The sequence below is a fragment of the Phyllobates terribilis genome, unplaced genomic scaffold (genome assembly GCF_046119375.1).
Source record: "Phyllobates terribilis strain yellow unplaced genomic scaffold, ASM4611937v1 Scaffold_2__4_contigs__length_985480577, whole genome shotgun sequence".
Classification (NCBI taxonomy): domain Eukaryota; kingdom Metazoa; phylum Chordata; class Amphibia; order Anura; family Dendrobatidae; genus Phyllobates; species Phyllobates terribilis.
In genome coordinates, this window is record NW_027362762.1 from 12,368,558 (window position 1) to 12,439,753 (window position 71,196).

The window sequence follows — 71,196 nt, forward strand, 5'->3', positions numbered from 1 at the left end:
CAGCGGACAACTAGCAGGGCGCTAGGCAGCCATCGGAGACACATAGGGTCCTACTCAAGCCCCATGGAACACATGTCCCTCGCCAGTTATTAGATGTGCTTATGTTGGATTAACCCTTTGTCTTCTACATTTACCTTTTAACCCATAGATGCCCATCTGGAGGTCTCCCCATCTGTTTTCTCTCTTGTCTGACCCTCTGCTTTTCAATCCATATTTGTCTTTGTCCCGGCCGCTCGGGTTCTGATCTGCTTCTTCCCTAAACTCGCTCCACCAATCAGCAGCTACACTGTGACCACAACCCTGGAGCCTCCGGACCAGGGCCAGATGTCTGCATAGGAGCAAAAGGGTGAACCCCGGGTGACCCTGGGACCTGCTACACAGAGTGGCAAGTGGAACGTCTGTCCGTGAACACTTACGTCAGTTGTCGGATTCCTAACAATAATTAAATCATCCTCCAGTGTCGGAAATGTGCTGAACAACCTACAATGGGGCTGAGCAGTGCCTCTCGCGTCCTATCAAGTTTTGGGCGGCGTTGCTACATATCTAATGGGACACTTGACAAGGAACCCACCGCTCTCCCAGCTTGTGCCGGATGGCACTGATGTGTTTGGTAGTATTAAAGTAACTGTGGTCCTGGTATGTTTGCTGGGCGGTGATCATGTGATTCTGTCTCTGCTCATGTTAAGGCTTAAAAAACGGACATGTCTGAAAATGTGAATCCACTGAACCAAGAAATGGAAGGCTTTATCTTGAAGAGGAGCTGAATAAATTCATGTCACTGTCACGGGTGTGTTGCCACGAAGATCGTCACGAGTACACAGCCTGACTTCTCGCAGCTGACTTGTTGGTGCTTTGTGTTTTCTCGGCAGTGAAGGAGTTAATTCTCTCTCTCTCTGGGCTAGCTGAGGTCCAGCCTCGCCCAGCTGCAATCAATGCTTCGTTAGTGAGACTCCTTTATATTCCTGCAGGTCTGTTTGTGAGGTGTCGGTGAAAGCTTTTCATTCAGACTTACAGAGCGGATCGTGGTGTTTGGAGTTGCTGAGATAAGTGTATTTGAAAGTGTTATTTCCCTTTCCTCGCTTTATCATTTATCTCCTTTCCCGTTGGTGTTCCCTCTGTTGTAGTTTTGTTGAAGTTGTATGCAAGGTGGTTTTGGTTTTTCCCTTGTACTGTCTCGTTCGTCTAAATACTGTGTGTGGGCATATTATTGCTGGTTCCCAATTGTTGTGATCAGGGTCCTTCTCAGGACTAGATTACTGTGGTGCAGGGATCCTCAGGAGGTAGGGGTTACGCTGGCGGCCTGGACCTCTGTACCTTTAACAGTACCTCCAGGATGAGGGATTAGTCAGGGCCCCAGCTTAGGGTCAGCTTAGGCCCCCTACCTCCAGTATTCTGTGACAGTGTGACATTTTCACCGACCAACTTAGTTTTTCTCCTGCTACCATGGATCCAGTAGCCGGTCTAGCTCAGCAGTTGCAGAGTTTGTCCATGGGGCTGGCGGACGTTAGGTCCAAGGTTTTGCATCCTCTGGAGCAAGCCGGACCAGAACCTAAAGTAGCTCTCCCTGACAGGTTCACTGGGGGGCGGGACAAGTTTTTTGTTTTCCGGGAGGCATGCAAATTGTACTTTCGGCTGCGGCCTCGGTCATCGGGCAGTGAAGAACAAAGGGTGGGAATTGTCATCTCGCTCCTACAAGGGGACCCACAATCTTGGGCGTTCTCTCTTCCCCCTAGCTCCCCAGTTCTCCAGTCAGTGGATAGGTTTTTCGCTGCTTTGGGACTCGTATATGATGACCCAGATCGGATCTCCCTTGCTGAGTCTAAGTTACGTAGGATTCAGCAGGGAGATCGTCCGGCGGAGGAATTCTGTTCGGAGTTCCGTAGGTGGGCCACGGACACCCAGTGGAATGACCCGGCTCTTAGGAGCCAGTTTTGTCATGGTTTATCCGACAAATTACAGGATGTGTTGGCACAGTATGACTCTCCCGCGTCACTGGAAGCCGCTATGGCCCTTGCTATTCGCGTTGACAGACGGCTTCGGGAGAGGTGCGGGATAACTCTACCCCCTGTAATGTCTCCACCTCTTACAAGGTCCCCTCATATGGTGGTTCCCCTGGTCAGTCCGGAGGAGCCTATGCAATTAGGGGGGACATCATTTCGGGGAAGGGGACCGGTGGTGCGCCATAAGACAGGAGGGTGTTTCCTCTGCGGGAAAAAGGGACATTTTATTGGGGGGTGTCCATCCCGCCCCTTGCTGAGTAAAGAGTCGTCGAAAAAACTGTTGATCCCAGGTTGTGTGGTGGACGGCAATCTGGGAGTAGGTATTTCGTCCCTAGGTTCGTCTCAGTTTCTCGTACCGGCGGAGGTGGTGGTGGGTACGAGAACTGTGAGGATATCTGTTCTTCTGGATAGTGGGGCCGGGGCTAATCTGGTTGATGCTCGGTTTGCCCAGGTTCAAGGTATGCGATTGAGTGAGTTGGCTAAACCCATCCCCATATTCTCGATCGATGCCAGGCCTCTCGGTCAGGGAAGTTTTTTGCAAGCTGTGCATGGCGTAAAACTTCAAGTGGGGGCAATACATAAAGAACTGTTGTCTTGCTACGTGTTGAAGGGTCTTCCCACTCCTATAGTGTTGGGCCTTCCTTGGTTAGCTAAGCATAACCCTGTTATTAATTGGCAAACCAGAGAGATAAGCCAATGGAGTAAATTCTGTAATAAAAACTGCATGAACACGGTCATCGGTGCGGTTACTCCTTGGGTCTTACCTCCATTTCTGGCAGACTTTGAGGATGTATTCTCGGAGAATGGGTGTCAGGATCTACCTCCTCATCGCGAGTATGACTGTTCTGTAAAACTGCTCCCTGAGGCCAAGTTACCTAAAGCTAGGTTGTATAACCTTTCTGGTCCTGAGAGGCAGGCCATGAAGGATTATATTTCAGAAAGTCTGGCTAAGGGGCATATTAGACCTTCATCTTCACCGGTGGCCGCGGGGTTCTTCTTTGTTAAGAAGAAAGATGGAGGCCTACGCCCTTGCCTGGATTTCCGTGAACTTAATCGGATTACGGTCCGAGATCCGTATCCGCTCCCACTTATTCCCGATCTCTTTAATCAGATCGTGGGCGCCAAATGGTTCTCTAAGTTGGATCTCAGGGGGGCGTACAATTTGATTAGGATGAAGGAGGGGGATGAGTGGAAGACGGCTTTTAACACTCCGGAGGGGCATTATGAGAACCTTGTCATGCCATTCGGTCTGACTAATGCCCCGGCGGTGTTTCAACACTTTGTTAATGATATTTTTCGCCACCTGGTGGGACAGTTTGTTGTCATATATCTGGATGATATCTTAATTTACTCGCCGGATCTGGTGTCTCATCAGGAGCACGTTAGACAGGTGTTACAGATCTTGCGGGATAATAAACTGTATGCCAAGTGGGAAAAGTGTGTGTTCGCCGTACAGGAACTCCAGTTTTTAGGCTTCCTGGTTTCTGCGTCCGGTTTTCGTATGGACCCTGGGAAAGTGCGGGCAGTTCTTGAGTGGGATCGGCCGGAGAATCTTAAGGCACTACAACGTTTCCTGGGGTTTGCTAACTATTACCGGAAGTTCATTCGTAATTTCTCGTCCGTGGTTAAGCCTCTCACAGACATGACTAAAAAGGGGACGGATTTTTCTAGGTGGTCTGACAAGGCTTGTCAAGCATTTTCCTCCTTGAAAAAATGTTTTGCCTCGGCACCCATACTCATTCAACCTGATGCGTCTCAGCCATTCTTTGTAGAGGTAGACGCTTCCGAGGTAGGGGTGGGAGCAGTATTGTCACAGGGTTCGTCCCCTGGTAAGTGGCATCCGTGCGCCTTTTTCTCTAAAAAATTGTCGTCCGCTGAGAGGAATTATGATGTCGGCAATAGGGAACTCCTGGCCATTAAGTTAGCTTTTGAGGAGTGGCGCCATTTTTTGGAGGGGGCAGTTCATCCGGTCACCGTCATCACCGATCACAAGAACCTGCTATATCTGGAGTCCGCTAAACGTCTGAATCCCAGACAAGCTAGGTGGTCATTGTTTTTTACCAGGTTTAATTTCGTCGTTACATATCGTCCTGGGTCTAAAAATGTAAAGGCGGATGCCTTATCTCGTAGTTTCCCTGGGGCCGGGAATACGGACGACCCGATTCCTGTTCTTCAGGAGGGGGTGGTGGTTTCGGCAGTATGCTCTGAGCTGGAGGAGGAGATATTGGAGGCTCAGGGGGACGCCCCTGTTGGACCTCCGGGGAGACTGTTCGTTCCAGATCAGTTGCGACAAAAGGTGATCGAGGCACACCATAACTCAGTTTTTGCAGGACACCCGGGGAGTAAAGCAACTGTGGATCTCCTCTCGCGTCGGTTTTGGTGGCCTAACTTACATAAAGAGGTGGTAACTTTTGTCGCGTCCTGTGGGGTTTGTGCGCGCTCAAAGACCTCACATACCCGTCCGTCTGGGGCCCTCTTACCCTTGAAGATCCCGGAGCGTCCTTGGACTCATCTGTCTATGGACTTTATTACGGACCTCCCTCCGTCTTCGGGTAAAACGGTCATACTCGTTGTAGTGGACAGGTTCAGCAAGATGGCACATTTTATCGCTCTTCCGGCTCTCCCTAATGCTAAAACTCTTGCGCAGGTGTTCATTGGGGAGATTGTGAGGCTTCACGGGGTACCCTCCGAGGTGGTGTCTGATCGGGGGTCTCAGTTTGTGTCCAAGTTCTGGAAGGCGTTTTGTGCACGGCGGGGGATGCATTTGTCATTCTCGTCGGCTTTTCATCCTCAGACCAATGGTCAGACGGAACGTATGAACCAGAGCTTGGAGACATATCTTCGGTGTTTTGTGTCAGAGAACCAGGAGGACTGGGCTTCTTTCCTACCTCTGGCAGAGTTTGCTCTCAATAATAGGCGAAGCGAGTCCACTGGTAAGTCCCCGTTTTTTGGGGCATATGGTTTTCACCCCCAGTTTTGTACTTTCAGTAGGGGGGGCTCTTCGGGGGTTCCGGAGGAGGAACGATTTTCCTCATCTCTCGCTTCAGTATGGAGAGGGGTGCTGAAGAATCTGAATACTATGGGGAACCGATACAAACGTATGGCTGATAGGAGGAGAGTGTCTGGTCCGGACCTAAGTGTGAACGATCAGGTATGGTTGTCTACCAGGAATATTAAACTTAAGGTTCCCTCCTGGAAACTGGGTCCCAGGTTCATCGGGCCGTACAGAATCAGTTCTGTTATTAATCCGGTGGCATTCCGTCTTGACCTCCCCCCTACGTTTAAAATTCACAACGTGTTTCACAGATCATTGCTTAAGAGGTATGTGGCGCCGGTGGTACCGTCACCTTTACCTCCCCCTCCTGTGGTTGTCAATGGTAACTTGGAGTTCCAGGTATCGAGGGTCATTGATTCACGCTTTAATCGCCGGTCCCTTCAGTACTTGGTTCATTGGAAGGGGTATGGTCCTGAGGAGAGGATGTGGGTTCCTGCGTCGGATATTAACGCAGACCGATTAGTTCGGGCCTTCCACACGACTCACCCGGATAAACCTGGCCCTGAGGGTCCGGAGGCCCCTCGTAGAAGGGGGGGTACTGTCACGGGTGTGTTGCCACGAAGATCGTCACGAGTACACAGCCTGACTTCTCGCAGCTGACTTGTTGGTGCTTTGTGTTTTCTCGGCAGTGAAGGAGTTAATTCTCTCTCTCTCTGGGCTAGCTGAGGTCCAGCCTCGCCCAGCTGCAATCAATGCTTCGTTAGTGAGACTCCTTTATATTCCTGCAGGTCTGTTTGTGAGGTGTCGGTGAAAGCTTTTCATTCAGACTTACAGAGCGGATCGTGGTGTTTGGAGTTGCTGAGATAAGTGTATTTGAAAGTGTTATTTCCCTTTCCTCGCTTTATCATTTATCTCCTTTCCCGTTGGTGTTCCCTCTGTTGTAGTTTTGTTGAAGTTGTATGCAAGGTGGTTTTGGTTTTTCCCTTGTACTGTCTCGTTCGTCTAAATACTGTGTGTGGGCATATTATTGCTGGTTCCCAATTGTTGTGATCAGGGTCCTTCTCAGGACTAGATTACTGTGGTGCAGGGATCCTCAGGAGGTAGGGGTTACGCTGGCGGCCTGGACCTCTGTACCTTTAACAGTACCTCCAGGATGAGGGATTAGTCAGGGCCCCAGCTTAGGGTCAGCTTAGGCCCCCTACCTCCAGTATTCTGTGACAGTGTGACAGTCACTTTATGATGTTCTCACCTATTGATGCTAATGTGGCACCCTGCTACACACAGGTACCACAGGACCCAAAAGGGTGCATGGACGGACTTCTCCACAAGAGGCCCTTAGTACACACAGACACCTCCACCCTTCCACCTCATACCACCAGTGGGAGCCTGTTAGGGATATATATACAGGAGGGTGGACTTAGGTAGGGAGAGTGTGCTGGCACTTGAGATCAGTGAAGAGGCAGCACCTGTTGAACTGCTGTGCTGAGGGCAAGCCAAGGCCTAAAGCACGTGCTGAAGCCTGAGGGCCTAGAGCATGGCCAGAGGAAAGGAGAGGAGAGAGGAGTTAAGGGGGCAGAGGAGCATCTTAAGCTCACCCCAGAACACAAGCCGGACACCGGGTCCGCGCCTACAGGGTCCTCTACGCCCAGTAGGAGTAACCAGTATACCAGGAGGATTCCAGACCCCTGGTCAACCTGAAGCTACAATCATCTACAGAACTAGGAACCACGAAGGCCCCAGCGTCCAGGGATAGTGGTAGCCAGAGAAAAGTTCTTACTACCAAGCAGACAGGTGAGAGAGTGAAACAGTACAGAAGCTAGGCCTAGTTCCCGGGTGGTCAGGAGCTTCAGAGAGAGAGAGGAAGAAACGGATCAAGAGGCCTACTACCCGCTCACTGGGGAGAGTCCAGAAGTGCACCCTTCCTACTAAGTACCCTGGACCGTACCTGCCGTTCACACCAGTAAAGGTACTGAAGCGAAACCCCTGTGTGCTTGTCCGTCATTCCCCCTGACCTGACCGGGATACCTCTCACCTGCATCCCTTCCATCAACCCTGCCCCGGGGGCCCGCTCCACCTGTGGGGAGCAGAAACATCTCAGCTGCCATCCCATCACCCCCGGAGGTCTGCAGCAGGCTGGTACCCATTACCAGGAACCACAGGTGGCGTCACGAGACAAAACCGTTTATAATCCCTTCAAGCAACAACCCCCTTTTTAAGAGTGACCCCAGGGTACGGGCCCAGGAGCCAACTGCCGTGACATCCCAAGAAGGTAAAGGCCCGAGTACCGAGTCCCCCATATCCCCCTGGGTGAGTCATCTCTTCCTGGCGTCACGAACAGAATTTTGTGCCCGTTGCCACCGGGTACTGTGTGCCGTATTGAACTGTGTTTGAACTGTGGTGAACATCGCCGCCATTATCGCGTCGCTGCGCGAGGAAGAAGAGGGGCGTAACTGCGGGACTCAGAGAGGCGTGACCATTGGTATCGCGCAACGCCCAAGCCCCGCCTCGCGCTCTGACGCCACACCGGGAAGCGTCAGGTCCTGGAAGGAGACCGCGATCTGCGGAGCTGCAGCCTACCCGATAAAAGCAAAGAAGGTAGGCTACGGTTTACTGGGGGGGCGCAACCATGGCAGACGACCAGCAAAACGCCGGAGCACCGGTTAACGCTCCCAATGCTCAATTCGCGCTCGGCGCTGCTCAGGCCAGAGCGGCCGCCCCACCAGCAGGGGTCGTGACTCCAGTGATACCCATGGCCCTGCTGTACGTTCCCGGAGCCAAATGGCTTCCCCACTATGACGGCAAACCAGACACCATGTCTGGATTCAAAAGGAAAATATGCGGTGTATTGGACATGTACTCAATGACTGGTAAACAGAGAGCCGCTGTTGTGCTGGGACAATTGGCTGGTGCCGCAGAGAGGGAAGTTGAAACCTGGCCAGCCGCAGACCTGGAATCAGTATCTATTATATTTAAGAGACTGCAAACTGTCTTTGAAAACCGCACTGAGACAGATCTTCGGATGAGGTTCTATCACAGTACCCAGAAACCTGAGGACAGTATCCGGGACTATGCCTGGCATCTAAAAGAGGCACTGCGGGCCCTGAAACATGTTAGTCCAGCCAGCATACATGATGAGGACAAAATGCTGACAGAACAATTCATCCGGGGTTTGAGGTCCCAGGAGGAGAGCAGAACTGTACGATGGTAGGCCTTAGATCATCCAAATGCCACCTTTGACGCCCTGAAGGACATGGCTATTAAGGGCCTTCAGCCCCTGGAACCATCAGATACTGCTATCCAGCGTTACCAGGGTGGGGCAACCCCAATGGCCACAACACTCACTGCCCCTTCATTAGCGGCTGAGGCAAAAGTGCAAACAGCGTTCCCTAGCGAGCTGGACAGCCTGCGCTCTGAAGTGCGTCAGCTAAGTAAAACCCTGACCACTGTCCTGAGCGCCCTGCAGCTACAGATGGAGCCCGAGCAGGATGGAAGGATCCTAGTCGCCGACAGTCCTGAGGATGTCCCCTGGATGAGGAGAAGAAGGAGGACAACGCCACTCCATGGGAGGAACAACGACCGACCTCGCCCTCCAGGTGAACTCATTTGCTACCGTTGCCACAAGGCAGGCCACACCGAGCGGATCTGTCCTTTAACCCCTTTAAAGCGCATGACATACTAATACACGTCTGTGCCCTGGGCTTTAAGAGCCTGACCCGTATTAGTACGTCATGGCGATCGCGCGCACACACAGACTGTGCGGGCGCGATCACCACCTGGTGTCAGCTGATTGCCACAGCTGACACCCGGTACTATGTGCAGGGAGCGGTCCCGCACCGCTCCCAGCACATTAACCCCAGCAATGCTGCAATTGAAATCGATCGCAGCATTGCGGTGGCTAAGGGGAGGTGATCGGGATACTCACCTCCTCTTCCGGCCTCCAGCGCTGTCTGCCGTGGCTTCCCGGATGTTGCTGATGCGCCCAGGGGATGGGGATGACTCGGCGCTCGGGCCTTGCTGTTAGTTTTGGGGATGTCGAGGTGGCCGGCTCCCGGGCCCGTACCCTGGGGTCACTCTTAAAAGCAAAGGAATGGGGAAAGTTATATGGGATAGGGAAAGTTCGTGATGCCACCCGTGGTGTCTGGTGAGGATCACCAGCGCTGCTACAGTCCTCTGAGGCCGGTGATCAGGCAGCTTAGTTGGTGCGGCTCCCCACAGGTGGAGCGGGGCCTCAGGGCAGCGTAGGAGAAGGGATGCAGAATAGAGGGGACGCAGCCAGGTCAGGGGAAGAATAGGCACACTCACAACAGTTCACTTCAGTACCTTCACTGGTGGTGTTTCAGGCACGATCCAGGGCACTGTAGGGTGAAGGGTGCATTTCAGGACTCTCCCCAGTGAGCGGGTGTGGGGCCTCCTGTTTCTTGCCTTTTCCTGATAAGTTTATAACCTGCCTGGAGCTAGGCCTAACTTGGTCTCTGTCTTGCACCTGCTGACCTGGTGGTAGGGCCTTCTGTTGGAGATCACACTCCCCGGTCTCTTGGGCCTCCGTGACTCCTTACCCTGGTATAACCATCAGCTTTTGATGTTCCTGGGACATATAGTTCGCCAGGGGTTCCGTTAGTTTCTGCTGGGCCTTAGGGATCCCTGCAGACGTGGACCCGGTGTCCGGTAAATGGTTGTGGGGTGAGCTGGTTAAGCTCCTCTGCCCCCTATGTAGCTCGCTTACTCCTCTTGCCTTCGGCCACGCTCGGGGCCCTCACTAGGCTTCACACTGGCATTAGGCCTCGCTACTCTTCACCGCTCTTACGGCGTCGGCACGCCTTAGGCTCACTAACTGAGCTCACTGAGTCTGGGCTGGACTGCCAACCTCACTGGCGGCAGCAGACTGACTTTCTCACAGACTTCACTCTCTGTGGACTCCAGACTTAGACTGACTGCCTAGCTCCACCTTCCTTATTTATATCCCTAACGGGCTCCCTCTGCTGGTCTGAGGTGGAAGGTGGAGGTGTGTGAATGCTATGAGCGCCTCTTGTGGAGGAATCCGTCCATGCACCCCTCTGGGATCTGTGGCACTAATGCGCAGCAGGGCGCCACATTGCCATGACGACCCAATGTCATCATGACAACATCCGGGTCACCAGACAGCAGTAAGATCGTTTGTTCATGCGCAGTGCATGACCAAACGATCTTCTCTCTGTGCAGCGCTGACAGCCTGCATAGCACTGGGATGGTGCTCCATTACTGTGCTATGCAGGCGATCAGAATAAAAAAAGTGAAAGTCCCATAGTGGGACAAAGTATACAAATAAAAAAACTTTCAGAAAGTGAAAAAAAAAAAATAAATTGTAAAAATATTAAAAAATAAATAAAAAATATAATCCACCAAAAAAAAAATATAATGTTCCCATCAATAAATGTTATTATGAAAAAACAAACAAACAAACAAACAATAAAAGTACACATATTTGGTATCGCCGCATCCGGAACGACCTGACTTCTAAAACTATCCCACTACACTGTGTTCCAAATTATTATGCAAATAATATTTTCTCAGATTTTCCCAAATTCCCTATATGAATTGCAGTCATTGTAATTTTCCAGTCAAATAACTATTAGAGACAATTGAAAGGTTTTTGTACAAACTGCCGATGATAACAGGATATTTATAAAAAATAAAAAACTCAAACTGCCCTCAAAATGCATGTTCCAAATTATTATGCACAGCAGAGTTTTCAACCTTTTTATTTTAATAAAGAACAAAAAAATGGTCATTTGTGATATTCTAAGCATTAGCCGGTTATTACACACTGAAATCAAACAGTTTTCAACTCAAAACTTTATTCTAGGTGATGTTACATTTGCACATAGGACCCCTTGTTGGAAAGGAGCTTCTGAACTCTCTCGTCCATTGAATTTGTCAGGTTTTGGATGGTTTCTGCTTCAATTGTTTTGCATGAGGACAGAATACCCTCCCAGAGCTGTTGCTTAGATGTGAACTGCCTCCCGCCATCATAGACACTCCTTTTAATGATGCTCCAAAGGTTCTGAATGGGGTAGAGGTCAGGGGAGCATGGGGGTCACACCATAAGTTTGTCCCCTTTTATGCCCATATCAGCCAGAGATGCAGATGTGTTATGTGCAGGTGTTGGGGTCCCGGGCAGCACTCCCTCCTTACCTGAGAGAAGGGAGACACCACACCTCGGGGTGAGGTGCAGTACCTCTGTGGCAACTGAACCCCCAGGGGTGCCACACATGACATGAAAAAGGCAGGGGTAGTAAGGGATAGCTGTAGCCCCTGGGCAGCTCCCCTGGTCCTGGTCATAAAGAAGGACGATAGCGTGAGGATGTGTGTAGATTATAGACAAATTACTCGAATAACACATAAAGATGCATACCCTTTGCCCCGTATAGAGGAATTCCTGGCTGCACTAAAATCTGCCAATTATTTCTCCACATTGGATCTCACTAGCGGGCACTGGCAAGTCTCTGTTGCTGAGGAAGACCGTGAGAAGACAGCCTTCACCACCCCGATGGGATTATGCGAATTCAACAGCATGCCATTTGGACTCTGCAACGCACCCGGAACGTTCCAGAGGCTGATGGAGTGTTGCTTGGGACACCGGAACTTTCAGACAGTACTGCTATACCTGGATGACGTTATCGTGTACTCGAGGACGTATGAAGACCATCTAAAGCACCTGGCGGAGGTATTTGAGGCATTGTCCCGGTATGGGATGAAACTAAAACCTTCCAAGTGCCACCTGCTCAAACGGAAGGTTCAGTACCTGGGGCACGTAGTCAGCTCGGAGGGGGTAGCACCAGACCGGAGAAGGTCACTGCCATCCAGAAGTGGCCTGAACCAAGGAACATCAAAGAGGTACGTCAATTCCTGGGACTGGTCGGGTACTACAGGAGGTTCATTAAGGACTACACCAAAAAGGCTCCCCCTTTACAAGATCTCCTAGTAGAACAGTCCAAAAGAGGTAAAAGTCCCCCATTCCAGTGGGGCAAAGAACAGACTGAGTCCTTTGCATTAATGAAGGAAGCCCTAACCTGTGAGGAAATCCTGGCTTACCCCGACTACAGCCAACCTTTCCTGTTATACACAGACGCCATCAACGAGGGACTGGGAGCTGTGTTGTCCCAGAAGCAAAACGGCAGAGAAAAGGTAATTGCGTATGCCAGCAGGAAGCTTCGCCCTACTGAGAGGAACCCGGAGAATTACAGTTCCTTCAAACTGGAGTTCCTGGCTTTGGTCTGGGCTATCACTGAACGATTCAAACATTACCTAGCCTCAACTAAATTTACAGCCTTTACCGACAATAACCCCTTGACACACCTGGAGACAGCCAGGTTGGGAGCCATGGAACAGCGTTGGGTGGCCAGACTGTCGAATTATCAGTTCACAATCAAGTACCGGGCAGGTCACAAGAACACCAGTGCTGATGCCCTGTCAAGGATGCCTCACCAGTCAGACACCGAGGATGAAGTGGATGACCTAGAAGAAATTGAATTACCTGCTTTCCACAGAAATGGAATGGTCCACGAGCAACACACCTCCAGAAGACGTCATGGTAAGACGCTAAACCCTTTACCTCATCACAGCTGGAAGGAGACCCAGGACAGTGACCCGGTTGTCAGCCTCATCAAAGGACTGATAACCCAAGAAGGTTCTCACCTGGAGAAGGATGCTCCTCCACAAGACACCTCTGGAATGAGAGAAGCCGGCTTTCCATCTACAGAGAGAAGCTGTGCAGAAGGTATGTCAACCGCTAGACCCATGAAATGGTGTGGCAGATTGTAGTACCCAGGAAAGATATCCATATGGTGCTAGAGGCCTACCATGATCAAGCAGGTCATTTTGGCTGGAAGAAGCTGAAAACCCTGCTGAAGGACCGGTTCTATTGGGTTGGAATGCGGAGCTCCATAGAGAGGTGGTGCCGGAATTATGGACCCTGTAGCCTCAGAAGGAAAGACTACGGAAGTCAGAAAGCACCCTTGCAGTCCATCAAAACAACCCAACCCCTGGAGATTGTCGCTCTGGATCACGTCAAACTGTCGCACAGCAGATCAGGTTATTCCTATGCACTGACCATGGTGGATCATTATTCCCGGTTCCTGGTGGTAGCCCCTGTCAAGGACCTGACAGCAGAAACTGCAACAAGAACATTCCAAACTTACTTCTGCAGGCCCCATGGATACCCGGACAAAGTGCTGACAGATGAAGGCCCTGCCTCTGAAGCTGAGCTGTTTAAAGAATTCTGTCACCTGTATGGATGTAAGAAGATCCGGACTACGCTATATCATCCTCAAACCAACGGTATGTGCCAGAAAATGAATAACATCGTCATTGACCTGTTAAAAACCCTACCTTTGGAAGAGAGGAACCAGTGGCCAGAAAAGCTACCTGACCTAGTGGACCTGTATAACCACATACCCGTGATTTCTACAAATTGTACCCCAGCGTACCTCATGAGAGCAAGACCCAGAAAATTGCCCATGGAACTGGAACTCGGAGTGGTAGAACCTGCGGCAGATACGTCCACTGAAGATTGGGACACAAATCGGCAAGAGGAGCAGTACAGGAAAGTACAGGCCTGTGTTGAAGACAGCCTAAACAAAGTGAGGGAAAGACAAGAAGACCAATATAACAAGCATGCAACAGCAGAACCCTTGGCACCCGGAGAAATAGTGCTAAAGCGGAAAAGAAGGGGTCACAAGCTCGATGACCAGTGGGAAAGATAGCCCTACACCGTGTTAAATTCCGGATTTGACAACACCAAAACCTGCCTGATCAGCAAGGATGGAGGTAGGACAACCACAACAGTCTCAAGAGACCACTTGAAATTGTGCCCAGGACTACTGAAGACACAGGAGGAAGAAGTACCTCTTATAATGCCGGAAAAACCCAAGGAAGATGTAGTTCATACAGTTCTAGGAGACTTCCCCGCGGACTGGCCTCAACTCGATGGAGCAGTTATTATACTAGTAATACACTTCTGTCAGCCACCAGAAGAACCTCCACCACAAGAAGAACCTGTGAGCGCCCTTGAAGAACCTGCTCAGGAACAGGAAGAGTCCCCAATAAGAGGAGGATCACCAGTTGAAGCCGGACCTGAGGGTCCAGTAAACAGTGCACTTGCCAGTCCTATAGAGATATTGAGGCAGTTCTATAACTTACCTGCACGTACACCTGATAGGTTAGCGGATAGTGCATGCACAGACACCTGTATCACCCCAGTGCTACGTAGATCCACACGCAGCACCCAAGGCCAAATCCCTACCAGGTATAGGGAATAAGGTACAAAATGCCTACAGTGTAAATAGCTACCCAGAAGGGTATAGCATTGTTTGTGTGAACTGAAAAAGTTATATCTGTGCATTTAGTTACACATAAAGGGTATAAAGACTTGCAGGCTGAGGACTGTGAGCAGTCAAAAACTGTCCATTGTAAATAGTTGCACTTATTAAAGTGCCCCCTATTGGTTTTATATTAAAAGACCACTGAACAAAAACCCGTTTGGCGCGGCCAAAGACGTGGTCCAACACCTGGATCACTTATGCCCTGTAGCCACGCCCAGGGCCTACGTTGGGGGTTTTCGGACGGGTCCCTCATGCTGCTCATGTTGCACCTTCACCAGTGAGATGGACACCTGGTCATGGGACTCACTGTAACTTTGATATGTGTTATTGTTATCGTAATTGTTGTTGTGACCAGTTTACAAAAAAATGCTTCAGTCCAGGAGTACTGAGTTGTACTAGGGGGGAATGTGGCACCCTGCTACACACACGTACCACAGGACCCAAAAGGGTGCATGGACGGACTTCTCCACAAGAGGCCCTTAGTACACACAGACACCTCCACACTTCCACCTCATACCACCAGAGAAAGCCTGTTAGGGATATATATACAGGAGGGTGGACTTAGGTAGGGAGAGTGTGCTGGCACTTGAGATCAGTGAAGAGGCAGCACCTGTTGAGCTGCTGTGCTGAGGGCAAGCCAAGGCCTAAAGCACGTGCTGAAGCCTGAGGGCCTAGAGCATGGCCAGAGGCAAGGAGAGGAGAGAGGAGTTAAGGGGGCAGAGGAGCATCTTAAGCTGACCCCAGAACACAAGCCGTACACCGGGTCCGCGCCTACAGGGTCCTCTACGCCCAGTAGGAATAACTGGTATACCAGGAGGATTCCAGACCCCTGGTCAACCTGAAGCTACAATCATCTACAGAACTAGGAACCATGAAGGCCCCAGCGTCCAGGGATAGTGGTAGCCAGAGAAAAGTTCTTACTACCAAGCAGACAGGTGAGAGAGTGAAACAGTACAGAAGCTAGGCCTAGTTCCGGCTGGTCAGGAGCTTCAGAGAGAGAGAGGAAGAAACGGATCAGGAGGCCTACTACCCGCTCACTGGGGAGGGTCCAGAAGTGCACCCTTCCTACTAAGTACCCTGGACCATACCTGCCGTTCACACCAGTAAAGGTACTGAAGCGAATCCCCTGTGTGCGTGTCCGTCATTCCCCCTGACCTGACCGGGCCACCTCTCACCTGCATCCCTTCCATCAACCCTGCCCCGGGGGCCCGCTCCACCTGTGGGGAGCAGAAACATCTCAGCTGCCATCCCATCACCCCCGGAGGTCTGCAGCAGCGCTGGTACCCATTACCAGGAACCACAGGTGGCGTCACGAGACAAAACCGTTTATCATCCCTTCAAGCAACAACCCCCTTTTTAAGAGTGACCCCAGGGTACGGGCCCAGGAGCCGACTGCCGTGACATCCCAAGAAGGTAAAGGCCCGAGTACCGAGTCCCCCATATCCCCCTGGGCGAGTCACTAACCTTCAGTGAAGTGATGGTAATTGTACTATACTGAATGCTTCAGCTCCTGCAGCTCTTCTTCCACCTCTTGTTTTTGTAAGAAAGTCCTTACTGAGAGCTGGAAGGGCCGAGAAGACAATGTAGACAATTCTTCTTTGAAGCAGAGAGTGAAGATTATTCAGAGATACGCAAGAGAACAGTTCAGAATGCAGAAAGGCAAAGTAAGCTGACACGCGCAGGTGTCTATATAAGCTAAGCAACAATGGCGATGGACTGGCCTGGGTCTGGAAATGGTATGGCCTTGGTCTGGCAATGGTGTGACGATGGACTGGCCTTGGTCTGGCAATGGACTGGCCTTAGTCTGGCGATGGTGTGGCGATGGACTGGCCTTGGTCTGGCGATGGTGTGGCCTTAGTTTGGAGATGGTATGGCCTTGATCTGGAGATGGTATGACCTTGATCTGGAGATGGTATGACCTTGGTCTGACGATGGTGTGGCGATGGACTGGCGATGGACTGGCCTTGGTCTGGCGATGGTGTGGCCTTGGTCTGGGGACGGTGTGACCTTGGTCTGGCGATGGTGTGGCAATGGACTGGCCTTAGTCTGACGATGGTGTGGCGATAGACTGGCCTTGGTATGGCGATGGTGTGGCGATGGACTGGCCTTAGTCTGACGATGGTGTGGCGATAGACTGGCCTTGGTCTGACGATGGTGAGGCGATAGACTGGCCTTGGTCTGGCGATGGTGTGGCCCTGAATTAGAGCCTTTTTATACAGAAACTACATATTGTGGCAAAGGGTGTATACATGATAACATCATACTGCAGAGAGACGTGTATTTTAGAACAAAGAAAGTGTAATACAACATGAGAATATTGATGAGTATTACACCAAATTCCATTACAATCCATAAATCCCCATGTCCCTTTTAACCAATGTCGTTTTTTCCATAATTCTCCATATATTGACAATTGTCCTAATTTCTATACCACAATTACAATGACACTATTTACTACCATATAACACACCACTTATTTACTTTCACAATGACCTGCAGCTGCTCCTATTAATCTTTGTGTATACTAACCATACCTGCTAATGGCTCCGACATCATTTTATGGCTCCATTGTGAGTAGAGCAGCCAGAATTGCATCTCATTAGCTGCAAAAGTTGGTTATAGAAAGTTTCGCCCCCAGCAGTTCGCCCCCAGCAATTTGCCACCAGCAGTTCGCCCCCATCAGTTCGCCCCCAGGTACATTTCGCCCCCGCACATTTCGCCCCTATCATTTCACCCCCAGGAAGATTTGCCCCCGCACATTTCGCCCCCGCACGTTTCGCCCCCGGACCGGGGCGAACTGGGGGCGATATGTGCGGGGGTGAAATGTGCGGGGGCAAAACATCCTGGGGGCCAAATGCTGGGGATGAAATGTGCAGGGCGAAATGTACCTGGGGGCGAATTGCTGGGGGCGAACTGCTGGGAGCAAAACATCCAATTCCCGCAAAAGTTAGTTAGCTCAAACTTTGCACAAGATGGCTGCTAGGTTTAACATGGCTGTTCAGAATATTAGGACTTCTCATTCTCTTACAAGTCCCCCTCTTGTACTGTTTCCAGATTACAATGTTACATTGATGTAATATGCCAAGTTGAATTATTATAAACAGGATTATCAAAGTAATTCATCATTTTATAAACTTGTGTCTGGAGCGGCAAAAATCCCTAAAAAAAGTTAAAAAAAACATAATAAAAAGTCATTAAAGTATTAGTCCCAAAATGATAAGTCCCATAATAGTTAAGTCTTTTGATCTCTGTGTTCTCTGTTTCTTCTCATTCTTGGGTTTCTGGATTTTCTGGGTCTTCTCCCCCTCTCACACTATCAGAGTCCCACTATACAGTGTGAATCGCCATCTACAGATCCTCAAATAGGTTCATGGTCACAGGAGTCAAATATGAAAATCTGTTGTTTGCTGCGTATTTGACTGACTCAATTCAAGTCTATGACGCGGAAAACACACACAAAGAATTGACCACGGGAGACTACTCTTCCCATCATCCTACAGCCGATCCTGCTGACAATAGCGGGAGCAGGCACGGCTGAGGGAAGAAGTAGTCTCCTCAGCTGGCGTCTGTGCACTGTGCTAAAAAAAAAGTAAAAATAAATCTATATTAAAATAAAAACACTTTATTCTCACCTGTCCGCCGTCCTCCCGATGTCCCATGGCAATCCGATCACCCAACAGCCAGCGATATACTGACAGGAGCGTGCTCTCTCCCGGCGGTGTACATCACTGCGCTGCCGGGACTGAGTTCACCAGAGTTCATCAGCTGAAGATCTACTGACGAGCTCCGGTGCCCTCACTTATGGGACTGGTGCTGTGTGAGAATTTTCCCACGCAACACTGATGCAGTAAGTGAGGTTCCAGAGCTCTCAACTGCTGTTCAGCTGATGAACTCCGGTGAACTCTGCCCCAGCAGCGCAGCGATGTACACTGACAGGAGTGAACACTCCTGACAGTGTATACAGTGCTGTCCTCTACAGCAGTCACATTGCTGATGTGGCTGCTGTAGAAGTGACCCGGATCATCATGTGACACTGGGATTACGTCATGACAGGTGAGGGATATGGTTGTTTTTTATTTTTGGTTTCTTACAGGTGACGAGGGCTTTGGGAATTGGATGTTAGGTGAGCATACAGTGTTTTTAATTCTTAAATAAAAGATAAAAACCATGTGGAATTTTATTTAAAATAAAAGACTTTATTCTGGCTGTGTCTTTATTTAAAAAATGTCAAAAACCTTACTACGGGGTTAGTAATGGGGGCGTCTCATAGACGCCCTCCATTACTAACCTGGGCTTCATGTCAGCTGCCAATACAAAACTGACATGAACCCCAACCCTATTACCCCTTTCGCCACCGCTACACGGCAGTGGCAGGAGAGGAGGCTTAGCTCCAGATTTGACACATCTTATGTATACGCCATTTCTGGGGCTGCAGAGAGCTGATATTATTAGCTGTGGAGGGGGCCAGGATCCATGGCCCCTTCCCTGGCTATTAATAATAGCCCGCAGCTGTCTGTTTAGCCTTTTCTGGTTAGATTTTAAAGGGGGACCCTACATCAATTTTTTTCTGGGGTCCCCCTGTAATCTAGCCAGTAAAGGCTAAGCAAACAGCTGGGGGCTGTTATTAATAGCCAGGGAACATATTTGGCTAATGGCCCCTTCCCCGGATACTAATATCAGCTCCCAGCAGTCGGCTTTCCCTCTACTGGTTATGAAAATGACGTGGGAGCCCACGCCATTTTGTTTAATATTAAGCTATGTGCCCACAATCTGGATGTAGCAGCGCTTTGGACACAGCATATTGTTGCTGTGTCTAAAACGCTGTGTTCTATTGAACGCAGTTAAATCCTCATTTTTTTCACATGGTCAAATTTCTGTTGCGGAGACTAGCAACTCCGCAAGAGAATTTGACATGCTGCGGTCCTGAAAGACGAGCTGCATGTCAGTATCCATGGGTGATCCGCAGCCTCAGATGTATGCATAGTGGACATGAGATTTCTAGAGATCCCATCCACTATGCTGTAACATCTGGACGTTGTGGTTTTGACTCTGCATAAACACGCAGCTTCAAAACCACAGCGGCTCCTAATCAAGGGCATGTACCCAAACTCACCCACAGCATGTCAATTTCTGTAGCGGAGACGCTTTTGACCATTTGAAAGTGTGGCATTAGAACACAGCATTTTGGACGCAGTTAAGATACACTGTCTCCAAAGTGCTGCTTGTTGCTGATCGTGGGAACGTAGCAGCTAATGAAACACCTGTGAGCTGTTATTAATAGCCAGGGAACATGTTTGCCTATGGGAACCTTCCTAGGCTAAAAATAGCAGCTCTCAGCTGCCCCAGAAATGACATGAGTGGGAATGCTAATGAGATTAAGGTTTATGGGATTATCTGACACCTAGCCCTTTGTTTAGTGATGAAAATGTGTCATTATTAAACCTAAGTAAAGTAAAGAGGTTAAATAAACACACACACAGAGTAAAACACTTTATTTGAAATACAACAGACATATTCTTTAATAATTTAAATTAACCAATATACTCACCCCAAGTCTGATGGTAATCCAAGGGTTAAAGCAATGTCCCACGTTTCTTTTTTCAAATATCTTTATTTAGCTCCAAAAAGCATTCATTGCTGTACAAAAACGCATCAAAAAAACACTTCAAAATCGGGGCAAAATGCACATTTTTTTCAGCAGTGGTTTAGCCAGATGAGACAAGTCCTTAATACATTTTCTGGAAAAATTAACAAGACCCAAAAATTTTCTAAGCTCAGTAATATTAGTTGGTATGGGAACAGCTTGGATAGCTTTAACCCTGTTTCTATGCTTCTGCAGAAATTGACACCCAAAAATGTAATCTCTGACTTCATCAGTTGTACTTTATCTAGGCTCATTTTGAGTCCTGCCTCATGCAGGGTCTGACACACACTCTCAAGGGTCTCTCTTTGGTTTTATATTCATCAACAGTTTGAATTAGCAAGTAATCATCAACATATTGTAAGACTTTGTTTCCATAACTAAAGGGTTCTAAGACCTGATGGAAATACACAGGGGAACTGTGGACTCCCATGGGCAACCGCGTGAACAAGTCCTGCACATTCTCAAAGGTGAATGCAAAGCGGAGGGCAGGTTCAGGTGTTAGGGGTACGGAGGAAAAGCCATTTGTAATGTCCATACAAGAAAACACTTTACAATCGCTCCTCAGCTGTGACAATGTCGGGGACAGATGCAACAAGGTGGGCTGCTGAGGGAGTGCACTTATTTACAAGTCTCGTGAAAGCGACCATCTTACTTTTTTTTACAGGTAAAATGGGACTGTTACATGGGGAATTACCTTTTACAACAACACCTTGTTTTTCTAATTCACTGACCGCAGCCCTTATGTAGGGAATCGCATCCTCAGGAATTCGGTACTGACCCTGGAAAGGTGGAAGCTTTTCACCATCAACTTTGAGTTTGCACTAACCCGCAATCAGTTTTCTTTGAAATATTCAATTCAGTGAACCTTTGTTTCAATTCCTTTATTTATAACATCATTGTCAGCATTCTCATCAGTAAGTCCATGAACCTACACTGGCAATGGGTAATTTGTGACTCTCCAACTCCTCAAATAGTTGCTTCTCTGTTCCGCCACAACAATCCCCATTGCTCCAAAAACATCAGTACCCTGCATAGTGGACCAGAACTGTAGATTTACCCCAAAAAGTGCATCGAAGACCCCTTTTCTTTGATCCTCCTATGTCCACTGGATGACTTTTTGCTTGAATACAGGAGCCCTCAAATCCTACCAAAGTGGTGGTCTCAGGCAGTCCAGGGGGTGACTGCAATTTGTGTCTTGTTACTGAAATTGAGGCTCCTGTATCGATGAGGAGGTCTTCCCACGGCAGCCTCTCTATTCTCCCCCTGACATAAGGCCTTCCGTCCTTGCCCAGGGAAAGAGGGGCAAGGAGGGCAAGGGGAACAGAGGGAGCACCCCATCAGTCAGAGTTACCTGTGGTCGGAAACCCAAAAAATCCATCATCCCCATCTAGGCACGGCTTCCTTCCCACAGCTCCCACCTCTGCCCCAAAGAGATCTTCAGTAAAAACCCGGTCCTCATGCTCCTGCAGCTTGTCCAAAGGAGCGTAGGGACAAGGAGGGTGACTCTTCCCTGAATAGCATTGATCTCTGGGCCTGACTGGATGGGAACTAGGGAAGAAGGGAGCAGGAGCAGAAGGCTCCTGAGAGACTGGGTTAACCATTTGAAGGCTGTTATACTGCTGATACTGCCTAGGGTCATTCACAACTGGATTCGGAGGTCCACCTCCAGGAGGGGGTCTAGAGAACTCCTGGGGCTTCTGACGATTAAATGGCACCTGGGGTGCTTGGGGTTCTCGGGATTCTTGCGGTTCATTCTCTGACACAAAAGGAGGACACAAACGTCTAATGTGTCCAAATTGTCCCCAAGAGAATTACACAGGACCCCTATTGGGATTCCGGGCGGGGGTTCTACTGACTGGGACCTGCCTATTTGCGGAAGTTGGCCGTACCCCCCCCACCTCCGGTCTTCTTGTATCGGCAGATGCAACCCAAGGTAAATGGTACACAAAAACTTTAGCCCCATCACCCTTTGTCTCGGACTGCATCGTCCTAACATTAGTTAACATAGCCTCCACAACATCTTCAATAGATTCTGCAAAACTCCAGATTTAAAACCCCCTTCCAAGTGCACCTTTTTCACAAATTGTTCCTTCATAGCAAATTTATCACCTTGATCCATAGTATCCAACACAAGTCACCAAGCAGCAACGCACTCATCTGCTTCTATTCTGAGATTGAGTTGACGCGCGCCCTGGGCCGTGGGGTACTCGACAGCCGGGCCTCTTACGGATGCCGGTATGGGGAATATCATGGTGGCTGGCCTGGTCCGTGACCCAGGGCGGTCAGTAAAAATGGGGGTTATTTATAGGGGATTTGGACAGTTCGTGACGCCACCTGTGGAATGCGGCCAAAGGGTGCCACTGCTGCGGAGCAGTCCTCTGGAACTGGTGTTACTGCAGCAGGGATGGTGTGGCTCCCCACAGGTAAAGCTAGCTCCAGGGCAGTGTAGGATGTGAAAGGTTGTGCTGGGCGTTGTAGTGCCGTGAGGGAGAGATGGCGCAGATGAAAGAAGGGGACGGAGGCAGTGCGGTGCAGTCATCCGAGTTTTTACTCACAGTTCTTATGACAGTTCCACTGGTGCACTGTACAGTTGTCGGCCTCCAACGTCGTGCTGCGTTCACGAGGCAGGGGTTCAGCTCTTCCTCAGGCAGACCAGGAGTACCTGACAGAACCCCACTTTCTCGTGTTCCTAACTAGACCGTCTTCACGCTGGGTCTTTCTCCTTCCTGCCCTGCGCTTCCCCAATCTCAATTAAGACCACACCCTGTCTCCATTCCTTCTCTCCTCCTCCTCTCCTCTTTCGGGGGCGGTCCCATGGCTGTTTGCTGTCGGTCACTCCTTGCGACGTCCTCCCTGCCTTGTCGGACACATCTATGCGGACAGTCACTGTTGCAAGGGGCAGGGTATGCTTTTGGCGCCATTCTGGGACCCGGCCCACGATGGGAGGTTCCATATTGTTGTCTTTGATCACGCCCATAATGGCGCCCGTTCTTCTGGGGCAGGCACCACATTCAGTATCATAACACAGTTCTCTAGGCACACTTCACCCGCCGATAACGGGTTGGTCACATATCCTGTTCGTGCCGCCAGAGCTGACGCGCGCCCTGGGCCGTGGGGTACTCGGCATCCGGGCCTCTTACGGATGCCGGTATGGGGAATATCACGGTGGCTGGCCCGGTCCATGACCCAGGGCGGTCAGTAAAAAGGGGGGTTATTTATAGGGGATTTGGAAAGTTTGTGATGCCACCTGTGGAATGCGGCTAGGGGAGCCGCCGCTGCGGAGCAGTCCTCTGGAGCTGGTGTTACGGCAGCAGGGATGGTGTGGCTCTCCACAGATAGAGCTAGCTCCAGGGCAGTGTAGGATGTGAAAGGTTGCGCTGGGCATTGTAGTGCCGTGAGGGAGAGATAGCGCAGATGAAAGAAGGGGATGGAGGCAGTGCGGTGCAGTCATCCGAGTTTTTACTCACAGTTCTTATGACAGTTCCACTGGTGCACTGTACAGTTGTCGGCCTCCAACGTCGTGCTGCGTTCACCAGGCAGGGGTTCAGCTCTTCCTCAGGCAGACCAGGAGTACCTGACAGAACCCCACTTTCTCGTGTTCCTAACTAGACCGTCTTCACGCTGGGTCTTTCTCCTTCCTGCCCTGCGCTTCCCCACTCTCAATCCCGCTCGGGTGCTCTGAAGTCCCTCCTGTCTCGTTGGAGTTCCCGGACCTGCTTGACCCTCACGGGGATTAGAATGAGCAACTGACTATATAAGCCAGAAGCATCCAGTTTTCCCAGCCGAGTCTTGGAGTAACACAGCTGGACCAGGGGCCGGTCCCTTCTTGCGTCCTACGATCCCTCTGTCTTCTGACAGATTCGGGGCGTAAGGGTGCCGTCCTGCACTCGCCGTACCCCCTAGGATCCCTTCTTAGAACGGAGCCTACTCCTCTGCTCCCCTCCTGGGCCTCTAGGACTAGCTCCTAAAGAGACTCTGCTCCCAGACTGTTCACCACTGACTGAACTGCTGTTCTGAACTGAACTGCCTAAAATGACTTCCCATTTTATACCTCACACTATAGTGCTCCCCTTAACTGCTTCCTCCAGCCACACCCACTACTGGTTCCCCCTACCTCTGGGTTCCCCCCACTCCAGCCAGGATCAGGGCTCAGCAGGAAAACACATTGCATCTTGTCCTTCCAGCCGGCCTGGAGCCGTGTAGTGTTGGATGCAGGTGTTGGGGTTCCGGGCAGCACTCCCTCCTTACCTGAGAGAATTATAAATATAATATCGTAGTATGCCCTTAATAGTAGATATATATAATGATGATAGCCATGTATGAACAATATAGAGCCCATAAGGGCCCTCACTATACGTACCAGTGTATTAGTCACAGGAGAAGCCTATGGGCAAGCAGTCAGGGCACAGGGGCGGTGATGAAGAGATGCACACGTGGAGCTGTAGATCACTTAACTACTTCTGCCCCTGCTGTCTGTTGCTGGGCAGAACTTCCTTACACTACACACTGTGCACTACATTACTTATCTTACACTATACATTACACAGGCAGACACCACAATGCAATACAATTCACATGACACACTATATATATGACACACAACACTCTTCACTTAAAGCGATTGGTGTCTTCAGGAGTAGGAACGTGACAGTTCAGTCCACACCCCTTACGCCCCATCCAGAGAACTCTGCCCCCTCCAGATTACCACTTTTCAGACTCTTCGACCCCAACCAGACTTCTATGTTTCATCCAGATTCTTTTCCCTGATCCCTCTGCCCTACTGACCCCTCTGTTCCATTCAGATCCTTCTGCTGCGCTTCAAACTGCTCTGTTTAATCCAAACCCAACTGTTTCCTACACACTGCTTTGTACTGTAAAAGACTCTACTGTCCTAGTCTAGGCCCTTTGTGAAGACCCGGGATCTTCCGTGGGCGTAACGCTACTCAGACAACACAGGGTGAGGGTAAAACAGCGTGGCAATACTTTATTGAGCCACAAAATGGGCAATAAACACATAGAACAGTCCCAGCAAATACCCAAGATGGTGCAACATTACACAGTCTCATCCTTCCGCTGGCCCACCTGGGATAGAACAGCTGCGACTTTGGGACTTTCAGGGCCAACTACCTCAACCAGTGGCCCCCCGCTTCTGGTGGGCCCCCACAGAGAGAAGGTAGCGGCAAGCTTAGGAAGCTAGCAGTCTATCGAGGTACAAGGCCTTAGGCTACCCTTAGGCTAGAATCATGTAGAATCCAAATCTGTGTCGCTTTGGATGGAGCCGCCATGCTATCCATCTACTGTCCTTATGGATGTCTGTCATTCTCCTTGTAAAGCCTTTCTGGTTCTCTTTGATTCAGCTTGCAGCACTACAGACATCCCTGTTTATATTTACATCTGTGTAAGGTTATCAGTCACAGGTTGGGGGGAAAGGGCAGCACTCAGGTCTCATTGTCTATGCTGAGGACACACAGATCTACCTCTCTGGAACTGATATCAACTTGTTACTACCCCGAATCCTGCAATGTCTGTCCGTCATTTAATTTTTCTTCTCTGCTAGATCTTTTCACCATCTCACTCAACCCCCCACCTGACCTATCTATCAAAGTCAATGGCTGTCCACTCTCCCCAGTTCTGCAAGCTCGCTGCCTCGGGGTAACCTTTGACTCTGATCTCTCCTTTAAACCTCATATCCAAGCCCTTTCCACTTCCTGCTGACTCCAACTCAAAAATATTTTCCGGATCCGCACATTCCCCAACCATGAATCTGCAAAAACACTAGTGCACGCCCTCATCATCTCTCGCCTTGATTACGGCAACCTCCTGCTCTGTGACCTCCCCTCTAACACTCTCACACCCTGCAATCTATCCTAAACTCTGCTGCCCGACTAATCCACCTGTCCCCCCGCTATTCCCCGGCCTCTCCTCTCTGTCAATCCCTTCACTGGCTCCCCATTGCCCAGAGACTCAAGTTCAAGACCCTAACCCTGGCATACAAAGCCATTCACAACCTGTCTCTTCCATACATCTGTGACCTAGTCTCCCTGTACTTACCTGCACGCAACCTCCAATCCTCACAAGATCTCCTTCTCTACTCCCCTCTTATCTCCTCCTCCCACAATCGCATACAAGATTTCTCCCGTGCATCCCCCACTACTCTGGAACTCTCTACCCCAACACGACACACTCTCGCCTACCTTCAAAAGGAACCACCTCTTCCGACAAGCCTACAACCTGCAGAAACCCTCGCTCCACCATACTGCTGCACGACCAGCTCTACCTTCACCTACTGTATCCTCACCCATCCCCTGTAGACTGTGAGCCCTCGCGGGCAGGGTCCTCGCTCCACCATACCTCTGCACGACCAGCTCTACCCTCACCTACTGTATCCTCACCCATCCCTTGTAGACTGTGAGTCCTCGCGGGCAGGGTCCTCGTTCCACCATACCGCTGTATGACCAGCTCTACCCTCACCTACTGTATCCTCACCCATCCCCTGTAGACTGTGAGCCCTCGCGGGCAGGATCCTCGCTCCACCATACCGCTGCACGACCAGCTCTACCCTCACCTACTGTATCCTCACCCATCCCCTGTAGACTGTGAGCCCTCGCGGGCAGGGTCCTCGCTCCACCATACCTCTGCACGACCAGCTCTACCCTCACCTACTGTATCCTCACCCATCCCTTGTAGACTGTGAGTCCTCGCGGGCAGGGTCCTCGTTCCACCATACCGCTGTATGACCAGCTCTACCCTCACCTACTGTATCCTCACCCATCCCCTGTAGACTGTGAGCCCTCGCGGGCAGAATCCTCGCTCCACCATACCGCTGCACGACCAGCTCTACCTTCACCTACTGTATCCTCACCCATCCCCTGTAGACTGTGAGCCCTCGCGGGCAGGGTCCTCGCTCCACCATACCACTGCACGACCAGCTCTACCCTCACCTACTGTATCCTCACCCATCCCCTGTAGATTGTGAGCCCTCGCGGGCAGGGTCCTCGCTCCACCATACCGTTGCACGACCAGCTATACCCTCACCTACTGTATCCTCACCCATCCCTTGTAGATTGTGAGCCCTCGCGGGCAGGGTCCTCGCTCCACCATACCGCTGCACGACCAGCTCTACCCTCACCTACTGTATCCTCACCCATCCCTTGTAGATTGTGAGCCTTCACGGGCAGGGTCCTTTCTCCTCCTGTTCCAGTCGGTGACTTGTTTTTGTTCAAACTATTGTACTTGTTGTTTGCCATGTATATCCCTTTTTCACATGTAAAGTGCCATGGAATTAATGGCGCTATAATAATAAATAATAATAATAATTGTTTTAGCTAATCAATTTACATAGTTTGTATACAGTGGGTTCTTTAAATCAACATTCAGCTGGCTTTTAGTACAATATGTAATTAGCATATTAGCAAACATCATTGTTTCCAAACGAAGATAAGTCAACATTCAGTTTTATACAAATAGTATGACATTCTTGACCAGCCACAGAAATACACATACACCGTGTGCAGAATTATTAGACAAATGAGTATTTTGATCACATGCTGCTTTTTCTACATGTCGTCCTACTCCAAGCTGTATAGGCTTGAGAGCCAACTACCAATGAAGTAAATCTGGTGATCTGCATCTCTGTAATGAGGAGGGATGCTGACTAATGATATCAACACCCTATATAAGGTGGGCTTAATTATTAGGCAACTTGGGTCAGAAGAGAGATTTGATGGGCTCTGAAAAGTCCAAAATTGTGAGATGTCTTGCAGAGGGATGCACCGGTCTTGAAATTTCCAAACTTTTGAAGCATGATCACCGAACAATCAAGCGTTTCATGGCAAATAGCCAACAGGGTCGCAAGAAACGTGTCGGCCAAAAAAGGGGCAAAATAACTGCCCATGAATTGAGGAAAATCAAGCGTGAAGCTGCCAAGATGCCATTCGCCACCAGTTTTGCCATATTTCAGAGCTGCAACGTTACTGGAGTGAAGCTCAACTCCCAGACCTACTGCCAGTTTCTGGAAGACAACTTCTTCAAGCAGTGGTACAGGAAGAAGTCGGTATCGTTCAAGAAAAACATGATTTTCATGCAGGACAATGCTCCATCACATGCATCCAACTACTCCACAGCGTGGCTGGCCAGTAAAGGTCTAAAAGAAGAAAAAATAATGACATGGCCCCCTTGTTCACCTGATCTGAACCCCATAGAGAACCTGTTGTCCATCATAAAATGTGAGATCCTCAGGGAGGGAAAACAGTACACCTCTCGGAACAGTGTCTGGGAGGCTGTGGTGAGATCTACAGGGAGGGAAAACAGTACACCTCTGGGAGCAGTGTCTGGGAGGCTGTGGTGAGATCTACAGGGAGGGAAAACAGTACACCTCTGGGAGCAGTGTCTGGGAGGCTGTGGTGAGATCTACAGGGAGGGAAAACAGTACACCTCTGGGAACAGTGTCTGGGAGGCTGTGGTGGCTGCTGCACGCAATGCTGATGGAAAACAAATCAAGCAACTGACAGAATCTATGGATGGAGGCTGCTGAGTGTCATCATAAAGAATGGTCGCTATATTCATCACTCATTTTTTTGTTTTTGTTTTTGCATGTCAGAAATGTTTATCTCTAAATTTTGTGCACTGATATTGGTTTACCTGGTGAAAATAAACACGTGAGATGGGATTATATTTGGTTTTTATTAAGTTGCCTAATAATTCTGCACAGTAATAGTTACCTGCACAAATAGATATCCTCGTAAGATACCAAATCTAAAAAAAACCCACTCCAACTTCCAAAAATATTAAGCTTGGAGATTTATGAGTCTTTTGGGTGATTGAGAACATAATTGTTGATCAATAATAAAAATAATCCTCTAAAATACAACTTGCCTAATAACTCTGCCCACAGTGTACAATTATAAGTCAACAGAAACACAAAGATAATAGTGTATTTCTTATAACTTAACAAATCTAATCGTCTGGCTGATTTAGATTTTAAGCTGTATCATCGTCACACCCTATCATCTTCTTGACTTCTTCCTCCATCTCCATGCCCCCCTTTCTTTCTCCAAACCCCTCTATCCACTTCAGACTGTTTTATGTCTTTCAAAAGCCGCTACCTCCTGCAGACTCCTCTGTCCCCTCCACCTCCTGCAGACTCCTCTGTCCCCTCTACCTCCTGCAGACTCCTCTGTCCCCTCTACCTCCTGCAGACTCCTCTGCCTCCTCCACCTCCTGCAGACTCCTCTGTCCCCTCCACCTCCAGCAGACTCCTCTGTCCCCTCTACCTCCTGCAGACTCCTCTGTCCCCTCTACCTCCTGCAGACTCCTCTGTCCCCTCTACCTCCTGCAGACTCCTCTGCCTCCTCCACCTCCTGCAGACTCCTCTGTCCCCTCCACCTCCTGCAGACTCCTCTGTCCCCTCCACCTCCTGCAGACTCCTCTGTCCCCTCCACCTCCTGCAGACTCCTCTGTCCCCTCCACCTCCTGCAGACTCCTCTGTCCCCTCTACCTCCTGCAGACTCCTCTGTCCCCTCTACCTCCTGCAGACTCCTCTGTCCCCTCTACCTCCTGCAGACTCCTCTGCCTCCTCCACCTCCTGCAGACTCCTCTGTCCCCTCCACCTCCAGCAGACTCCTCTGTCCCCTCTACCTCCTGCAGACTCCTCTGTCCCCTCTACCTCCTGCAGACTCCTCTGTCCCCTCTACCTCCTGCAGACTCCTCTGCCTCCTCCACCTCCTGCAGACTCCTCTGTCCCCTCCACCTCCTGCAGACTCCTCTGTCCCCTCCACCTCCTGCAGACTCCTCTGTCCCCTCCACCTCCTGCAGACTCCTCTGTCCCCTCCACCTCCAGCAGACTCCTCTGTCCCCTCCACCTCCTGCAGACTCCTCTGTCCCCTCTACCTCCTGCAGACTCCTCTGTCCCCTCCACCTCCAGCAGACTCCTCTGTCCCCTCCACCTCCAGCAGACTCCTCTGTCCCCTCCACCTCCAGCAGACTCCTCTGTCCCCTCCACCTCCTGCAGACTCCTCTGTCCCCTCCACCTCCTGCAGACTCCTCTGTCCCCTCCACCTCCTGCAGACTCCTCTGTCCCCTCCACCTCCAGCAGACTCCTCTGTCCCCTCCACCTCCTGCAGACTCCTCTGTCCCCTCTACCTCCTGCAGACTCCTCTGTCCCCTCCACCTCCTGCAGACTCCTCTGTCCCCTCCACCTCCAGCAGACTCCTCTGTCCCCTCCACCTCCTGCAGACTCCTCTGTCCCCTCCACCTCCTGCAGACTCCTCTGTCCCCTCCACCTCCAGCAGACTCCTCTGTCCCCTCCACCTCCTGCAGACTCCTCTGTCCCCTCCACCTCCAGCAGACTCCTCTGTCCCCTCCACCTCCAGCAGACTCCTCTGTCCCCTCCACCTCCTGCAGACTCCTCTGTCCCCTCTACCTCCTGCAGACTCCTCTGTCCCCTCTACCTCCTGCAGACTCCTCTGCCTCCTCCACCTCCTGCAGACTCCTCTGTCCCCTCCACCTCCTGCAGACTCCTCTGTCCCCTCCACCTCCTGCAGACTCCTCTGCCCCCTCCACCTCCTGCAGACTCCTCTGCCTCCTCCACCTCTTGCAGACTCCTCTGTCCCCTCCACCTCCTGCAGACTCCTCTGTCCCCTCTACCTCCTGCAGACTCCTCTGCCCCCTCCACCTCCTGCAGACTCCTCTGCCCCCTCCACCTCCTGCAGACTCCTCTGTCCCCTCCACCTCCTGCAGACTCCTCTGTCCCCTCCACCTCCTGCAGACTCCTCTGTCCCCTCTACCTCCTGCAGACTCCTCTGTCTCCTCTACCTCCTGCAGACTCCTCTGTCCCCTCCACCTCCTGCAGACTCCTCTGTCCCCTCCACCTCCTGCAGACTCCTCTGTCCCCTCTACCTCCTGCAGACTCCTCTGTCTCCTCTACCTCCTGCAGACTCCTCTGTCCCCTCCACCTCCTGCAGACTCCTCTGTCCCCTCCACCTCCTGCAGACTCCTCTGTCCCCTCTACCTCCTGCAGACTCCTCTGTCCCCTCCACCTCCTACAGACTCCTCTGCCCCCTCCACCTCCTGCAGACTCCTCTGTCCCCTCCACCTCCTGCAGACTCCTCTGTCCCCTCCACCTCCTGCAGACTCCTCTGTCCCCTCTACCTCCTGTAGACTCCTCTGTCCCCTCCACCTCCTGCAGACTCCTCTGTCCCCTCCACCTCCTGCAGACTCCTCTGTCCCCTCCACCTCCTGCAGACTCCTCTGTCCCCTCCACCTCCTGCAGACTCCTCTGTCCCCTCCACCTCCTGCAGACTCCTCTGTCCCCTCCACCTCCTGCAGACTCCTCTGCCCCTACAGATACCTTTGTCTTCTCCAGACTCCACTGTCCCTCTTCAGAACCATCTCACCCTCTTTAGACCTCTCCGCACTCCTCTAGACCCAACTCTTCTCTCTGGACAGTTTTGTCCTCTTCAGACCTCTCTCTCTATTCCATCTAGAGACGTCCATCCTCCTCCAGTCCCATTAGTCTTTCTACAGACCCCTCTCTTATTCTCAACAGTCCTCTTTCAGACTTTTTAAGGCTTATAGATGTCTCTTTCTCCACTCCAAACCCCACTGTCCACTCAAGACCCCATTTTCTTCCTTCAGACTCATCTGTCCTTTTCCACACTCCATTGTCCACTTCCGGACCTCATTGACCCCCTCTAGGCTTTTTTTGCACCACTATGCCCTTTTTCACACTGTTATGGGGGATCTGTGGATGACGCCCTGTTATGGGGGGTCTGTGGATGACGCCCTGTTATGGGGGGGCTGTGGATGATGCACTGTTATGGGGATCTGTGGATGACGCTGTGTTATGGGGGGATCTGTGGATGATGCACTGTTATGGGGGATCTGTGGATGACGCTCTGTTATGGGGGATCTGTGGATGACGTGCTTTTATGGGGGATCTGTGGAGGACACACTGTTATGGGGGATCTGTGGATGACGCTCTGTTATTGGGGATCTGTGGATGATGCTCTGTTATGGGGGATCTGTGGATGACGCTCTGTTATGGGGATCTGTGGATGACGCGCTGTTATGGGGGATCTGTGGATGATGCGCTGTTATGGGGGATCTGTGGATGATGCACTGTTATGGGGGATCTGTGGAGGGAGCAGTTCCGGGGGATCTGTGGATGATGCAATGTTATGGGGGATCTGTGGAGGGAGCAGTTATGGGGGATCTGTGGAGGGAGCAGTTATAGGGGATCTGTGGATGACGCAATGTTATGGGGGATCTGTGGAGGGAGCAGTTACGGGGGATTTGTGGAGGGAGCAGTTATAGGGGATCTGTGGATGACGCACTGTTATGGGGGATCTGTGGAGGGAGCAGTTCCGGGGGATCTGTGGAGGGAGCAGTTATGGGGGATCTGTGGAGGGAGCAGTTATAGGGGATCTGTGGATGACGCGCTGTTATGGGGGATCTGTGGATGACGCGCTGTTATGGGGATCTGTGGATGACGCACTGTTATGGGGGATCTGTGGAGGGAGCAGTTCCGGGGGATCTGTGGAGGGAGCAGTTCCGGGGGATCTGTGGAGGGAGCAGTTCCGGGAGATCTGTGGAGGGAGCAGTTCCGGGGGATCTGTGGAAGGAGCAGTTCCGGGAGATCTGTGGAGGGAGCAGTTCCGGGGGATCTGAGGAGGGAGCAGTTCCGGGGGATCTGTGGAGGGAGCAGTTCCGGGGGATCTGTGGAGGGAGCAGTTCCGGGAGATCTGTGGAGGGAGCAGTTCCGGGGGATCTGTGGAGGGAGCAGTTCCGGGGGATCTGAGGAGGGAGCAGTTCCAGGAGATCTGTGGAAGGAGCAGTTCCGGGGGATCTGTGGAGGGAGCAGTTCCGGGGGATCTGTGGAGGGAGCAGTTCCGGGGGATCTGTGGATGATGCAATGTTATGGGGGATCTGTGGAGGGAGCAGTTATGGGGGATCTGTGGAGGGAGCAGTTATAGGGGATCTGTGGATGACGCAATGTTATGGGGGATCTGTGGAGGGAGCAGTTACGGGGGATTTGTGGAGGGAGCAGTTATAGGGGATCTGTGGATGACGCACTGTTATGGGGGATCTGTGGAGGGAGCAGTTCCGGGGGATCTGTGGAGGGAGCAGTTATGGGGGATCTGTGGAGGGAGCAGTTATAGGGGATCTGTGGATGACGCGCTGTTATGGGGGATCTGTGGATGACGCGCTGTTATGGGGATCTGTGGATGGAGCAGTTCCGGGGGATCTGTGGAGGGAGCAGTTCCGGGGGATCTGTGGAGGGAGCAGTTCCGGGGGATCTGTGGAGGGAGCAGTTCCGGGAGATCTGTGGAGGGAGCAGTTCCGGGGGATCTGAGGAGGGAGCAGTTCCGGGGGATCTGTGGAGGGAGCAGTTCCGGGGGATCTGTGGAGGGAGCAGTTCCGGGAGATCTGTGGAGGGAGCAGTTCCGGGGGATCTGTGGAGGGAGCAGTTCCGGGGGATCTGAGGAGGGAGCAGTTCCAGGAGATCTGTGGAGGGAGCAGTTCCGGGGGATCTGAGGAGGGAGCAGTTCCGGGGGATCTGTGGATGACACTGCCCTCTCCCGTGCCCTGGCGGGGGTCTGTTGTGGGTGGTACACCATCTGTCTCTTCCTTTCTTCCTGCTCTTTTACATGGCGCTCGGTGGCTGGTGTCACTGTCCGGCTTCGAGCCCCGGCACAGACTCCTCTTCCTCCCACAGACTTATCTCCCACTCCAGGCGTTTAATCCTCTGGCACATTTTGACGGCGCTGGACTCGAGCTCGGCCAGGAGTCGGGCCAGCTTGGTCTGCAGAGATTCCAGGTTGCCCTCCAGCCTCTTCAGCTTCAGCTCCAGCTCTTGTTGTTTGGCCACCAGCTCCGCGGCCAAGTTTTCATCCAGTTTATTCATCTTGAGCAGAATCTCTCGGCCCTTCTCCTCCAGCATGGCCTTGGCATCAGGGTACTCAGTGAGGACATCCGTCAGGTCTTCCTTGGAAAGGCAAAACAGATCGGAGTAGCCGATGCTTCTGATGTTTGCCGTCCTGCGGTTCCCAGACGTGTTACCTGCAAGATAAAACTCATCCTAGAGACGTACAAGAATAAAAGTCCCATATACTGCCCTACACGGCAAAGAACGTGTACCGTCATACCACTGCAGAAATATGGATATGATCTCTGAGGGGATCACAGGAGGTCACATTCAGGCTTCAGAACATTATGTCCCAACAGCCACAAACATTGGATAGAAAAAGTCTACACGCCCCTGATAAAATACCAGGGTTTTGGCATATAAAAAAATCCAACAAAGAGCAAACATTTCAGAACTTTTCCCCCCTTTTTCAGCGCGGCACATCTAGAATTGGAGATCTTTACCAGCTCCTCTTTGCAGCAGCTCCACACCTGTTAGATTGGATGGCACCTCCCGTGTACAGCGCCCTCTTCATGTCACCACAGATTGTCCCTTGGGTTCAGGTCTGCGCTCGGCTGTTACAGAACTTCCATCTTCTTCTGTAGAAACCATTCTTGTGCTGACTTGGAGGTCGCTTAGGGGCGTTGACTGCAGAAAGATGAAATTCCTCCTCATCTTTAACTTTTTAGCAAGGGCCTGAGGGTTCTGATGTAAAATTGCCTATTTGTTTTGTTCATAATTCCCTCCCCCTTGTCTAAAGCCCCAGGTATAGCTGACAAAAAACAGCCCCCAAGCACAATACTGCCTCCACCATGCCTCACTATGGGGATGGTGATCTTCTGGTGATTCCGGGTGTCGGATTTGTGCTTTCTGGAATTATGGCGACAAAGTTCCCCCTCTGTCTCATCATACAGAACACGTTTCTGCTTCTGGCTGACGTGAAGGAGGTTTAGGTAACACATCGCTGGGTCTGGAGGTTCTCTGTAATATAAGGCTCCATGTTGTGTCCCCCCCCCCCCCCTGACCCCACAGGCCGAATACAGGAGATTGTGGTCACATGCTGGACACAACCAGGACTGGCCAGAAATCTCTGCTGTTCCTTTAATATTTCCCTTGGACTCTTGGCAGCCTTCTGCAGCAATATTCTTCTTGACTTTTCCTCAATTTTTGAGGGAGGTCCGGTTCTTGGTAACGTCATTGTGGTGTTAGATTCAGCCCGTTCTTGATGATCTTTTCAAATGATCCAAGTGTTTATGTTAGATGTAATGCCTGGGAAAAGTTTTTGTACCTCCTCCTGACTGACAACTTTCCACAATGAGATCCTTTGCTGTGTTGTCAGCTGTTTACAGACCAGAAAATGTCAGGAGAATCCTCCTAGAGCAGCGACACTTTCTCTGGGGTTAATCAGGTTCGCTGTAAATGAAGGCGGCCGAGTACTGACTACTATGTAATATGGGGGCTTATAAATTATACTGAAACATGCGCCTGTGAGAGGGGGTGACTGGTCGGCACGCCTGCAGAGGTGGGAAGCGTATTGGATCCTGTGCATGGAGCCCCGAGCACCATCAGGTTTGTACTCCAGGACAGATCTTTTGTATTATTATTAGGATAACCTTTATAGGGTGGTTTCACGTTTTGTGCATATTTGTTTGTTTTTTTCCTTTTATATGTTTTGGCTTATAATGAATATTAGGTTAATTATCCTGTATAAATATTATGCTGTGCTATTGGCTCTTAGATGAGCGGCATCTTCATGTGAGGTCGTGTGTGAACAAGTACTTAAAGACTTCAAACCTTTGGTGGGAGCTGGATTTTTTTCTCCTTATACCTTACTGCACCTGGGATCCGGACCCCTTGCACAGCTCCCATCCAGGAACGACTACCCTCATCGGTGAGCTGATGTCATCTCCTCGCTATATTGGGCGCTCACACTTATGCAACCGCAGTATTGTAGTCCTTTATTTTCACTTCCCCTCACAATGATTTCAGCTGTTTCTCCCTGGATTTGTGCAGATTATGGCGACACTAAAGGGGGGAAAGTTCTGAAATGATTCTTCTTGACTTTTTTACATGGCAAAAACCTGGGATTTTACCAGGGGTGGCACATAGTGGGGGCATAAAATCCAACATGGCTGGTAGAATAGGGATGCTTTCAGAGTTTGTACCAAGATGTGACATTATAGCATCTTAATTGTTGGGGTCCGACTGCTGGGTCCTCAGCTGTATGTGGTGGTCCCTTAGAGTCCTCAATCTCTGCTCCATTCGGTCGAGCGCCATTCTTGGGATTGCTGAGGATCCAATCATTGAATTCCCAGGGATCAAGCAGATTATGGATCAGGGATAACTTTATATCTTGGTACAAACCATCTACGTCCTGCTCCATAGTCACAACCCATCCCGAAAAAAACCAGCGACCAGGCTAGGCCGGCACATTTTGGGTGGGCGTTTCACAAGCCTGGCTCTGTTTCAGTCTGGGGTGGCACCTTAATTTGCAGAGACTGTATATGAGAATTATGAGAGACCTGGTATTTCGGGACTGTTAGCAGCTATGTGGATCGGAGGGGCTCTGCACCTCACATTCATCCCTCACAGTAGCTCACCTTTTATATTGAGGATGCTGATCTCTCCGAAGTACATGCCTTCCCCAAGGACTGCAAACTGCGTGACACCATCATCGGCCACCACGGCCAGCTTCCCCTCCTTGATGATGTACATTTCTCGGCCGATGTCCCCCTTCTTGCACACATACTCCCCGGGGCTGTAGACTTGGGGCTTCAGCTTCAGCACCAGCTCCTCCAGGAGACTCTTCTCGCAGTGCTGGAAGATCTGCACTTTGCTGAGTGTGGACATGTGGACACTGACGGCCACTTCCACCCGCAGCTTCTCAGGCAAATTCTGCAATATCTGGTCCTCGTTGGTCAGCTTCTTATTGATCTGCAGGTGCTGGTGCCAGGCTATAACCTTCTTCTTCAGGCTCCTGTTCACCTTGTACATCTTCATGTACAGCTTGACCTGGTCGTAGTTGGGGTAGAAGGACTTGTCCGCACTGTTCACGTTGGAGACCACAGAGCTGATGCTTCCCATGATGGTGGCAAATCCGAGGACAGCAATGAGAAAGTCCACCACCATGAAAATATACTCCTCCTCCTGCATTGGGGACGGGATGTCCCCCACCGTGGTTAGGATGAGGGTAGAGAAGTAGAAGCTATACACATACTGACGCCCCAGACGTCCAAACTCAGGGTCCGAGATGTTGGGGTACACCCATACATCCTTACCGAACCCTACGTAACTAGAGAGGGCGAAGTACACGCAGCTGTTCCAGTGAATGACCACGAAGATGTAGGCCATTAGCTTGGAGATTCGGAAGACGTTGGGGTAGGGGATCCTCGTCTCCGTGCGATCGAACGACTCAAAGAGACGGTGGAAGCGGAGAAATCTATTGACTCGGACGGCGGGAGTGTGAATGCCAAGCCGAAAATACAGGAAGTCAGTGGGAAGGACGGAGAGAAGGTCCCAACGGAATTTAGAAGAACGGAGGTACTGACCCGCGATCAGGCGTCTATCAGTGACCAAGATCCCCTCCTGCAAAAAACCTATGGAGAAAACCGAGACGTATCACCGGGTGTAAGATATCACACACAACCAATGTACCGCCTGTGCCCTCCTGTACTGATCGCCTTATATCAGGTCTATTCCTCCAGTCACCTCCAGAGCTGCAGTCACTATTCTGCTGTTACATCGTGTCTTATCCTCCAGTCACCTCTAGAGCTGCAGTCACTTCTCTGCTGTTACATCACGTCTTATCCTCCAGTCACCTCCAGAGCTGCACTCACTATTCTGCTGTTACATCGTGTCTTATCCTCCAGTCACCTCCAGAGCTGCACTCACTATTCTGCTGTTACATCATGTCTTATCCTCCAGTCACCTCCAGAGCTCCAGTCACTATTCTGCTGTTACATCGTGTCTTATCCTCCAGTCACCTCTAGAGCTGCAGTCACTTCTCTGCTGTTACATCACGTCTTATCCTCCAGTCACCTCCAGAGCTGCACTCACTATTCTGCTGTTACATAGTGTCTTATCCTCCAGTCACCTCCAGAGCTCCAGTCACTATTCTGCTGTTACATCATGTCTTATCCTCCAGTCACCTCCAGAGCTGCAGTCACTATTCTGCTGTTACATCGTGTCTTATCCTCCAGTCACCTCCAGAGCTGCAGTCACTATTCTGCTGTTACATCATGTCTCATCCTCCAGTCACCTCCAGAGCTGCACTCACTATTCTGCTGTTACATCGTGTCTTATCCTCCAGTCACCTCCAGAGCTGCGGTCACTATTCTGCTGTTACATTGTGTCTTATCCTCCAGTCACCTCCAGAGCTACAGTCACTATTCTGCTGTTACATCAGGTCTTTTCCTCCAGTCACCTCCAGAGCTGCAGTCACTATTCTGCTGTTACATAGTGTCTTTTCCTCCAGTCACCTCCAGAGCTCCAGTCACTATTCTGCTGTTACATCATGTCTTATCCTCCAGTCACCTCCAGAGCTGCAGTCAGTATTCTGCTGTTACATCATGTCTTATCCTCCAGTCACCTCCAGAGCTGCAGTCACTATTCTGCTGTTACATCATGCTTTATCCTCCAGTCACCTCCAGAGCTGCAGTCACTATTCTTCTGTTACATCGTGTCTTATCCTCCAGTCACCTCCAGAGCTGCAGTCACTATTCTGCTAATACATCATGCTTTATCCTCCAGTCACCTCCAGAGCTGCAGTCACTATTCTTCTGTTACATCGTGTCTTATCCTCCAGTCACCTCCAGAGCTGCAGTCACTATTCTGCTAATACATCATGTCTTATCCTCTAGTCACCTCCAGAGCTGCAGTCACTATTCTGCTGTTACATCGTGTATTATCCTCCAGTCACCTTCAGAGCTGTAGTCACTATTCTGCTGTTACATCGTGTCTTATCCTCCAGTCACCTCCAGAGCTGCAGTCACTATTCTGCTGATACATCATGTGTTATCCTCCAGTCACCTCCAGAGCTGCAGTCACTATTCTGCTGTTACACCGTGTCTTATCCTCCAGTCACCTCCAGAGCTGCAGTCACTATTCTGCTGTTACATCATGTCTTATTCTCCAGTCACCTCCAGAGCTGCAGTCACTATTCTGCTGTTACATCATGCTTTATCCTCCAGTCACCTCCAGAGCTGCAGTCACTACACTGCTGTTACATTGTGACTTATCCTCCATTCACCTCCAGAGCTACAGTCACTATTCTGCTGATACATCATGTGTTATCCTCCAGTCACCTCCAGAGCTGCAGTCACTATTCTGCTGTTACACCGTGTCTTATCCTCCAGTCACCTCCAGAGCTGCAGTCACTATTCTGCTGTTACATCATGTCTTATCCTCCAGTCACCTCCAGAGCTGCAGTCACTATTCTGCTGTTACATCATGCCTTATCCTCCAGTCACCTCCAGAGCTGCGGTCACTATTCTGCTGTTACATTGTGTCTTATCCTCCAGTCACCTCCAGAGCTGCAGTCACTATTCTGCTGTTACATCATGCTTTATCCTCCAGTCACCTCCAGAGCGGCAGTCACTATATTGCTGTTACATTGTGTATTATCCTCCAGTCACCTCCAGAGCTGTAGTCACTATTCTGCTGTTACATCGTGTCTTATCCTCCAGTCACCTCCAGAGCGGCAGTCACTATATTGCTGTTACATTGTGTATTATCCTCCAGTCACCTCCAGAGCTGTAGTCACTATTCTGCTGTTACATCGTGTCTTATCCTCCAGTCACCTCCAGAGCTGCAGTCACTATTCTGCTGTTACATCATGCTTTATCCTCCAGTCACCTCCAGAGCTGCAGTCACTATTCTGCTGTTACATCAGGTCTTATCCTCCAGTCACCTCCAGAGCTGTAGTCACTATTCTGCTGTTACATCGTGTCTTATCCTCCAGTCACCTCCAGAGCTGCAGTCACTATTCTGCTGTTACATCATGCTTTATCCTCCAGTCACCTCCAGAGCTGCAGTCACTATTCTGCTGTTACATCAGGTCTTATCCTCCAGTCACCTCCAGAGCTGCAGTCTCTATTCTGCTGTTACATCAGGTCTTATCCTCCAGTCACCTCCAGAGCTGTAGTCACTATTCTGCTGTTACATCGTGTCTTATCCTCCAGTCACCTCCAGAGCTGCAGTCACTATTCTGCTGTTACATCATGCTTTATCCTCCAGTCACCTCCAGAGCTGCAGTCACTATTCTGCTGTTACATCATGCTTTATCCTCCAGTCACCTCCAGAGCTGCAGTCACTATTCTGCTGTTACATCATGCTTTATCCTCCAGTCACCTCCAGAGCTGCGGTCCCTATTCTGCTGTTACATAGTCTCTTATCCTCCAGTCACCTCCAGAGCTGCATACAAACTGTTGCTAGTACACTGGAGTATGACAATGTGCCCGGGATGCTTTCTCAGGGTCACACGTCTTCGCTGTCCTTCTCCGGCCGTACCATGTGACGCACCTGTATGGAAGTTGGCGATTATGTCCATGATGTACAGGATGTCGCAGAGATAATCCAGGCTCAGCCACATCAGGAGGTAGCGGTGCTGGAGCTCCGTGAAGCAGGACCTGGGGACATGGGGGGAGATATCGGTCCATTCTGCCGAATACAGAGCTCTGCACAACCTGTGAACACTGACCAGGGGGCACGCTACACGGGGGGCAAACTACTCGGGGGGCAAATTACACGGGGGGCACACTGCACGGGCGGCAAACTTCACAGGGGGCAAACTTCACAGGGGGCAAACTTCACAGGGGTACACTGGACAGGGGCAAACTACACGGGGGTACACTGCACAGGGGGCAAACTACACGGGGGTACACTGCACGCGGGCAAACTACACGGGGACAAGCTACACGGGGGGCACATTGCACGGGGCAAACTACATGAGGGGCACACTGCACGGGGGAAAACTTCATGGGGGCACACTGCAAGGGGGCACACTGCACTTGGTGCAAACTGCACAGGAGGCAAACTGCACGGGGGGCAATCTACACAGGGGGGACACTGCACGGGGGGCAAACTACATGGGGGGCACAATGCACCGGGGGCACAACGCACGGGGACAAGCTACACGAGGGGCACACTGCACGGGGGGGGCAAACTACACAGGGGGCACATCATCTAGAGTAATACTACATCGTGTGCTCATTACACTTTGCATGGGAACACTACAGGTGCAGATTACATAGGGCACATTACAGAAGGGTTGATTACACAGGGGCACTTTACAAGAGAGCACATTGCATGGTGAATGGTGTCTCTGGCTCCTCCCTCATCCTGTCTCTCTGGCCCCACCTTCATCCTGTCTCTTTGGCTCCTCCCTCATCCTGTCTCTCTGGCTCCTTCCTCATCCTGTCTCTCTGGCTCCTCGCTCATCCTGTTTCTCTGGCTCCTCCCTCATCCTGTCTCTCTGGCTCCTCCTTTATCCTGTCTCTTTGGCTCCTCACTCATCCTGTCTCTCTGGCTCCTCCCTCATCCTGTCTCTTTGGCTCCTCCCTCATCCTGTGTCTCTGGCTCCTCCCTCTTCCTGTGTCTCTGGCTCCTCCCTCATCCTGTCTCTCAAGCTCCTCCCTCATCCTGTGTCTCTGGCCCTTCCCTAATTCTGTCTCTCTGGCTCCTCTCTCATCCTGTCTTTCTAGCTCCTCCCTCATCTTGTCTCTCTGGCTCCTCCCTCATCCTGTCTCTCTGGCTCCTCCCTCATCCTGTCTTTCTGGCTCCTCCCTCATCCTGCCTTGCTCGCTCTTCCTTTATCCTGTCTCTCTGGCTTCTCCCTCATCCTGTGTATCTGGCTCATCCTTCATCCTGTCTCTCTGGCTCCTCCCTCACCCTATCAGGCTCCACCCTAATTCTGTCTTTTTGGCTCCTCCCTCATCCTGTTTCTCTGATTCCTCCCTCATCCTTTCTCTCAGGCTCCTCCCTCATACTTTCTTTCTGGCTCCACCCTCATTCTGTCTTTCTGTGTCCTCCCTCATCCTATCTCTCTGGCTCCTCCCTCATCCTGTCTCTCTGGCTCCTCCCTCATCCTGTCTCTGGCTTATTCCTCATCCTGTCTCTCTGGCTCCTATCTCATCCTGTCTCTCTAGCTCCTCCCTCATCCTGTCTCTCTGGCTCCTCCCTCATCCTGTCTCTCTGGCTCCTCCTTTATCCTGTCTCTTTGGCTCCTCCATCATCCTGTCTCTCTGGCTCCTCCCTCATTCTGTGTCTCTGGCTCCTCCCTCATCCTGTGTCTCTGGCTCCTCCCTCATCCTGTCTCTCAAGCTCCTCCCTCATCCTGTCTCTCAAGCTCCTCCCTCATCCTGTCTCTCAAGCTCCTCCCTCATCCTGTGTCTCTGGCCCTTCCCTAATTCTGTCTCTCTAGCTCCTCTCTCATCCTGTCTTTCTAGCTCCTCCCTCATCTTGTCTCTCTGGCTCCTCCCTCATCCTGTCTCTCTGGCTCCTCCCTCATCCTGCCTCGCTCGCTCTTCCTTTATCCTGTCTCTCTGGCTTCTCCCTCATCCTGTGTATCTGGCTCATCCTTCATCCTGTCTCTCTGGCTCCTCCCTCACCCTATCAGGCTCCTCCCTCATCCTGTCTATCAGGCTCCACCCTAATTCTGTCTTTCTGGCTCCTCCCTCATCCTGTTTCTCTGATTCCTCCCTCATCCTGTCTCTCTGGCTCCTCCCTCATCCTGTCTCTCTGGCTCCTCCCTCATCCTGTCTCTCTGGCTCCTCCGTCATCATGTCTCTCTGGCTCCTCCCTCATCCTGTCTCTCTAGCTCCTCCCTCATCCTGTCTCTCTGGCTCCTCACTCATCCTGTCTCTCAGGTTTGTCCCTCATACCTTCTTTCTGGCTCCACCCTCATTCTGTCTTTCTGGCTCCTCCCTCATTCTATCTTTCTGGCTCCTCCCTCATCTTGTCTCTCTGGCTCCTCCCTCATCCTGTCTCTCAGGCTCCTCCCTCATCCTGTCTCTCAAGCTCCACCCTCATCCTGTGTCTCTGGCCCTTCCCTAATTCTGTCTCTCTGGCTCCTTCCTCATCCTGTCTCTCTGGCTCCTCTTTCATCCTTTCTTTCTAGCTCCTCCCTCATCCTGTCTCTCTGGCTCCTCCCTCATCATGTCTCTCTGGCTCCTACCTCATCCTGTCTCTCTAGCTCCTCCCTCATCTTGTCTCTCTGGCTCCTCCCTCATCCTGTCTCTCAGGTTTGTCCCTCATACCTTCTTTCTGGCTCCACCCTCATTCTGTCTTTCTGGCTCCTCCCTCATTCTATCTTTCTGGCTCCTCCCTCATCCTGTCTCTCTGGCTCCTCCCTCATCCAGCCTCTCTGGCTCCTCCCTCATCCTGTCTCTCTGGCTCCTCCCTCATCCTGTCTCTCTGGCTCCTCCGTCATCCTGTCTCTCTGGCTCCTCCCTCATCCAGCCTCTCTGGCTCCTCCCTCATCCTGTCTCTCTAGCTCCTCCCTCATCCTGTCTCTCAGGCTCCTCCCTCATCCTATGTCTCTGGCTCCTCCCCCATCCTGTCTCTCTGGCTCCTCCCTCATCCTGTCTCTCTGGCTCCTCCCTCATCCTGTCTCTCTGGCTCCTTCCTCATCCTGTCTCTCTGGCTCCTCCCTCATCCTGTCTCTCTAGCTCCTCCCTCATCCTGTCTCTCTGGCTCCTCCCTCATCCAGCCTCTCTGGCTCCTCCCTCATCCTGTCTCTCTGGCTCCTCCCTCATCCTGTCTCTCTGGCTCCTCCCTCATCCTATCTCTCTGGCTCCTCCCCCATCCTGTCTCTCTGGCTCCTCCCTCATCCTGTCTCTCTGGCTCCTCCCTCATCCTATCTCTCTGGCTCCTCCCCCATCCTGTCTCTCTGGCTCCTCCCACATCCTGTCTCTCTGGCTACTCCCTCATCCTGTCTCTCTGGCTCCTCCCTCATCCTGTCTCTCTGGCTCCTCCCTCATCCTGTCTCTCTGGCTCCTCCCTCATCCTGTCTCTCTAGCTCCTCCCTCATCCTGTCTCTCTGGCTCCTCCCTCATCCTGTCTCTGGCTCATTCCTCATCCTGTCTCTCTGGCTCCTCCCTCATCCTGTCTCTCTGGCTCCTCCCTCATCCTGTCTCTCTGGCTCCTTCCTCATCCTGTCTCTCTGGCTCCTCCCTCATCCTGTCTCTCTGGCTCCTTCCTCATCCTGTCTCTCTGGCTCATTCCTCATCCTGTCTCTCTGGCTCCTCCCTCATCCTGTCTCTCTGGCTCCTCCCTCATCCTGTCTCTCTGGCTCCTCCCTCATCCTGTCTCTGGCTTATTCCTCATCCTGTCTCTCTGGCTCCTCCCTCATCCTGTCTCTCTGGCTCCTCCCTCATCCTGTCTCTCTGGCTCCTCCCTCATCCTGTCTCTCTGGCTCCTCCCTCATCCTGTCTCTCTGGCTCCTTCCTCATCCTGTCTCTCTGGCTCCTCCCTCATCCTGTCTCTCTGGCTCATTCCTCATCCTGTCTCTCTGGCTCCTCCCTCATCCTGTCTCTCTGGCTCCTCCCTCATCCTGTGTCTCTGGCTCCTCCCTCATCCTGTCTCTCTCGCTCATTCCTCATCCTGTCTCTCTGGCTCCTTCCTCATCCTGTCTCTCTGGCTCCTCCCTCATCCTGTCTCTCTGGCTCCTTCCTCATCCTGTCTCTCTGGCTCATTCCTCATCCTGTCTCTCTGGCTCCTCCCTCATCCTGTCTCTCTGGCTCCTCCCTCATCCTGTCTCTCTGGCTCCTCCCTCATCCTGTCTCTGGCTTATTCCTCATCCTGTCTCTCTGGCTCCTCCCTCATCCTGTCTCTCTGGCTCCTCCCTCATCCTGTCTCTCTGGCTCCTCCCTCATCCTGTCTCTCTGGCTCCTCCCTCATCCTGTCTCTCTGGCTCCTTCCTCATCCTGTCTCTCTGGCTCCTCCCTCATCCTGTCTCTCTGGCTCATTCCTCATCCTGTGTCTCTGGCTCCTCCCTCATCCTGTCTCTCTCGCTCATTCCTCATCCTGTCTCTCTGGCTCCTTCCTCATCCTGTCTCTCTGGCTCCTCCCTCATCCTGTCTCTCTGGCTCCTCCCTCATCCTGTCTCTCTGGCTCCTCCCTCATCCTGTCTCTCTGGCTCCTCCCTCATCCTATCTCACTGGCTCCTCCCCATCCTGTCTCTCTGGCTCCTCCCTCATCCTGTCTCTCTGGCTCCTCCCTCATCCTGTCTCTCTGGCTCCTCCCTCATCCTGTCTCTCTGGCTCCTCCCTCATCCTGTCTCTCTAGCTCCTCCCTCATCCTGTCTCTCTGGCTCCTTCCTCATCCTGTCTCTCTGGCTCATTCCTCATCCTGTCTTTCTAGCTCCTCCCTCATCTTGTCTCTCTGGCTCCTCCCTCATCCTTTCTCTCTGGCTCCTCCCTCATCCTGCCTTGCTCGCTCTTCCTTTAGCCTGTCTCTCTGGCTTCTCCCTCATCCTGTGTATCTGGCTCATCCTTCATCCTGTCTCTCTGGCTCCTCCCTCACCCTATCAGGCTCCTCCCTCATCCTGTCTATCAGGCTCCACCCTAATTCTGTCTTTCTGGCTCCTCCCTCATCCTGTCTCTCTGGCTCCTCCCTCATCCTGTCTCTCTGGCTCCTCCCTCATCCTGTCTCTCTGGCTCCTCCCTCATCCTGTCTCTCTGGCTCCTCCCTCATCCTGTCTCTCTGGCTCCTCCCTCATCCTGTCTCTCTAGCTCCTCCCTCATCCTGTCTCTCTGGCTCCTCCCTCATCCTGTCTCTCTAGCTCCTCCCTCATCCTGTCTCTCTGGCTCCTCCCTCATCCTGTCTCTCAGGTTTGTCCCTCATACCTTCTTTCTGGCTCCACCCTCATTCTGTCTTTCTGGCTCCTCCCTCATTCTATCTTTCTGGCTCCTCCCTCATCTTGTCTCTCTGGCTCCACCCTCATCCTGTCTCTCTGGCTCCTCCCTCATCCTGTCTCTCTGGCTCCTTCCTCATCCTGTCTCTCTGGCTCATTCCTCATCCTGTCTTTCTAGCTCCTCCCTCATCTTGTCTCTCTGGCTCCTCCCTCATCCTATCTCTCTGGCTCCTCCCCCATCCTGTCTCTCTGGCTCCTCCCTCATCCTGTCTCTCTGGCTCCTCCCTCATCCTGTCTCTCTGGCTCCTCCCTTATCCTGTCTCTCTGGCTCCTCCCTCATCCTGTCTCTCTGGCTCCTCCCTCATCCTGTCTCTCTGGCTCATTCCTCATCCTGTCTCTCTGGCTCCTCCCTCATCCTGTCTCTCTGGCTCCTCCCTTATCCTGTCTCTCTGGCTCCTCCCTCATCCTGTCTCTCTGGCTCCTCCCTCATCCTGTCTCTCTGGCTCCTTCCTCATCCTGTCTCTCTGGCTCCTTCCTCATCCTGTCTCTCTGGCTCCTCCCTCATCCTGTCTCTCTGGCTCCTTCCTCATCCTGTCTCTCTGGCTCCTCCCTCATCCTGTCTCTCTGGCTCCTCCCTCATCCTGTCTCTCTGGCTCCTCCCTCATCCTGTCTCTCTGGCTCCTCCCTCATCCTGTCTCTCTGGCTCCTCCCTCATCCTGTCTCTCTGGCTCCTCCCTCACCCTGTCTCTCTGGCTCCTCCCTCAGATCACTCCTATGATTTCAGGCCCTGTGTCACTATAGTTTGTTGCAGAGAGCATGAGACAATTTTCATCTTCTTCCTTATGGTGGGCCTGGCTCTACCTGCAGATGATGACCACCCAGTTGTAGGTGATGGGGATGACCATGATATTGAGCCAGGCGTAGTACCAGCTTCCTGCCGGGTCCAGGATCCAGGCCCGCTTCTGGGTGCTGCAAAGATAACCAGACCCCTCCTGTAAATCGCTATGGACCATGCTGACTGTCAGTGAATGGGAACCATTGTTCTCGTCTGACCTCACACTTCTCCCGGCTGAGGAATGTCCTCAAGGCTCAGGGCTTAATCCAGCAGTGGAGCAGGAACCATCAGCTCCGTCCTCCACCATTCAGTCTATATAGAGAGGCGCTCTACATCACCTGACTAGCAATTGGGAAGAAGAGAGGGACACAGGAGAAATGTACTGTGAGGACATCATACTGTGTGTGGAGGAATGTACTGTGAGGACATCATACTGTGTGGGGGAATGTACTGTGAGGACATCATACTGTGTGTGGAGGGAATGTACTGTGAGGACATCATACTGTGTGTGGAGGAATGTACTGTGAGGACATCATACTGTGTGTGGAGGAATGTACTGTGAGGACATCATACTGTGTGTGGGGGAATGTACTGTGAGGACATCATACTGTGTGTGGGGGGAATGTACTGTGAGGACATCATACTGTGTGTGGAGGAATGTACTGTGAGGACATCATACTGTGTGTGGGGGAATGTACTGTGAGGACATCATACTGTGTGTGGAGGAATGTACTGTGAGGACATCATACTGTGTGTGGGGGAATGTACTGTGAGGACATCATACTGTGTGTGGGGGGAATGTACTGTGGGGATATCATACTGTGTGTGGAGGAATGTACTGTGGGGATATCATACTGTGTGTGGGGGAATATACTGTGAGGACATCATACTGTGTGTGGAGGAATGTACTGTGAGGACATCATACTGTGTGTGGGGGAATGTACTGTGAGGACATCATACTGTGTGTGGGGGGAATGTACTGTGGGGATATCATACTGTGTGTGGGGGAATATACTGTGAGGACATCATACTGTGTGTGGAGGGAATGTACTGTGAGGACATCATACTGTGTGTGTGGGGAATGTACTGTGAGGACATCATACTGTGTGTGGAGGAATGTACTGTGAGGACATCATACTGTGTGTGGGGGAATGTACTGTGAGGACATCATACTGTGTGTGGGGGAATGTACTGTGGGGACATCATACTGTGTGTGGGGGAATGTACTGTGAGGACATCATACTGTGTGTGGGGGGAATGTACTGTGGGGATATCATACTGTGTGTGGGGGAATATACTGTGAGGACATCATACTGTGTGTGGGGGAATGTACTGTGGGGATATCATACTGTGTGTGGGGGAATATACTGTGAGGACATCATACTGTGTGTGGGGGGAATGTACTGTGAGGACATCATACTGTGTGTGGGGGGAATGTACTGTGGGGATATCATACTGTGTGTGGGGGAATATACTGTGAGGACATCATACTGTGTGTGGGGGGAATGTACTGTGGGGACATCATACTGTGTGTGGAGGGAATGTACTGTGGGGACATCATACTGTGTGTGGGGGAATGTACTGTGGAGACATCATACTGTGTGTGGGGGAATGTACTGTGGGGACATCATACTGTGTGTGGGGGAATGTACTGTGGGGACATCATACTGTGTGTGGGGGAATGTACTGTGGGGACATCATACTGTGTGTGCGGGGGAATGTACTGTGGGGACATCATACTGTGTGTGGAGGAATGTACTGTGGAGACATCATACTGTGTGTGGGGGAATGTACTGTGGGGACATCATACTGTGTGTGGGGGAATGTACTGTGGGGACATCATACTGTGTGTGGAGGAATGTACTGTGAGGACATCATACTGTGTGTGGAGGAATGTACTGTGGAGACATCATACTGTGTGTGGGGGAATGTACTGTGAGGACATCATACTGTGTGTGGGGAATGTACTGTGAGGACATCATACTGTGTGTGGAGGAATGTACTGTGAGGACATCATACTGTGTGTGGGGAATGTACTGTGAGGACATCATACTGTGTGTGGAGGAATGTACTGTGGGGACATCATACTGTGTGTGGGGGAATGTACTGTGGGGACATCATACTGTGTGTGGGGGAATGTACTGTGGGGACATCATACTGTGTGTGCGGGGGAATGTACTGTGGGGACATCATACTGTGTGTGGAGGAATGTACTGTGGAGACATCATACTGTGTGTGGGGGAATGTACTGTGGAGACATCATACTGTGTGGGGGGGAATGTACTGTGAGGACATCATACTGTGTGTGGAGGAATGTACTGTGGAGACATCATACTGTGTGTGGGGGAATGTACTGTGGAGACATCATACTGTGTGGGGGGGAATGTACTGTGAGGACATCATACTGTGTGTGGAGGAATGTACTGTGAGGACATCATACTGTGTGTGGAGGAATGTACTGTGGAGACATCATACTGTGTGTGCGGGGGAATGTACTGTGAGGACATCATACTGTGTGTGGAGGGAATGTACTGTGGGGACATCATACTGTGTGTGGAGGAATGTACTGTGGAGACATCATACTGTGTGTGGGGGAATGTACTGTGAGGACATCATACTGTGTGTGGGGGAATGTACTGTGGGGACATCATACTGTGTGTGGAGGAATGTACTGTGAGGACATCATACTGTGTGTGGGGAATGTACTGTGAGGACATCATACTGTGTGTGGGGGAATGTACTGTGAGGACATCATACTGTGTGTGGGGAATGTACTGTGAGGACATCATACTGTGTGTGGGGGAATGTACTGTGAGGACATCATACTGTGTGTGGGGGAATGTACTGTGGGGACATCATACTGTGTGTGGAGGAATGTACTGTGAGGACATCATACTGTGTGTGGGGAATGTACTGTGAGGACATCATACTGTGTGTGGGGGAATGTACTGTGAGGACATCATACTGTGTGTGGGGGAATGTACTGTGAGGACATCATACTGTGTGTGGGGGAATGTACTGTGAGGACATCATACTGTGTGTGGGGAATGTACTGTGAGGACATCATACTGTGTGTGGGGAATGTACTGTGAGGACATCATACTGTGTGTGGGGAATGTACTGTGAGGACATCATACTGTGTGTGGGGGAATGTACTGTGAGGACATCAGACTGTGTGTGGGGGAATGTACTGTGGGGACATCATACTGTGTGTGGTGGAATGTACTGTGGAGACATCATACTGTGTGTGGGGGAATGTACTGTGGAGACATCATACTGTGTGTGGGGGAATGTACTGTGGGGACATCATACTGTGTGTGGGGGAATGTACTGTGGGGACATCATACTGTGTGTGGGGGAATGTACTGTGGGGACATCATACTGTGTGTGGGGGAATGTACTGTAGGGACATCATACTGTGTGTGGGGGAATGTACTGTGGAGACATCATACTGTGTGTGGAGGAATGTACTGTGGGGACATCATACTGTGTGTGGGGGAATGTACTGTGGGGACATCATACTGTGTGTGGAGGGAATGTACTGTGGGGACATCATACTGTGTGTGGGGGAATGTACTGTGGGGACATCATACTGTGTGTGGAGGGGGATGTACTGTGGGGACATCATACTGTGTGTGGAGGGAATGTACTGTGGAGACATCATACTGTGTGTGGGGGGAATGTACTGTGGAGACATCATACTGTGTGTGGAGGAATGTACTGTGAGGACATCATACTGTGTGTGGGGGAATGTACTGTGGGGACATCATACTGTGTGTGGAGGGAATGTACTGTGGGGACATCATACTGTGTGTGGGGGAATGTACTGTGGAGACATCATACTGTGTGTGGAGGGGGATGTACTGTGGGGACATCATACTGTGTGTGGGGACATCATACTGTGTGTGTGGAATGTACTCTGAGGATATCATACTGTGTGTGGGGGAATGTACTGTGGAGACATCATACTGTGTGTGGGGGAATGTACAGTGGGGATATCATACTGTGTGTGAGGGGAATGTACTGTGAGGACATCATACTGTGTGTGTGGAATGTACTCTGAGGATATCATACTGTGTGTGGGGGAATGTACTGTGAGGACATCATACTGTGTGTGGGGGAATGTACTGTGGGGACATCATACTGTGTGTGGGGGAATGTACTGTGAGGACATCATACTGTGTGTGGAGGAATGTACTGTGGGGACATCATACTGTGTGTGGGGGAATGTACTGTAGGGACATCATACTGTGTGTGGGGGAATGTACTGTGGAGACATCATACTGTGTGTGGAGGAATGTACTGTGGGGACATCATACTGTGTGTGGGGGAATGTACTGTGGGGACATCATACTGTGTGTGGGGGAATGTACTGTGGGGACATCATACTGTGTGTGGAGGGGGATGTACTGTGGGGACATCATACTGTGTGTGGAGGGAATGTACTGTGGGGACATCATACTGTGTGTGGAGGAATGTACTGTGAGGACATCATACTGTGTGTGGGGGAATGTACTGTGGGGACATCATACTGTGTGTGGAGGGGGATGTACTGTGGGGACATCATACTGTGTGTGGAGGGAATGTACTGTGGAGACATCATACTGTGTGTGGGGGGAATGTACTGTGGAGACATCATACTGTGTGTGGAGGAATGTACTGTGAGGACATCATACTGTGTGTGGGGGAATGTACTGTGAGGACATCATACTGTGTGTGGGGAATGTACTGTGAGGACATCATACTGTGTGTGGTGGAATGTACTGTGGAGACATCATACTGTGTGTGGGGGAATGTACTGTGGAGACATCATACTGTGTGTGGGGGAATGTACTGTGGGGACATCATACTGTGTGTGGGGGAATGTACTGTGGGGACATCATACTGTGTGTGGGGGAATGTACTGTGGGGACATCATACTGTGTGTGGGGGAATGTACTGTGGGGACATCATACTGTGTGTGGGGGAATGTACTGTAGGGACATCATACTGTGTGTGGGGGAATGTACTGTGGAGACATCATACTGTGTGTGGAGGAATGTACTGTGGGGACATCATACTGTGTGTGGGGGAATGTACTGTGGGGACATCATACTGTGTGTGGAGGGAATGTACTGTGGGGACATCATACTGTGTGTGGGGGAATGTACTGTGGGGACATCATACTGTGTGTGGAGGGGGATGTACTGTGGGGACATCATACTGTGTGTGGAGGGAATGTACTGTGGAGACATCATACTGTGTGTGGGGGGAATGTACTGTGGAGACATCATACTGTGTGTGGAGGAATGTACTGTGAGGACATCATACTGTGTGTGGGGGAATGTACTGTGGGGACATCATACTGTGTGTGGAGGGAATGTACTGTGGGGACATCATACTGTGTGTGGGGGAATGTACTGTGGAGACATCATACTGTGTGTGGAGGGGGATGTACTGTGGGGACATCATACTGTGTGTGGGGACATCATACTGTGTGTGTGGAATGTACTCTGAGGATATCATACTGTGTGTGGGGGAATGTACTGTGGAGACATCATACTGTGTGTGGGGGAATGTACAGTGGGGATATCATACTGTGTGTGAGGGGAATGTACTGTGAGGACATCATACTGTGTGTGTGGAATGTACTCTGAGGATATCATACTGTGTGTGGGGGAATGTACTGTGAGGACATCATACTGTGTGTGGGGGAATGTACTGTGGGGACATCATACTGTGTGTGGGGGAATGTACTGTGAGGACATCATACTGTGTGTGGAGGAATGTACTGTGGGGACATCATACTGTGTGTGGGGGGAATGTACTGTGGGGACATCATACTGTGTGTGGAGGAATGTACTGTGGGGACATCATACTGTGTGTGGAGGGGGATGTACTGTGGGGACATCATACGGTGTGTGGGGGGAATGTACCGTGGGGACATCATACTGTGTGTGGAGGAATGTACTGTGAGGACATCATACTGTGTGTGGGGGAATGTACTGTGGGGACATCATACTGTGTGTGGAGGGGGATGTACTGTGGGGACATCATACTGTGTGTGGAGGAATGTACTGTGGGGACATCATACTGTGTGTGGGGGAATGTACTGTGAGGACATCATACTGTGTGTGGGGGAATGTACTGTGGGGACATCATACTGTGTGTGGAGGGGGATGTACTGTGGGGACATCATACTGTGTGTGGAGGAATGTACTGTGAGGACATCATACTGTGTGTGGAGGAATGTACTGTGGGGACATCATACTGTGTGTGGAGGGGGATGTACTGTGGGGACATCATACTGTGTGTGGAGGAATGTACTGTGGGGACATCATACTGTGTGTGGGGGAATGTACTGTGAGGACATCATACTGTGTGTGGAGGAATGTACTGTGAGGACATCATACTGTGTGTGGAGGAATGTACTGTGAGGACATCATACTGTGTGTGGGGGGAATGTACTGTGGGGACATCATACTGTGTGTGGGGGGAATGTACTGTGGGGACATCATACTGTGTGTGGAGGAATGTACTGTGGGGACATCATACTGTGTGTGGGGGAATGTACTGTGAGGACATCATACTGTGTGTGGGGAATGTACTGTGGAGACATCATACTGTGTGTGGGGGAATGTACTGTGGGGACATCATACTGTGTGTGGGGGAATGTACTGTGGGGACATCATACTGTGTGTGGGGGAATGTACTGTGGGGACATCATACTGTGTGTGTGGAATGTACTGTGAGGATATCATACTGTGTGTGGGGGAATGTACTGTGGAGACATACTGTGTGTGGGGGAATGTACTGTGGGGACATCATACTGTGTGTGGGGGAATGTACTGTGGGGACATCATACTGTGTGTGGGGAATGTACTGTGGGGACATCATACTGTGTGTGGAGGGGGATGTACTGTGGGGACATCATACTGTGTGTGGGGACATCATACTGTGTGTGTGGGGGAATGTACTGTGGGGACATCATACTGTGTGTGGAGGGGGATGTACTGTGGGGACATCATACTGTGTGTGGAGGGAATGTACTGTGGTGACATCATACTGTGTGTGGGGGAATGTACTGTGGGGACATCATACTGTGTGTGGAGGAATGTACTGTGAGGACATCATACTGTGTGTGGGGAATGTACTGTGAGGATATCATACTGTGTGTGGGGGAATGTACTGTGGAGACATCATACTGTGTGTGGGGGAATGTACTGTGAGGACATCATACTGTGTGTGGGGGAATGTACTGTGGGGACATCATACTGTGTGTGTGGAATGTACTGTGAGGATATCATACTGTGTGTGGGGGAATGTACTGTGGAGACATCATACTGTGTGTGGGGGAATGTACTGTGGGGACATCATACTGTGTGTGGGGGAATGTACTGTGGGGACATCATACTGTGTGTGGGAAATGTACTGTGGGGACATCATACTGTGTGTGGAGGGGGATGTACTATGGGGACATCATACTGTGTGTGGGGACATCATACTGTGTGTGTGGGGGAATGTACTGTGGGGACATCATACTGTGTGTGGAGGGGGATGTACTGTGGGGACATCATACTGTGTGTGGAGGGAATGTACTGTGGTGACATCATACTGTGTGTGGGGGAATGTACTGTGGGGACATCATACTGTGTGTGGAGGAATGTACTGTGGGGACATCATACTGTGTGTGGAGGAATGTACTGTGGGGACATCATACTGTGTGTGGAGGAATGTACTGTGGGGACATCATACTGTGTGTGGAGGGAATGTACTGTGGGGACATCATACTGTGTGTGGAGGAATGTACTGTGGAGACATCATACTGTGTGTGGGGGAATGTACTGTGGGGACATCATACTGTGTGTGGGGGGAATGTACTGTGGAGACATCATACTGTGTGTGGGGGAATGTACTGTGGGGACATCATACTGTGTGTGGAGGGAATGTACTGTGGAGACATCATACTGTGTGTGGGGGAATGTACTGTGGGGACATCATACTGTGTGTGGGGGAATGTACTGTGGGGACATCATACTGTGTGTGGGGGAATGTACTGTGGGGACATCATACTGTGTGTGGGGGGAATGTACTGTGGGGACATCATACTGTGTGTGGGGGAATGTACTGTGGGGACATCATACTGTGTGTGGGGGGAATGTACTGTGAGGACATCATACTGTGTGTGGGGGGAATGTACTGTGGAGACATCATACTGTGTGTGGGGGAATGTACTGTGGGGACATCATACTGTGTGTGTGGGGGAATGTACTGTGGAGATATCATACTGTGTGTGGAGGAATGTACTGTGAGGACATCATACTGTGTGTGGAGGAATGTACTGTGAGGACATCATACTGTGTGTGGAGGAATGTACTGTGGAGACATCATACTGTGTGTGGGGGAATGTACTGTGGGGACATCATACTGTGTGTGGGGGAATGTACTGTGGGGACATCATACTGTGTGTGGGGGAATGTACTGTGGGGACATCATACTGTGTGTGGGGGAATGTACTGTGGGGACATCATACTGTGTGTGGAGGAATGTACTGTGGAGACATCATACTGTGTGTGGGGGAATGTACTGTGGGGACATCATACTGTGTGTGGGGGAATGTACTGTGGGGACATCATACTGTGTGTGGGGGGAATGTACTGTTGGGACATCATACTGTGTGTGGGGGAATGTACTGTGGGGACATCATACTGTGTGTGGGGGGAATGTACTGTGAGGACATCATACTGTGTGTGGGGGAATGTACTGTGGGGACATCATACTGTGTGTGGGGGAATGTACTGTGGGGACATCATACTGTGTGTGGAGGAATGTACTGTGGGGACATCATACTGTGTGTGGGGGGAATGTACTGTGGGGACATCATACTGTGTGTGGGGGAATGCACTGTGGGGACATCATACTGTGTGGGGGGAATGTACTGTGGGGCATCATACTGTGTGTGGGGGAATGTACTGTGAGGACATCATACTGTGTGTGGGGGAATGTACTGTGAGGACATCATACTGTGTGTGGGGGAATGTACTGTGGGGACATACTGTGTGTGGGGGAATGTACTGTGAGGACATCATACTGTGTGTGGAGGAATGTACTGTGAGGACATCATACTGTGTGTGGGGGGAATGTACTGTGGGGACATCATACTGTGTGTGGGGGAATGTACTGTGAGGACATCATACTGTGTGTGGAGGAATGTACTGTGGAGACATCATACTGTGTGTGGGGGGAATGTACTGTGAGGACATCATACTGTGTGTGGAGGAATGTACTGTGAGGACATCATACTGTGTGTGGGGGGAATGTACTGTGAGGACATCATACTGTGTGTGGGGAATGTACTGTGAGGACATCATACTGTGTGTGGGGGAATTTACTGTGAGGACATCATACTGTGTGTGGAGGAATGTACTGTGGGGACATCATACTGTGTGTGGGGGAATGTACTGTGAGGACATCATACTGTGTGTGGGGAATGTACTGTGGAGACATCATACTGTGTGTGGGGGAATGTACTGTGGGGACATCATACTGTGTGTGGGGGAATGTACTGTGGGGACATCATACTGTGTGTGGGGGAATGTACTGTGGGGACATCATACTGTGTGTGTGGAATGTACTGTGAGGATATCATACTGTGTGTGGGGGAATGTACTGTGGAGACATACTGTGTGTGGGGGAATGTACTGTGGGGACATCATACTGTGTGTGGGGTAATGTACTGTGGGGACATCATACTGTGTGTGGGGAATGTACTGTGGGGACATCATACTGTGTGTGGGGACATCATACTGTGTGTGTGGGGGAATGTACTGTGGGGACATCATACTGTGTGTGGAGGGGGATGTACTGTGGGGACATCATACTGTGTGTGGAGGGAATGTACTGTGGTGACATCATACTGTGTGTGGGGGAATGTACTGTGGGGACATCATACTGTGTGTGGAGGAATGTACTGTGAGGACATCATACTGTGTGTGGGGAATGTACTGTGAGGATATCATACTGTGTGTGGGGGAATGTACTGTGGAGACATCATACTGTGTGTGGGGGGAATGTACTGTGAGGACATCATACTGTGTGTGGGGGAATGTACTGTGGGGACATCATACTGTGTGTGGGGGGAATGTACTGTGGAGACATCATACTGTGTGTGGGGGAATGTACTGTGGGGACATCATACTGTGTGTGTGGGGGAATGTACTGTGGAGATATCATACTGTGTGTGGAGGAATGTACTGTGAGGACATCATACTGTGTGTGGAGGAATGTACTGTGGAGACATCATACTGTGTGTGGGGGAATGTACTGTGGGGACATCATACTGTGTGTGGGGGAATGTACTGTGGGGACATCATACTGTGTGTGGGGGAATGTACTGTGGGGACATCATACTGTGTGTGGGGGAATGTACTGTGGGGACATCATACTGTGTGTGGAGGAATGTACTGTGGAGACATCATACTGTGTGTGGGGGAATGTACTGTGGGGACATCATACTGTGTGTGGGGGAATGTACTGTGGGGACATCATACTGTGTGTGGGGGGAATGTACTGTTGGGACATCATACTGTGTGTGGGGGAATGTACTGTGGGGACATCATACTGTGTGTGGGGGGAATGTACTGTGAGGACATCATACTGTGTGTGGGGGAATGTACTGTGGGGACATCATACTGTGTGTGGGGGAATGTACTGTGGGGACATCATACTGTGTGTGGAGGAATGTACTGTGGGGACATCATACTGTGTGTGGGGGGAATGTACTGTGGGGACATCATACTGTGTGTGGGGGAATGCACTGTGGGGACATCATACTGTGTGGGGGGAATGTACTGTGGGGCATCATACTGTGTGTGGGGGAATGTACTGTGAGGACATCATACTGTGTGTGGGGGAATGTACTGTGAGGACATCATACTGTGTGTGGGGGAATGTACTGTGGGGACATACTGTGTGTGGGGGAATGTACTGTGAGGACATCATACTGTGTGTGGAGGAATGTACTGTGAGGACATCATACTGTGTGTGGGGGGAATGTACTGTGGGGACATCATACTGTGTGTGGGGGAATGTACTGTGAGGACATCATACTGTGTGTGGAGGAATGTACTGTGGAGACATCATACTGTGTGTGGGGGGAATGTACTGTGAGGACATCATACTGTGTGTGGAGGAATGTACTGTGAGGACATCATACTGTGTGTGGGGGGAATGTACTGTGAGGACATCATACTGTGTGTGGGGAATGTACTGTGAGGACATCATACTGTGTGTGGGGGAATTTACTGTGAGGACATCATACTTTGTGTGGAGGAATGTACTGTGGGGACATCATACTGTGTGTGGGGGAATGTACTGTGAGGACATCATACTGTGTGTGGGGAATGTACTGTGGAGACATCATACTGTGTGTGGGGGAATGTACTGTGGGGACATCATACTGTGTGTGGGGGAATGTACTGTGGGGACATCATACTGTGTGTGGGGGAATGTACTGTGGGGACATCATACTGTGTGTGTGGAATGTACTGTGAGGATATCATACTGTGTGTGGGGGAATGTACTGTGGAGACATACTGTGTGTGGGGGAATGTACTGTGGGGACATCATACTGTGTGTGGGGTAATGTACTGTGGGGACATCATACTGTGTGTGGGGAATGTACTGTGGGGACATCATACTGTGTGTGGAGGGGGATGTACTGTGGGGACATCATACTGTGTGTGGGGACATCATACTGTGTGTGTGGGGGAATGTACTGTGGGGACATCATACTGTGTGTGGAGGGGGATGTACTGTGGGGACATCATACTGTGTGTGGAGGGAATGTACTGTGGTGACATCATACTGTGTGTGGGGGAATGTACTGTGGGGACATCATACTGTGTGTGGAGGAATGTACTGTGAGGACATCATACTGTGTGTGGGGAATGTACTGTGAGGATATCATACTGTGTGTGGGGGAATGTACTGTGGAGACATCATACTGTGTGTGGGGGAATGTACTGTGAGGACATCATACTGTGTGTGGGGGAATGTACTGTGGGGACATCATACTGTGTGTGTGGAATGTACTGTGAGGATATCATACTGTGTGTGGGGGAATGTACTGTGGAGACATCATACTGTGTGTGGGGGAATGTACTGTGGGGACATCATACTGTGTGTGGGGGAATGTACTGTGGGGACATCATACTGTGTGTGGGAAATGTACTGTGGGGACATCATACTGTGTGTAGGGGAGAATGTACTGTGGGGACATCATACTGTGTGTGGGGGAATGTACTGTGAGGACATCATACTGTGTGTGGGGGGAATGTACTGTGAGGACATCATACTGTGTGTGGAGGAATGTACTGTGAGGACATCATACTGTGTGTGGGGGGAATGTACTGTGAGGACATCATACTGTGTGTGGGGAATGTACTGTGAGGACATCATACTGTGTGTGGGGGAATTTACTGTGAGGACATCATACTGTGTGTGGGGGAATGTACTGTGGGGACATCATACTGTGTGTGGGTGAATGTACTGTGGGGCATCATACTGTGTGTGGGGAATGTACTGTGGGAACATCATACTGTGTGTGGGGGGAATGTACTGTGGGGACATCATACTGTGTGTGGGGGGAATGTACTGTGGGGACATCATACTGTGTGTGGGGGAATGTACTGTGGGGACATCATACTGTGTGTGGGGGGAATGAACTGTGGGGGACATCATACTGTGTGTGGGGGGAATGTACTGTGGGGGCATCATACTGTGTGTGGGGAATGTACTGTGGGGACATCATACTGTGTGTGGAGGAATGTACTGTGGGGACATCATACTGTGTGTGGAGGAATGTACTGTGAGGACATCATACTGTGTGTGGGGGGAATGTACTGTGAGGACATCATACTGTGTGTGGGGGAATGTACTGTGGGGACATCATACTGTGTGTGGAGGAATGTACTGTGAGGACATCATACTGTGTGTGGGGGGAATGTACTGTGGGGACATCATACTGTGTGTGGGGGGAATGTACTGTGGGGACATCATACTGTGTGTGGGGGGAATGTACTGTGGGGGCATCATACTGTGTGTGGGGGAATGTACTGTGGGGGCATCATACTGTGTGTGGGGAATGTACTGTGGGGGCATCATACTGTGTGTGGGGGGGAATGTACTGGGGGGACATCATACTGTGTGTGGGGGAAACTACGGGGGCCATGAGATCAGTAACATACTGTGTGGGAGCATCTTGGGCTTCACAAGAAGCATACATTTGTGTGGGCTCATAGAAAAAATTGGGCTTAGTGTTAAATAAAGGTTACCGTGCAGTGCTGTAAAATGCTTCATTCTTTTTTTTTTTCCTTTTGTAATTGGGAGAAATGAGGTTTGTTACAATGTATCAGTAAGAGCCATCAGCCTGGATGGAGCTCACATAGGATTGCCTTCTTGATCCATTCTGGGTCGCTGATACATTGTCACCAACCTCTATCTGTATTCAGTAGGAGACTTCTCTCAGGTCCCATCCTCACGTTTATCTCCTGCTCCTCGTACCTGGGGTTTTCCGTGCTCTCCATGGGTTTGCTCCAGGCTTTGATCTCCTCTTTCTCCATCTTCACTTCTTCCTTCATCCTCTCGGCCCGATGGGACATCATCTGGGTCAGGGTATTCATGGCGGCTAGAGGGTCCGGCCACCATTACTGTCCCTGTGATGTGTGGCTTCTGCACCTCAGTCGCTGCCGCAGGCACAGGTGACGCTGCACCTTAGTAACGGAGCTGAGAGCGTTCCCCCCGGGGAGGAGATCACACCTGAGCCCGGATGTGAGGACCTAAACAGCCGTAACGACAGCTAATGAGCGCCCGCACCACAACATGTCTGATCATCATTACCAGTGTCCTTCATACCTGGTGACGTCACGTGACAGCGCCACACCTGATCATTACCGGTGTCCTCTATACCTGGAGACGTCACGTGACCGCGCCACACCTGATCATTACCGGTGTCCTCTATACCTGGAGACGTCACGTGACCGCGCCACACCTGATCATTACCGGTGTCCTCTATACCTGGAGACGTCACGTGACCGCGCCACACCTGATCATTACCGGTGTCCTCTATACCTGGAGACGTCACGTGACCGCGCCACACCTGATCATTACCAGTGTCCTCCATACCTGGGGACGTCACGTGACAGCGCCACACCTGATCATTACCAGTGTCCTCTATACCTGGGGATGTCAAGTGACCGCGCCACACCTGATCATTACCAGTGTCCTCCATACCTGGGGATGTCAAGTGACCGCGCCACACCTGATCATTACCGGTGTCCTCTATACCTGGAGACGTCACGTGACCGCGCCACACCTGATCATTACCGGTGTCCTCTATACCTGGAGACGTCACGTGACAGCGCCACACCTGATCATTACCGGTGTCCTCTATACCTGGAGACGTCACGTGACCGCGCCACACCTGATCATTACCGGTGTCCTCTATACCTGGAGACGTCACGTGACCGCGCCACACCTGATCATTACCCGTGTCCTCTATACCTGGAGACGTCACGTGACCGCGCCACACCTGATCATTACCGGTGTCCTCTATACCTGGAGACGTCACGTGACCGCGCCACACCTGATCATTACCAGTGTCCTCCATACCTGGGGACGTCACGTGACCGCGCCACACCTGATCATTACCGGTGTCCTCTATACCTGGAGACGTCACGTGACCGCGCCACACCTGATCATTACCAGTGTCCTCTATACCTGGAGACGTCACGTGACCGCGCCACACCTGATCATTACCAGTGTCCTCTATACCTGGAGACGTCACGTGACCGCGCCACACCTGATCATTACCGGTGTCCTCTATACCTGGAGACGTCACGTGACCGCACCACACCTGATCATTACCGGTGTCCTCTATACCTGGAGACGTCACGTGACCGCGCCACACCTGATCATTACCAGTGTCCTCTATACCTGGAGACGTCACGTGACCGCGTCACACCTGATCATTACCAGTGTCCTCCATACCTGGGGACGTCACGTGACAGCGCCACACCTGATCATTACCAGTGTCCTCTATACCTGGGGATGTCAAGTGACCGCGCCACACCTGATCATTACCAGTGTCCTCCATACCTGGGGATGTCAAGTGACCGCGCCACACCTGATCATTACCAGTGTCCTCCATACCTGGAGACGTCACGTGACCGCGCCACACCTGATCATTACCAGTGTCCTCTATACCTGGAGACGTCACGTGACCGCGCCACACCTGATCATTACCCGCGTCCTCTACACCTGGAGACGTCACATGACCGCACACCTGATCATTACCCTTGTCCTCCATACCTGGGGACGTCACGTGACCGCGCCACACCTGATCATTACCAGTGTCCTCCATACCTGGAGACCTCACGTGACCGCGCCACACCTGATCATTACCAGTGTCCTCTATACCTGGAGACGTCACGTGACCGCGCCACACCTGATCATTACCCGCGTCCTCTACACCTGGAGACGTCACATGACCGCGCCACACCTGATCATTACCCTTGTCCTCCATACCTGGGGACGTCACGTGACCGCGCCACACCTGATCATTACCAGTGTCCTCCATACCTGGAAACGTCACGTGACCGCGCCACACCTGATCATTACCAGTGTCCTCCATACCTGGGGACGTCACTTGACCGCGCCACACCTGATCATTACCAGTGTCCTCCATACCTGGAAACGTCACGTGACCGCGCCACACCTGATCATTACCAGTGTCCTCCATACCTGGGGACGTCACGTGACCGCGCCACACCTGATCATTACCGGTGTTCTCTATACCTGGGGACGTCACGTGACAGCGCCACACCTGATCATTACCAGTGTCCTCCATACCTGGGGACGTCACGTGACCGTGCCACACCTGATCATTACCAGTGTCCTCCATACCTGGAAACGTCACGTGACCGCGCCACACCTGATCATTACCAGTGTCCTCTATACCTGGGGATGTCACGTGACCGCGCCACACCTGATCATTACCAGTGTCCTCCATACCTGGGGACGTCACGTGACCGTGCCACACCTGATCATTACCCTTGTCCTCCATACCTGGAGACGTCACGTGACCGCGCCACACCTGATCATTACCAGTGTTCTCCATACCTGGAGACCTCACGTGACCGCGCCACACCTGATCATTACCCGGGTCCTCCATACCTGGAGACATCACGTGACCGCGCCACACCTGATCATTACCCACGTCCTCTACACCTGGAGACGTCACGTGACCGCGCCACACCTGATCATTACCAGTGTCCTCTATACCTGGAGACATCACGTGACCATGCCACACCTGATCATTACCAGTGTCCTCCATACCTGGAGAAGTCAAGTGACCGCGCCACACCTGATCATTACCCAGGTCCTCCATACCTGGAGACGTCCCATGACAGCGCCACACCTGATCATTACCAGTGTCCTCCATACCTGGAGATGTCACGTGACCTCGCCACACTTGATCGTTACCAGTGTCCTCTATACCTGGAGACGTCACGTGACCGCGCCACACCTGATCATTACCAGTGTCCTCCATACCTGGAGACGTCACGTGACCGCGCCACACCTGATCATTACTAGTGACCTCTATACCTGGACAGCGCCACACCTGATCATTACCCGTGTCCTCCATACCTGGAGACGTCACGTGACCGCGCCACACCTGATCATTACCCGTGTCCTATATACCTGGAGACGTCAAGTGACCGCGCCACACCTGATCATTACCCGTGTCCTCTATACCTGGAGATGTCACGTGACCGTGCCACACCTGATCATTACCCGTGTCCTCCATACCTGGAGACGTCACGTGACCGCGCCACACCTGATCATTACCCGTGTCCTATATACCTGGAGACGTCAAGTGACCGCGCCACACCTGATCATTACCCGTGTCCTCTATACCTGGAGATGTCACGTGACCGTGCCACACCTGATCATTACCCGTGTCCTCCATACCTGGAGACGTCAAGTGACCGCGCCACACCTGATCATTACCCGGGTCCTCCATACCTGGAGACGTCCCATGACCGCGCCACACCTGATCATTACCCGTGACCTCCATACCTGGAGATGTCACATGACCGCGCCACACCTGATCATTACCCGTGTCCTATATACCTGGAGACGTCTCGTGACCGCGCCACACCTGATCATTACCCGTGTCCTCCATACCTGGAGACGTCACGTGACTGCGCCACACCTGATCATTACCCGTGTCCTATATACCTGGAGACGTCACGTGACCGCGCCACACCTGATCATTATCCGTGTCCTCCATACCTGGAGACGTCACGTGACCGCGCCACACCTGATCATTACCCGTGTCCTCCATACCTGGAGACGTCACGTGACCGCGCCACACCTGATCATTACCAGTGTCCTCCATACCTGGAGACGTCACGTGACCGCGCCACACCTGATCATTATCCGTGTCCTCCATACCTGGAGACGTCTCGTGACCGCGCCACACCTGAACATTACCCGTGTCCTATATACCTGGAGACGTCTCGTGACCGCACCACACCTGATCATTACCCGGGTCCTCCATACCTGGAGACGTCACGTGACCGTGCCACACCTGATCATTATCCGTGTCCTCCATACCTGGAGACTTCACGTGACCGCGCCACACCTGATCATTACCAACATCATTGGGGAGACTGTGCTCACATGACGTGATGATCGGGGTGACGGTGCTCACATGACGTGATGATCGGGGCGACTGGTCACATGACGTGATGATCGGGGCGACTGGTCACATGACGTGATGATCGGGGCGACGGTGGTCACATGGCGTGATGATCGGGGCGACTGTGGTCACATGACGTGATGATCGGGGCGACTGTGGTCACATGACGTGATGATCGGGGCGACGGTGGTCACATGACGTGATGATCGGGGCGACGGTGGTCACATGACGTGATGATCGGGGCGACGGTGGTCACATGACGTGATGATCTGGGCGACTGTGGTCACATGACGTGATGATCGGGGCGACTGGTTACATGACGTGATGATCGGGGCGACTGGTCACATGACGTGATGATCGGGGGTGACGGTGGTCACATGGCGTGATGATCGGGGCGACTGTGGTCACATGACGTGATGATCGGGGCGACTGTGGTCACATGACGTGATGATCGGGGCGACTGGTCATGACGTGATGATCGAGGCGACTGTGGTCATGACGTGATCATTGGGGCGACAGTGGTCACATGACGTGATCATCGGGGCGACGGTTGTCACATGACGTGACCATCGGGGCGACGGTGGTCACATGATGTGATGATCGGGGCGATGGTGGTCACATGATGTGATGATCGGGGCGACTGGTCACATGACGTGATGATCGGGGCGACTGGTCACATGACGTGATGATCGGGGCGACTGGTCACATGACATGATGATCGGGGTGATGTGATGATCGGGACGACGGTGGTCACATGACGTGATGATCGGGGCGACGATGGTCACATGACGTGATGATCGGGTTGACGGTGGTCACATGATGTGATGATCGGGGCGACGGTGGTCACATGACGTGATGATCGGGGCGACGGTGGTCACATGACGTGATGATCGGGGTGACTGGTCACATGACGTGATGATTGGGGCGACGGTGGTCACATGATGTGATGATTGGGGTGACGGTGGTCACATGACGTGATGATCGGGGCGACGGTGGTCACATGACGTGATGAATGGGGCGACTGGTCACATGATGCGGTGGTCACATGACGTGATGATCGGGGCGACGGTGCTCACATGACGTGATGATCGGGGCGATTGGTCACATGACGTGATGATCGGGGCGACGGTGGTCACATGACGTGATGATCGGGGCGACCGTGGTCACATGACGTGATGATCGGGGCGACGGTGGTCACATGACGTGATGATCGGGGCGACGGTGGTCACATGACGTGATGATCGGGGCGACGGTGGTCACATGACGTGATGATCGGGGCGACGGTGGTCACATGATGTGATGATCGGGGCGACGGTGGTCACATGACGTGATGATCGGGGTGACTGTTCACATGACGTGATGATAGAGGCGACGGTGGTCACATGACGTGATGATTGGGGTCACGGTGGTCACATGACGTGATGATCGGGGCGACGGTGGTCACATGACGTGATGAATGGGGCGACTGGTCACATGACGTGATGATCGAGGCGACGGTGGTCACATGACGTGATGATCGGGGCGACTGGTCACATGATGCGGTGGTCACATGACGTGATGATCGGGGCCACGGTGCTCACATGACGTGATGATCGGGGCGACTGGTCACATGACGTGATGATCGGGGCGACGGTGGTCACATGACGTGATGATCGGGGCGACGGTGGTCACATGACGTGATGATCGGGGCGACGGTTGTCACATGACGTGATGATCGGGGCGACGGTGGTCACATGACGTGATGATCGGGGCGACGGTGGTCACATGACGTGATGATCTGGGCGACGGTGGTCACATGACGTGATGATCGGGGCGACGGTGGTCACATGACGTGATGATCGGGGCGACGGTGGTCACATGACGTGATGATCGGGGCGACGGTGGTCACATGACGTGATGATCGGGGCGACGGTGGTCACATGACGTGATGATCGGGGCGACGGTGGTCACATGATGTGATGATCGGGGCGATGGTGGTCACATGACGTGATGATCGGGGTGACGGTGGTCACATGATGTGATGATCGGGGCGACGGTGGTCACATGACGTGATGATCGGGGTGACTGTTCACATGACGTGATGATAGGGGCGACGGTGGTCACATGACGTGATGATTGGGGTCACGGTGGTCACATGACGTGATGATCGGGGCGACGGTGGTCACATGACGTGATGAATGGGGCGACTGGTCACATGACGTGATGATCGAGGCGACGGTGGTCACATGACGTGATGATCGGGGCGACTGGTCACATGATGCGGTGGTCACATGACGTGATGATCGGGGCCACGGTGCTCACATGACGTGATGATCGGGGCGACGGTGGTCACATGACGTGATGATCGGGGCGACGGTGGTCACATGACGTGATGATCGGGGCGACGGTGGTCACATGACGTGATGATCGGGGCGACGGTGGTCACATGACGTGATGATCTGGGCGACGGTGGTCACATGACGTGATGATCGGGGCGACGGTGGTCACATGACGTGATGATCGGGGCGACGGTGGTCACATGACGTGATGATCGGGGCGACTGGTCACATGACGTGATGATCGGGGCGACTGGTCACATGACGTGATGATCGGGGCGACTGGTCACATGACGTGATGATCGGGGCGACTGGTCACATGACGTGATGATCGGGGCGACGGTGGTCACATGACGTGATGATCGGGGCGACTTGTCACATGGCCTGATGATCGCCACCTTTCCAACGATTGACATTGTGCTGGTAACATAATGAGTCTACAATCTTCCAGATCTGCCGGTTGTGTCGGCGTTGCGCTGTGAGTCACACGTCTCGCGTCCCGCACAGATATAATCTTCCAGATCTGCCGGTTGTGTCAGCGTTGCGCTGTGAGTCACACGTCTCGCGTCCCGCACAGATATAATCTTCCAGATCTGCCGGTTGTGTCGGCGTTGCGCTGTGAGTCACACGTCTCGCGTCCCGCACAGATATAATCTTCCAGATCTGCCGGTTGTGTCGGCGTTGCGCTGTGAGTCATACGTCTCGCGCCCGGCACAGATACAATTTTCCAGATCTGCCGGTTGTGTCGGCGTTGCGCTGTGAGTCACACGTCTCGCGTCCCGCACAGATATAATCTTCCAGATCTGCCGGTTGTGTCGGCGTTGCGCTGTGAGTCACACGTCTCGCGCCCGGCACAGATACAATTTTCCAGATCTGCCGGTTGTGTCGTCGTTGCGCTGTGAGTCACACGTCTCGCGCCCCGCACAGATACAATCTTCCAGATCTGCCGGTTGTGTCGGCGTTGCGCTGTGAGTCACACGTCTCGCGCCCCGCACAGATACAATCTTCCAGATCTGCCGGTTGTGTCGGCGTTGCGCTGTGAGTCACACGTCTCGCGCCCGGCACAGATACAATCTTCCAGATCTGCCGGTTGTGTCGGCGTTGCTCTGTGAGTCACACGTCTCGCGCCCGGCACAGATACAATCTTCAAGATCTGCCGGTTGTGTCGGCGTTGCTCTGTGAGTCACACGTCTCGCGCCCCGCACAGATACAATCTTCCAGATCTGCCGGTTGTGTCGGCGTTGCGCTGTGAGTCACACGTCTCACGCCCCGCACAGATACAATCTTCCAGATCTGCCGGTTGTGTCGGCGTTGCGCTGTGAGTCACACGTCTCGCGCCCCGCACAGATACAATCTTCCAGATCTGCCGATTGTGTCGGCGTTGCGCTGTGAGTCACACGTCTCGCGCCCCGCACAGATACAATCTTCCAGATCTGCCGGTTGTGTCGGCGTTGCGCTGTGAGTCACACGTCTCGCGCCCGGCACAGATACAATCTTCCAGATCTGCCGGTTGTGTCGGCGTTGCGCTGTGAGTCACACGTCTCGCGCCCGGCACAGATACAATCTTACAGATCTGCCGGTTGTGTCGGCGTTGCGCTGTGAGTCACACGTCTCGCGCCCGGCACAGATACAATCTTCCAGATCTGCCGGTTGTGTCGGCGTTGCGCTGAGTCACACGTCTCGCGCCCGGCACAGATACAATCATCCAGATCTGCCGGTTGTGTCGGCGTTGCGCTGTCAGTCACACGTCTCGCGCCCGGCACAGATACAATCTTCCAGATCTGCCGGTTGTGTCGGCGTTGCGCTGTGAGTCATACGTCTCGCGCCCGGCACAGATACAATCTTACAGATCTGCCGGTTGTGTCGGCGTTGCACTGTGAGTCATACGTCTCGCGCCCGACACAGATACAATCTTCCAGATCTGTCGGTTGTGTCGGCGTTGCACTGTGAGTCATACGTCTCGCGCTCGACACAGATACAATCTTCCAGATCTGTCGGTTGTGTTGGCGTTGCGCTGTGAGTCACACGTCTCGCGCCCGGCACAGATACAATCTTCCAGATCTGCCGGTTGTGTCGGCTTTGCGCTGTCAGTCACACGTCTCGCGCCCGGCACAGATACAATCTTCTAGATCTGCCGGTTGTGTCGGCGTTGCGCTGTGAGTCATACGTCTCGCGCCCGACACAGATACAATCTTCCAGATCTGTCGGTTGTGTCGGCGTTGCGCTGTGAGTCACATGTCTCGCGCCCCGCACAGATACAGTCTTCCAGATCTGCCGGTTGTGTCGGCGTTGCGCTGTGAGTCACACGTCTCACGCCCGGCACAGATACAATCTTCCAGATCTGTCGGTTGTGTTGGCATTGCGCTGTCAGTCACACGTCTCGCGCCCGGCACAGATACAATCTTCCAGATCTGTCGGTTGTGTCGGCGTTGCGCTGTCAGTCACACGTCTCGCGCCCGGCACAGATACAATCTTCTAGATCTGCCGGTTGTGTCGGCGTTGCGCTGTGAGTCATATGTCTCGCGCCCGGCACAGATACAATCTTCCAGATCTGCCGGTTGTGTCGGTGTTGCGCTATGAGTCATACGTCTTGCGCCCGGCACAGATACAATCTTCCAGATCTGCCGGTTGTGTCGGCGTTGCGCTGTGAGTCACACGTCTCGCGCCCGGCACAGATACAATCTTCCAGATCTGCCGGTTGTGTCGGCGTTGCGCTGTGAGTCATACGTCTCGCGCCCGGCACAGATACAATATTCCAGATCTGCCGGTTGTGTCGGCGTTGCGCTGTGAGTCACACGTCTCACGCCCCGCACAGATACAATCTTCCAGATCTGCCGGTTGTGTCGGCTGTAGCGCCGGCGTCCCTGCCCTCTGCTATGCAGGGACGCTGTTCCCCTCACCTCCCTGCTCCGTGCCCGGCGTCCTCCTCCCGCTCTGCTGGCAGCGCGCGCTCCTTCCTGGCCACTGTGCTTAGGGCGCGCGCGCGCGCTCTCCCTCCCTCTTAAAGGGGCCGCGCGCGCCGTCCTAAGGAGTCCCCGGCCAATGGCCGGAGGACTTCATCATATATAAGGCACCTCCTCCAAAATGGAGGTGCCCGAGCAATGTTGTTGCACTGTTTACTACTCTGCTTCAGCCCTCAGGTCCCGTTGCCAGTTACCTGCCAGATTCCTGCCTGATTATCTGCTACCTGCCTGCTAGTCTGAGGTCCGACGGTCTGCCTTACTACTCCTGTCAGTCTGTCTAAGGACCAGTCTGCCCGCTCACCTGGGAGCGCACATCAGCCACCTGCCTGCTTGCCCGAGGTCCGACGGTCTGCCTTCCAACTCCTGTCAGTCTGTCTATGGACCAGCTTGCCCGCTCACCTGGGAGCACACACCTGCTACCTGCCTGCTAGTCTACCTGGAGGCTCCGCCGTCACGTGCTGTGACCACCTGCCTGTCCAGTGACTCCTGCTCGCTCACCTGGGAGCGCTCATCTGCTGCCTGTCTGCTAGCCTACCTGGAGGCTCTGCCGTCACGTGCTGTGACCACCCGCCTGTCCAGAGACTTCTGCCCGCTCACCTGGGAGCGCTCATCTGCCGCCTGTCTGTTGGTCTTCCTGGAGGCTCCGCCGTCACATGCTGTGACCACCCGTTCATCCAGAGACTCTCGCCTGCTCACCTGGGAGCTCACGTCTATCATCAGCCGCCACAGGTCGTACCAACCCTTTACCTAGAGACTGCCCCGGTCACTTGCCGTGACCATCTGCCCGTTCATCCAGAGACTGCCCCGGTCACTTGCCGTGACCATCTGCCCGTTCATTCAGAGACTGCCCCGGTCACTTGCCGTGACCATCAGCCCGTTCATCTAGAGACTGCCCCGGTCACTTGCCGTGACCATCAGCCCGTTCATCCAGAGACTGCCCCGGTCACTTGCCGTGACCTCCAGCCCGTTCACTCAGAGACTGTCCCGGTCACCTGCTGTGACCTCCTGCCCGTCTTCCCTGGTCGCCACCCGCTCCCTTACAAGGACTGCCCCCTTGTATAGTAGCTCAGAGGTTCCGCCTCCCAGACCCGTTACAGTTTGCTCGGGCCATGGAACCCGGTGGCACCCAAGCTCCCTCGCTCTCGGACCTGTGTCATGAACTGTCCCGTCAAAGGTCCCAACAGGAGTCCATCCTGGGTCACCTGCGGAATGTCAATATTCGCCTGGACCTCTGACTGCTCCACCAGCAACCTCCGCCAGTGCCATGTCTCGCAATCCGGCAGCTCCGCTGCCCACTAATACCATGGTATCCTACCCCGGACCCCGGCTTTCTGCACCCCCTCGCTTCGGAGGCGACTCCGCCCAGGCTCGGGGCTTCATAAATCAGTGCACCCTGCACTTTGAACTATTGTCCCACCAGTTTAACTCCGACCGGGCCAAAATTGCATTCGTCATGTCCCATCTCACCGGGGAGGCCCTGGCCTGGCTAAATCCTCTATGGGAGAGAGGAGACCCCCTGGTGTCCAACTTGCCTGCTTTTCTCACGGCTTTCCGGAAAGTCTTCGACGAACCCGGACGGAAGACCTCA

The 71,196-nt window shown here is 52.0% G+C and overlaps 1 protein-coding gene across 1 annotated transcript; it reads right to left on the reverse strand.

Annotated features, from left to right (window-relative positions):
- Nucleotides 1-33,664: 33,664 nt before the first annotated feature.
- CNGA4 (cyclic nucleotide gated channel subunit alpha 4) lies at nucleotides 33,665-60,248 on the reverse strand. Its single transcript, XM_073669446.1, has 5 exons — nucleotides 60,130-60,248; nucleotides 46,614-46,721; nucleotides 40,421-40,527; nucleotides 36,502-37,497; nucleotides 33,665-34,056 (listed from the first exon to the last, which is right to left on the reverse strand). The coding sequence occupies exons 1-5, from the start codon at nucleotides 60,246-60,248 to the stop codon at nucleotides 33,665-33,667; spliced, it is 1,722 nt and encodes a 573-aa protein (XP_073525547.1).
- Nucleotides 60,249-71,196: the final 10,948 nt, after the last annotated feature.

Excerpts from the sequence above, each read along its gene's own strand:
- CNGA4 (XM_073669446.1), bottom strand. The coding sequence starts at position 60,248 with ATGAATACCCTGACCCAGATGATGTCCCATCGGGCCGAGAGGATGAAG. Across the intron at positions 37,498-40,420 it reads AATCGCCAACTTCCATACAG|GTTTTTTGCAGGAGGGGATC; the intron begins GTGCGTCACATG and ends TTTTCTCCATAG. Across the intron at positions 34,057-36,501 it reads CAGCATCCTCAATATAAAAG|GTAACACGTCTGGGAACCGC; the intron begins GTGAGCTACTGT and ends TTTATCTTGCAG.